Source organism: Durio zibethinus, chromosome 5, assembly GCF_047325235.1.
Source record: "Durio zibethinus cultivar Kanyao isolate XHJ-2024 chromosome 5, ASM4732523v1, whole genome shotgun sequence".
Classification (NCBI taxonomy): Eukaryota; Viridiplantae; Streptophyta; class Magnoliopsida; order Malvales; family Malvaceae; genus Durio; species Durio zibethinus.
The window spans coordinates 6570651-6642739 of NC_143166.1; the positions used below are offsets into that span (position 1 = coordinate 6570651).

General features: G+C 30.7%; 3 protein-coding genes and 2 pseudogenes across 5 annotated transcripts; 2 read left to right on the top strand and 3 right to left on the bottom strand.

The window, feature by feature from the left end:
• Positions 1-2112: 2112 nt before the first annotated feature.
• Positions 2113-11753, bottom strand: LOC111281961 (ubiquitin-like-specific protease 1D). 2 transcript variants are annotated; one of them, XM_022869812.2, is made up of 14 exons: positions 11280-11751; positions 10825-10876; positions 10017-10111; positions 9608-9846; positions 8693-8738; positions 7718-7797; positions 7582-7614; positions 7383-7478; positions 6498-6600; positions 5902-5996; positions 4626-4748; positions 3673-3787; positions 2823-2930; positions 2113-2741 (listed from the first exon to the last, which is right to left on the bottom strand). In XM_022869812.2, exons 1-14 carry the CDS (start codon positions 11628-11630, stop codon positions 2613-2615), a joined length of 1665 nt encoding a protein of 554 aa, XP_022725547.2. In that variant the 5' UTR covers positions 11631-11751; the 3' UTR covers positions 2113-2612. The 2 variants fall into 2 exon arrangements, with proteins under 2 accessions (XP_022725547.2, XP_022725548.2); XM_022869813.2 differs by lacking the exon at positions 3673-3787 and having other exon boundaries at positions 2603-2741; positions 11280-11753.
• A 5161-nt stretch (positions 11754-16914) lies between these two features.
• On the top strand, positions 16915-23241 carry LOC111281793 (RNA-binding motif protein 25-like). Its single transcript, XM_022869464.2, has 7 exons — positions 16915-17582; positions 18784-19043; positions 19168-19320; positions 20086-20503; positions 20684-21367; positions 21479-22062; positions 22679-23241. Exons 1-7 carry the CDS (start codon positions 17099-17101, stop codon positions 22928-22930), a joined length of 2835 nt encoding a protein of 944 aa, XP_022725199.2. The 5' UTR covers positions 16915-17098; the 3' UTR covers positions 22931-23241.
• A 1008-nt stretch (positions 23242-24249) lies between these two features.
• Positions 24250-34681, bottom strand: LOC111281535 (U-box domain-containing protein 19 pseudogene; annotated as a pseudogene).
• Positions 34682-37281: 2600 nt separating this feature from the next.
• Positions 37282-38609, top strand: LOC111281536 (putative xyloglucan endotransglucosylase/hydrolase protein 33; annotated as a pseudogene). Its single transcript, XR_016342463.1, has 4 exons — positions 37282-37626; positions 37724-37827; positions 37929-38123; positions 38222-38609. The product of XR_016342463.1 is annotated as a putative xyloglucan endotransglucosylase/hydrolase protein 33 (transcript).
• A 6863-nt stretch (positions 38610-45472) lies between these two features.
• LOC111283062 (benzaldehyde dehydrogenase, mitochondrial-like) lies at positions 45473-50356 on the bottom strand. The gene is made up of 11 exons (XM_022871451.2): positions 49967-50356; positions 49004-49144; positions 48720-48862; positions 48490-48643; positions 48145-48374; positions 47684-47773; positions 46838-47011; positions 46620-46757; positions 46181-46318; positions 46027-46088; positions 45473-45925 (listed from the first exon to the last, which is right to left on the bottom strand). The coding sequence occupies exons 1-11, from the start codon at positions 50043-50045 to the stop codon at positions 45652-45654; spliced, it is 1623 nt and encodes a 540-aa protein (XP_022727186.2). The 5' UTR covers positions 50046-50356; the 3' UTR covers positions 45473-45651.
• Positions 50357-72089: the final 21733 nt, after the last annotated feature.

Sequence of the window (72089 nt, forward strand, 5' to 3'; positions counted from 1 at the left end):
CTAGTCGTTTTTTGTTTCTTTTTTTCTTTTAGTTTTCAGGTAAAATTTTTAATTAATTAAAATTCAAACAAAATCAAACAATATGGGCTTTAATTAGACTTAGATCTTAGGCTTAAAAAAATTACAATTAAGCCCACAAGACCCAATCAAAATATTTAAATGGGCTTCAATTATGCAAGTTAAAATCCTGAATAAAATTAAAATTTACTTGAATAAAAATTGGTGTCTACAGTCATTGTTGTTACTATGCCAATCTCTTATTCCTTACTACTTATGGGCCTAATGGTTGTCATGAAACCATTGGCTTGGTGTGTCAGTCAACTTGTTCTTTCCCTATGAACATTCATGGCATTGCTCACACCACTCGACCTTGTCAATGGCTTTAATCTCCTCAACCTCAGTAAACTTTTAGGCTTTTTCATAAAATTAGTATAGCTGTTCTGATTTGTTTTTTGTCAAAAAATATCTCAAATGGTCATGCCTTACTCTAAAGATAAAGGCTTGGATAGCCCATTCAGTACTCAAATCCTTAATCTCAAAAGTGGCTGTATTAAACATTTTCAAGTACTATCATAAAATTTCTTTAGGCTTTTACTTTATAGCCAACAAACTTACAGATGAGCGTACAACAACTCTATTGCTCAGGAAATATGCTAAGAACTGTCCACTAAGGGTTTCAATACTATTTATGGTTGCAGGGACTATAGAATAAAATCATGTCCTGGCTTTTCCATGCATAGTGGTGAAAAAAGCCCTACACTTCACTGCATAAGAAGCATTATGCAAATTCATAAGGGTCTTGAATGGTCTAGGTGATCTTCTGGGTCAGTGGTCTTGATGTCTTTTTGGTAGTTTGAGAGAAAATGGAATATCAGCTTGTTTGATAGTCGAGGTGAAAGAATAATGGTCGTCCTTAAGCTACTAAGTTAGCTAGCTTCTTGCATAAAGTAGCAACTTGTACAACTAGTTTATTTTCTAGGTTGAGGTTTGCATGTGTTTGGTTTAATGTTGGGTATTGTATGGTATGATCATAATGATGGGTGTTGTCATGTATGGTTTGATGGTATGTTTCTTCAGGGTGAGTTATGTTTTGAAGTGGTGGTGGTTCTTTGAAGGAAAACATTGAACTTTCTCTAAAATGGGATTTTTCCTAAAGGGTTGTTGTGTAGCTTGTTGGTACTGTTGAAGTAACCTTTGCTGAGTGGCCACCTGGTCAATTAACAGTTGTATTTAAGCCATAAAGGCTTGAAAGAATTTTGGGGAAAGCTACACAGTAGGTTGATATGTTGGTAGTTATGGCACTAGGAGTTAGACATGTATAATGAAAGTTACAAGGGGAAAGTTTGGCCACAGACTGGCATTAATAAGGTTGTGAGGAAAAGATCTATGTTGTGAGTAGTTGACGAACAAGGTTCAAAGGTCTAGGTGCAACACTATGGACCAATGGTGGTGTCATTGTTACATTTAAGGATAAAACTCTCATTAAATTCTAATAAAAGCCTAGAGGTTGTGTTGCCTAGGCATTTAATAAAAATGGATTGTCGGGGAATGGAGAACTCCAAGTAAGTAAAAAAGATGTTACCCCGATAACAACCACAAAATGAGTAAGAGCATTAATGATAGAAGTTACACTTTATTATGACTTTCGTTTCCATTAAACGGTGCCAATTATTGATCGTACTTTTGGATGTTTTAACTTAAAAGAAAAAAATGAGGTGAAAAGGAAGACAATTGTAACCTACAACCAAAAACCACTACCGATGGATCCCAAAGTCGTTACTCCAAGACACGTTTCAACGCTCAAGTCAATATAATACTTAAGGTAAAATTAAGAAGTAAAGAAGATTAAAATAGTAAAATGTGTTAAAAAAGCTTAAATGGAAAGAGAGCTCAAAAAGTACCGAGTCTCCCCAATTTTGTTACCTTAAGTATATGATTTTTCACCTTTCACCTACCTTTTTGCTTGAGATCAAGGGTGACTAAAAATCAGCTCTTGAATAGTAATCTCTGTTTATAAAAAACAATCAAAAAAATAAAAAAAAAAAGGGGCTCAATTAGTTGGTTCAATATGAGCCATGGCAAACCGTTTCTCCTCGTAAACAAACATGCCTATAATCAAAATAAAATCATAAAATTACTTCCATTTAAGATTGGTCCATACATTCTTTTTCACTTGCTTACCGCTTTCATAACAGTATACTAAAATTCCTTGATATCAGAAACCTAGTTGCCTGCCAACTGCCCACAAAAGTGAGTTGGAAAAGAGCTCTATTACAAATGCTGATAGAAAGCCTTAAAACCACCACCAGCCTTGAGACTTTTTCCTCCTGTGTATTGAAAACTTGTCAGGTTGGATCCTAGCCTTCACTTTCACTCTTTTAATCTTTCATAATGACAATGGCATCATTGGGAGATTTCTTCCTTTTTTTTTTTTTTTAATTTTTCCTTCAAACTATACAAAAACAATTTCAAAATTTTTACAGTATCTGCTTTGCAATTGTTACATTTGAAGTGAGGACCATAACTATGCAAGCTATACACAGATGGCACTCAATCCACTGGTGTGTCATTTTTGGCACCAGATTCATGCTGGAGCACCACCTTTAACAGAGTCAAGATAAAGGAGAAGATTGTGGAGCACCAATATCCTCACTTGCACTTCGAAATTGTTCTATAAGTAAATTCCGTATTTTCACTCTCAAGCCAGAGGCTTCTTCAGGTCTGAACCACTGCTTGCCAAACTGAAAATGGAAACAGGTTAACCAAGAAAAGACCAGCCGAACGAGAAAACTTTTCTAGAGATCACAAAGGAACACAAGTACCATTGCTAAATCTTTCTTTTTCAGTCTTTCAGGGGCCTCTTCAATGAAGCGCTCCATGAAGAAAAGAACAAATAGACCACAATCATAATCATTCTTTTGCTGGGGAACCTGGCAAAAAAGCATCAACAGAAAACCTAAAGTTATGGTTTTAGAGAAAAATGAGAAAAAGATTGCTATATCTACGAAAATATTAAAAGAAACATATGTGATAATTTTAGTCCTCAAAGTTGACCATGCCACATATATACTCCCTGCAAGATTGTTTTAAACATAATTCTTCTAACAGTCATCAATTAAATTGCACCAAGCCACCAAATTTCTTAGCAACATGTTTTTAATTCAGCAAGATTGATCAATTAAAGTCAAAGCAATTTTAGAAATGAAAAAAGATGATTTTCTATTAAAAATAATCCGGTTTTCAATGAAACAGACTCCATGTAGAAAATTTTATGTTCAGAAAATCTAATCCTACAGTGGACGGTAGATCGAAGAGGAAGAAAGGTAAAACAGTACTAGGTTTTTGTTTGAGGTAGCAGACAAACTACGATTACCTGATATTCTTGTAGTATGTAAACTGAACTAGCTTGTTAAGATGTTTAATGGTTAGCAAGCATGCACCCACAAAAGTATCTTAAATTAACTTTTATCAGGCAGCTTTACACAAAAGAAAAGAAATCTTCTATCTATATGACCAAGGAAGTTAATTTTTTATGGTAATTGAAGATCAAACAGTAACTACTGTGAAATCACTATCCACCAGGCTATTCTTTACCAACTTGAGGTTTCTGTCCCATTACAAAATCCATAAACAAATGACACAATTAATAAGACACAGCAAATAAAAACTTACATCTATTGTTCTCTCATCAATCCTACGTGGGAGATTTTCCCATATTTTGTCTGCAATTGGAAGATCTGAAGGAGCAACCTGTTGATTCAAATAGTTCCGTTCTTCCCTCATGTAGCTAAAAACCAAGATTCAAATTGTCTATTAGATTTAAGAACCACACTAAGAAGGCAAACCAGTCCAGTATTGATTAGACGTGTATATTAGAAAATTACCATTAAAATAAACAATATTTTTTCAAGATTGTGAACAACTATGAAAAAGACAAGTCAGGATATGACTGAAAATCCACCCACAGGCTTCAAATCAAACGTTGTTATACTACCATACAACAATAATTAGGTAATACAACAGCTGAAAGATGTTGAAGATTCTCATATGACAGAATCTTTTTACTTGAATCACTTAAGAGCTCATTTAGCATTTCTGTTGTAGTTGAAAAAAGTGCTTTCAAAAAGTGAGGTAAAAAAAAATATGGTTAAAAATTTTTAAGTATTTAATATTGCTGTGAAAAAGTACCGTGAGTAATTGAAATGTCTAAAAAGATATGCATAAATAACAAAATATTAGAAAATATATGGTAATATACTGATTTTTATCCAAAAAACACTTTTTCACGTCAAAAGCACCTCTTATGTAGGTTTTTGGTTTGGGTTGCAAAACTAAACCTTTAAATTGAAAAGCCATTTTTTTTTGTTGTTTAGCATTGAGGTGGATCAAAAGCAGCTTTTGAAAGCAAAAGCTATTTTCAACAGCAATGCTAAACTAGGCCTAAGAAGATATGAATGAAGAGATGTGCAGGTTTCAAAAGCAAGCTATTGTAAACAGAAAAGGAATTGTCCTTACGAAATTTCCTTCACACAATCAAATGGCTTCTTATTTTTATGAATATAGAGACAAAGACAAACTACAGTAGTACCTAATCATTTATAATCCTTTGGTTTCTTTTGTCTCACCTTTTAATGTTCTTAAAAACTGATCTGCTAGAATGAAGTCCCAATGAATCCAAATGAAGGATAATCAGTCCTGATTCATCTTCTTTGTCAGGTATACAAATGATGATTAAACTCCAATGGTAACTGGATACCAGAAAAGCAATAACTGAGTCAAAATATCAGAATAAGTTCATTTAAATTAGGGAGAACTTAGTGAGAAAAAAGGGGGAAGGATGCAGAAAGCTATTAAATCAACTTATTCAAAAGAGATGACTAATAAATCCATTGGTCCATATCATTTCACCGTTTTGAAATGTCCCATCTAGTTTATTTCTTCAACTACTCTTCACTCTTAAGCATGCCAAAAAGAAGCATATTATTAACCTTCATCTCCTTGACAGAAAGCAGAATAGTCACTCAACACTAGTTAAGACTCACAAGATAACAGACTGTGAGTGAAGTAAAGCAATGATCATTCAACAGTATTCTGTTGATTACAGGCCCTAAATTGATCATTCCTTCATGAAGAAATAAAACAAGTTTTCTGTGCTATAGTTCTTTTTCAAAGTCAGAAACTAGGACATGAGTAGGAATAGAAAAATAAAAAATTTTGTTAGTGTAATAATACCACTATGGTAACAATGACAACTTCCAATTTCTAATCCAAGAAAAGTATGAAGGTGGGGCAATGGTAATTATGATTTTAAGAAATCAAAATGTTAGTCAATAATCATGAGAAAGATGCAAGAATTGTTGGAAGATACATATATAGTGTTTTCATTGTCCCTCATTTTGAGAAAACTGTGTTTCCATGTCTACATACCCTCTCTCTCTCCCCCCTCTGCTCCTCTTCCTCCCACTTCTTTCTTCCCTTCCTCTCGTGTTTATAATTGCAAGCAAGAAGACAAGCATTATTGAAAGAAGCATATAGCATGTTTCCAATGGTCCACCATATTGAAAGAAAGGGCCACACTCTCTCCCCCCACCCCTCTCTCCTGCTTTCAAAATTTTTCTTTCTTTTCCAAATTAAATTCCTTTTCCTTTTTCCCACTTTGTTTCTACTGCACCAATTCTTTCTCATAATTACATAATGCGTTTTCTAACTGTGAAAACCACCATTTTGGCATATCATGGCAGCATGCTTAGCCATTTCCAACCCATTTTCAAACCCATATCTGTGTCCTGTCATGCAAATGAAGTACTCTGGCAGTTCATATAACAGCAGGCATCAACAATAAATCTATAAATGCAACATTTTATGTGCTTGTATGTAAATATCTATAGCAGGAAAACTCACTCTTCATTAATTGGAATAAGTACATATGCTTTCTGGAAAATATTGACACCTTTCCACCACCTTCTGAACTTGATGAATAAATCTTTGTCACTTCCCTATATGGTATAAAGGACAAGAAGCACCCAGCAAGCATGAGTTGGAGAAGTTCCAATCATAATAGTCGAATAGTTTCAAAGTTCAGAAAATGATACACAGACCCGAAATTATAATCATTGATTTCGTGGAAGCACATGTTTGAAAAATGAATGCAGTTTCTAGCTCACCAGTGCAAAAAAAAAAAGTACGATAAAAATTTAAAATAGCACATACATCTCACATATACTGTTCTTTCTGAATTAAACATTGCCTTTGTTCTCAAGTTGCTCTATCCAGGAATAAAACTAAATGACTTAAAGAGTGAAGTAATGAATCATAACAACATTATCTTATTAAAAAATCATAACATTATAACAATACAACTCAAGCACCTAGTTCTACCAGTTCAGGTTCGATGAACCTGACTGAAAAATGATTCCAGAAATCCCAAATCAGTATGATGCATTCATCTTACACTGCATAAAAAGCAATCATTTATAAGAGAACAAGAAAGATAAAACCTTGTATGATACAGCATCTTTCAGCTTCTGGTAAAAATACGTGTTAAAAAAATGATAGTCACATATTGCCCTATTTGTTGGGGATGCCTGCTGCTGTAAATATCTGGCCAAAAGTACAAAAAAGTGATTAAACCCAAAAGCAGAATACTTCGTGTAGCATAATCTATTAAATAGCAGCTATTTAACAAAATTTTTCTAACTAAATCAAGCATTTAAACGCTTTTTAGAAAAAATGATATTTCAACAAAGTTGGGAATTCCATGCAATCATAAGAAAGAAATGTCAGACACGGTATATTGGAAATTTAAGTTCAAATTTTCCACAAATTTTAAAACTCAAGAAGTTAAGAGTCATACACTCATTTCACATAGCATTCAAAAGCACAATGTCAATAGTAGTGGAAACCATTAGTGTCATTGCACTATGATAGGGTAACAATCCTGTTCCAATAATCTACAAACTGGAGGTTCTCAGGAAAAGCAACTAAAAAGTTGTTTTGATATTTAATTTTTTTCACTTGATAGAAGTACCTGCTTAGCTACTTTAGTAACAGATTTATAGAAGTTCTCAACAGAGATGGGAAAAGTTAACTGGACCTAAACCAAGATCTAACCTAAATTTGAGTTTCTATCTGTCAGCCGGTTAAATTCCAACCCCACCCATCCCAAATAGATTCAAAAGTCAATTACTCAAATTGGATGTATTCAAATCCAGAACAACCTCAAAAATCAAAACCAAAGATGACTAGAATTCAAAATGACCCAACAGGAACCAAGCTGACACAACCAATTGGTCACTCCTTACAAGATCAGAAGCTTGTGATATGTGAAGAATTGATGCATTTGTAATCACTGAATCAGTTATAGAAGTATCTGAAACACTTACCGGATGTAAAAGTTCATAATTTGTGATGTCAAGAAGGTTTCAGGAGCAAGGCTGTCAATATCCCCAAAACAAATTTCAACAGATTCTGGATCATCCCTGTATCAATAGATAAGGCAAAAAAGTTATGACAGACAAATTACATCCAGCTAAAATTGTCTGCAGAAGTGATCCACATTACTCACACAAAAGCACCACGTACCTTGATGGGTAATAGATCCTAGCATCCTTTTTGCTGAAAAATTGTCAGATAAAGATAAGATATTGCTGGCAGCAACCAAATAATGGTAAGCTATAATATAGTGGGAAGAAAAACAAGTATTGGAAGTTCTACTAACAAATTTGGAAGTTTAACTTCAAGCTCTGTTGTCTTTACTAGCTGTGGTTCTTCCTCATCTACAAGAACAACGGTCTGGCCCTGTTTCAGTTATACATCATTGAACCAATCAATAAACAAAGACAAAAACCTAAATTATGGTGACAGCATGAAATTTCATCACCATACAGCCAAAAAAAATACACAGACTACTGATTACAAAACCTATATTTTCATGGCAAGACAAATTCTGCAATTCTATTGCTTTTCTCGTCAGCTTTTGAAATCACAACAACAGAGTCAAGAGGCCTACAATCATGCAAAGCTGTCTTGTCCCCAAAACCTCTAAAATAACCAACTTATGTGAGTTTCACAGCTAACGGTCAGTATGAAGAATTTTTTAGAATTTAAGTGTCCCAGTTAGAGCATATTAGGGTTCAATTTTAACTCTAAATAAAACAGATTGATCACAATTAGGATACACAATATCAATCTCCAAGCTCGTGCATAAAGAGACTTTTAGAATATTCAGATTTCCACCCAGAAGCCTTTTTATTCTTACAATACCCTTTAAATTGCATTCAGAATACAAACTAGTCAATAACATAGGAAGACGGAGACACATTCCTTTCTTCCATTAGTCAGTAGTACAAGACAAGACAATCATATAAAAGCCAGGCCTGTTGGATGCTAAATCAAGAGAAGACTGACTTTTCTCAGAAGAACTAAAACGATACAGGGACTTGAAAAATCACTACAATTAGATTCAAATTATATGGGATACGAACTCAAAACCAAACCAAGAATCTATTGTAGCCCTTAATGTAATTCTAATGACAAAGGACTCAAAAAATAAGCCAAATATCCTAAGCATACCCAAGCTACACTGATATTATCCGTACTTTACTCAAGCATCAATAGTGACATTCACAAATTGAGCAGGTGGTCAACATTAGATAATCATCATCATAATAGAAGTAAGAAAAAGAATGCATACCCTCCTAACCCTTGAATCATTTGATCGCACTTGAAAAGCATTCTTCCTACAGAAAAGGTACGGGGAAATTCAAAATACAAGCAAAATACAAGCAAGGAATTTATTGAAATACTCAAATTAGCTGAAAACAGTCAGATGAATTACGAAAAATATGTCAAACATCATACAGAATATCTTTAAATTGACAACAAACATTCAAAAATAAAATGCTGAATTGTAAAAGATCAGTAACATGACCCTAAATAAAACCTGCAACAAATCAGAAAAGTTGCACACCATATATTCTCTATTACATACAATTTGAGGGATGAAACACAAATAAAAGTCCACAGGCATGAAGGGTTCAAGGATAACCTACTTGTATTTTCAGCCTCAGAATATGAGAGTAATAAGCATCTGATGTTATTTAATCCAACAAAAGAACTTAAACTACGTACAGTCTTTAAAATTTTTGTTAATGGATTTGTCATGCAACAAACTTAAATTTTTTTCCTGAAAGCAATTTGATTTCCTTAAATTCTGTTATTTGTTCAAACTTCTATACTTTCAATCTTGACACAACTTCTTTTTCTGAATAATTTTTCCATGATTTCAAATTTAACAAACGTTCTAGTTTAAAACCCTGGCAATATTAAAGTTTAAATCAACTTAGAAAGCACTTAGTGCTGGCAGATACATGCCTTTGGGCCTTTTGGCCTTTGGCAAATAGGGCCTTTTGGCAGAGAAAGTATGCACCTATATGCCTTCCCTACCCCTAATTACCAAAAAGAAGCACAGTGAGTTTAGCATCAGATCAAGTTCATTTCAGCAGTAAAATATCAACCAATGCAGAAGAGGGCCAGCAACTGTATATTAGAGACAAAAAAGGGGAGGAGGAGAAGAAAAAAACCACTTAAAGAATGTAATCTTGTTTACTTTGCAATGCTTGGCAAGTCATCATCCGTGTCATGAAGAGAATGCACTGAAGCTGTCCTACCCTTTTGATCACCAAAAGAAGGCTTCCTATGGAGTTGTGAATTCATCCGTCTTGGTGATACCCGAACTTTCTGCCTTTCCCTCTGTGAAAACTCCCCATTGCATCTGGCGTTCCGGCGTTCACAACGATTCAAAATTTTTAAATCTTTGTCAGATATGTTGACTATCCTACAATCTGTCTGTAACATAAAATACAAAAGCAATCATGTTCCAAAATGAAGTTCATATTCAAGTACAAAATTTTATCCTATAATCTATCATTTAATTTAAAAGCATTTAGAAGAAACCACATTTTGTACTGAACAATGCTAATAAAAGAGTTATATATAAATAGATAGTAGCACTTTACATTTTCTTCCATCTTTTTGCAAAAGCTATCACTGAATGTAGACTGTGAGAAAGCTTGCTTTGATTTACTCTGTTGTCCAAAGACGTTAGTAGAATCTGTAGGAAACATTTAACTTCCTTAAATAGATGTCATAAAACTGGAATTCTAAAATTACAAAGAAACTGTCCTTATGCACATAAGTCATAACTAAACTAATCCTTCAAAGATCACATATCTTGAGCTCAAAACAGCCAGAGCTCAAAAGAGTCAAATTCTTGGTTCTAATAATGGATGGATCATTATCACCTTGATGGTAACCATACCCCAAAAAAGGGGGAAAATAACATAATATAACCAACCACACTTGTTAGATTTCACTCTGATTCAATCATCTGCAAAGGAAAATAAGCAGAAATTTCCATCTGTTACAGCCCAAATTCAATCTATTCTGATCTATATGATTTTTTATCAATCTATATTTTGCCCCACCAACTAGGGCAGGAAAGCTTTGAACATTATGCCACGTTATCTATGACTACACCCTTCTAAGTCATATGCCGTTAGCTATTTATCAATGCAGTGGAACACAAACGCGAGGGTTCATCCCAAGTAGATTAGGATAATCACTTATTTGCATTTAGTTAATTAACAAAAATTAACCATTTCAAGTTGAATACAATAACATATCATTAGGCCCATGTTAAGGAAAAACAACACCAAAACAGTAGAATCTCAGAATCAACATAATTTCCTGGCTATATGGAAACGAAAGTCCACTCAAGACTCCCGCAAGAGACTTCAAAAAATCTTAAATGATTCAGAACCTCACCAACAATATCTGAGCTTGGAGATTGTGCAGGGTTCTCACATCCATCAGCATCCTGTCCAACAAAAAATAATGCAAACAATCAATGTTCTACTGAGTAAAAGGGTCGATACATAGTTACCGTCATTCATTCTGAAATGTGAAACAACACCTAAATCTTGACTACCATCTAAAAAGGAATGCTTTTTTTTTCTTTTAATAATTGATAGTTGACAGAAAACAATGCAAGCAATTATGCAGTAAGTCGACAATTAAAACAAATATAGAAAAAAAAAAACAAAGGGAAAACTATTGTAAAACATAATCACTGTCTAAAAATCGAAACGTACTAGTTAGTTAAATTAAAACCAAAAAAAAAAAAAAAACACTAATTTATTTGCCAAATAATCTCTCATGTAACTTCTCAATTTCTTTCTTCTCTGGTTTTTCTCAGTAAACAAATTAGTCAAAGAACAAACCATTTTCGCTCGCGAAAGCGTTCTCCGTCTTCTCTCCTCCTCAAGGAGCTCAAGTTGATCCCTAATCTTCTTGCCTTTATCCGGCAATTTAGAGCCAAGGCGTTCCAGATTCCGCTGCTGCCGTTGAATCCTCTCTTCCAGCTTGTGATCAGACCAGTTTTCCCAAAATTCCTCTTTGCTTTGATCGTCGCCGCCGTGGCCCATTTCGTCGGATTTCATCGGCGGTGGTTGTGGCTCAGTATTGATAACCACTAAGTGCGGCGGTGGGCCTTCATCCCCTGCTTGGCTTGAGAGTAACTTGTTCCAATCAAGTTCTAGTTTCCTCTTCCTGTTTTTCTCTTCTGCTTCCATGCAAACCAACCTAACATGAACGCCAGATTTTTCTCTCACTTTTAAGCCTTTTCTATTTTTTTTTTTTTAATTTTCTTCTGATACTCACAAATACCACCCTATTCTGCTTGCAGCTTTTTTTTTTTTTATTTATTTCTTATTTATCTATTTATTTATTTATTTACTTTTCCTTTTTTCCAAGTTATTTGGCCCAAGAAATGAGCAAGGAGAAAACCAACTATTGATTACTTGGTGGGGCTGTGGAAATGAAGAAATCAGTCGTCGCAGTAGTGGGTATTGATTGGGCTGAGTTCAGTTTCGAGATTGGACTTTGGACCCAAGTTTGGCCTGTGATTACTGATTACCGACAATTTAAGTATAAACAATAAAAAAATTTTAAGATAATTTTTCAATTATTTTAATTAAAATTGAATTGAACATTCTATAAATCATAAGAGATTCAAATTGAATTTCATCAATTCTATTCTTTAATTTTTATATTTAATTTATTTAGTTAAATTTAAAAATAACATAAGATTATAAATTGTAAAAAAATAAAAATTAATAAAAATCATAATTCCGTTCCATTAGTATTATTTCAATTTACACAGAATAAATAAAAAATCAAGGTTAGGATTTTTTTTTTCTCAAAATCCTACAAAGAATTGTTTGCATTTCATTATAAGACGTGGAAACATGAATTAGTCATGGAGGTAGGTAAGTCATTAATTACTAATTTATTATAAGATTAGTAACTTTCTCTTCACTATGAAGAGATTAATTATTTTTTGTTGATATAAGTGTAAAATAGGCCGTAATTTGAGATTGTTTTTATTGGTAAAAAACAAGTTAAGTTGTAAATAGTAAGATTCAAATCTTAAATTTATTAAATATTATTTTTTAAAAAAATTATATTAATTAATTGAGTTAAACTTTAAATTAAAATAAAACTTTACTTAAGTGTCAATTATATATTGAATATAATTACTTTTTTTTTTATATGATATGATTGATTACTTTTAAAAATCAAACATTTGTAAACCAAAAATTTAAAAGAGAGAATAACAAAAAGGTCCGTTAAATCGTAAGGGAATATCATAAAGAAGATCATTAATATTTTTTTTAGTCTAAAATTTTTCAGTATCCGATAATTATTTTGGATCCGATTGTCAAGTCGAATTTCATAAAAAAAATAAACTCTCGCAAACATATATATTTTTTCATTTATAAAATTTGAAATTAAAATTTTATTTAAAAAAAGTTAAATTCTTTATTACTTGGATCAACAAATGTTAATAAAGATCATTAATATTTTTGCATATAAATAGAAGTTGAGATAAAAGCTCTTTGTATATTATGTTAAAAAAAAAAATCCATGGATTAAAATTGTCATTGGACGAACGTTCATTCCTATTGATATTAATTAGCAGCTTTAGGTAACAGTAAAGTACTTGATTAGAACTCTTAAAATATATATTTATTCAAATAAGAAAGCACTAGGTAAAAATTTAATATAAAGCTAGATTAGGGAAAAAAAAAAAAAAAAAAACCCTACATGGGTTTGACATTGATTCATCCCTAATGGAATAATTTTCTTTATAAGCGATGGCAAGGGGTTTATTTTATAAATTTACTAGAATTTTGACCTGACTTTACTTCGGTTCATTAAAGTTTGATAATATTAAATTTATTAACGAAGTTACAGTAGCATGAATAAAAGGAGTAAGTGTATAACAGAGAAAAATTAATGTGAAGAAATTTTTAATAAAAGCAAATATAAATTAATGATGTAAAAAGCATTTGATAATATACAATAGATAAATACAACAAAAATATTCATATACATATAACACGAATGATAATCAATCACAATAATATAATTTAATATATTAATATATATTTTTATTTAATTATCATGTAAAACCTTTTTTAATTATTTTCACACTTGAATTTTTTTCAAATTCCATTCTCCATTATTTGTCAATTAAGTTATCTACAAAACAAGTCATTTAAGTTATGTTTGGTTTGTATTTAAATAAGGGATGAAATTAAAAAATATATTAATTATTTTTTTGATATAAGATGATTCGATTTTTTTAAAATAAAGAGAATTATTTTTTATCCATTTGATTGAATTTACATATCATATTATAGTCTTAAAAATTATATTAATAATTTAAATTGTATAAATTTCAAAAAATAATAATTTTAATCAATAAATAAATTATCTTATCTTAATCATTACACACATCAAACATAAAATAGAATTATATTATTTAATTTAATCTTATTCATAATATCATCTTATTTTATCTTATTATAATTTTATATATCAAATACATCCTGATCTATTATTTAATAGATTAAAAAAAATTAAACTCATTATATCCAATAATCCAAATAATAAATTTTTTGTGTTGAAATTATTGGTACTTGGTTTCATACTCTTGATTGCACGGGCTAAAGAAGTTCATTTACCTCTTACACTCATGTAAGATTTTAAGGATACGTTTGGATAAAAAATTTAAACTTTTTGAAAAATTTTGAAATGCATTAACTCAAAATAATAAAATTTGTAATTGCATTTTTTGAATAATTATTTTTTAGAAATGGGTTTTAAATATTAGAATTTAATGAGATAAAAAAAATAATTATAATAGATAAATAATGATATTAGAGATAGAAAAAGTAAAACACTAAAACATATATGTAATATGGATATCATTGGATTTATAAAAATGTATAGGTATTATTAGTAATATGAAAAATTTTTAAAAATAAATTTTATAATAATTTTTTTAGTTAAATTGGAAAAAATTGCTTAAAAAAATAGATGTTAACTTTTTACCGTAAAAATAAAGAATTTCATAAATTTCACCTAAGAAAAGAGAATTTGAACCATCAAAATTTTTTTATTCAAATTCCAAAAATTTCGATAATTTTATTTTTTATTTTGTCAAACAAAATAATTTTATTTTAAAATTTTAAAAGTATTTTTACAATTGAAATCTTTCAGTAAAATCTCTTATCCAAACGCACTCTAAAACACTTCTTCCAAACCCAAATATTAACTCATGGATTTGACTAAAACCAATATATTTCTCCAAGATTTATGATATTATATGCCCAATTGAAGCAAATCAGCTTTGCACGAAAAGGTATTTAATAAAAATTTTGAACCAAACATAGCTCAAGTGACTAGCAAGGAGATCGATGCCTAGCCCATGTAATCCCATCTCGAGTGACTACAACCGGTTCAATCTTAGCGAAGATGATATGTGCCGATGAGAAAGCCAAATTAACATCTCTAGCCGTTATTTCTCTATTCTTTTCCTCCTTTCTTTGCCAACCACCGCCCTTCTCTCTTCTTTTCTTTCTTTTCAATAGTTATTGCCCCTAAACCCTTTCTTTCTTTTCCCTTTTTTTTTTTTTAAATTTCTTTTTGTTATACCTAAACGCCCAGTCAACATAGTAAATCTCCATACTTGCTAAGTTAGCACACACTCTATAATTACATCATCGTTAAAGAGGATCAACGCCCAAGCTCTCCGCTACAATATAGGCTTACCCCCAACTTATTCGCCTACAAATTATTTTTCACCTAACTATCCCCACTAACATTAGATTAGAAAGTCACCTCAGAATAGATCAATTTACCTCTAAATTGCTCATAACTTAGAATCATTAAATCAGTCTACGCTCACCTACGTGCACCGTTCTTAAGCCAGCCAACTCATCTTCACTTAAAAACACTATCCACTCTCTTTATCCTTAGCCTTTCTCCTGATTCTCCTTATTATTATTATTTTTTAATTATGCTTTTACTTTGTCAAAAGAAATCCAACGTTAATCCGGATATCAAACAGAGAAAGACAAAGTAGAAAAAGGGTGTGGATGGGAATAAAAAACAAAATTAACCTTTAAATAATTTTTAATATCAAAACTAATTTGGTTATAAATTGAAAGAATGGATAACTTTAATTGTATGTATAGATGTATAATATTTGATACATTATATATTATTAGTAAATCGTATAATAATAGCTCATAAAAATTAATTTTAAAAATTTTAAAAATAAATACATTTAATCATAAAAATAATATTTAAGAATAATTTTTTTTATAAATTTAATTATGAAATTTAAGCATTTATATAATGAAAGTAAATCAAATATAAATTCATAATAAAAATAAAATCACTAATAAATCAAATGAGGTCTTAAATTTACTTATGAAATTTAAAAAACTTCACTGAATTGAAAATTTTTCCTAATGAAAATTACTGAAAAAAAATAAGGGAGTGACTAAATGTACCATACCTTTTTTCTCTCTACATCTCATTTTTTTTTTTTAAATTTTTGTAAGTGAAATTATTTAAATATATTATTTACAAATTTTTCAGATATCCAACATTTCCAAAACCCAAGAAGTTATAACGCTTTTAAAAAATATATTAATGATAAGTCATAACACGACTTAGAAATGTATCTTCAAAAAGTCGTAACACCTCTTGAAAATTCTTTTTCAAGAGTAAAAAAATAAAATTTTATAAAAAATTACAAAAAAGAAAAATTTTTAAATATTATTAAATACTACATAATTTTGTTAAAATATAATATGTTAATTGAAAAAATTTATCATGATAAATAGATGGAGAGATTTTTTTTTTAAAAAAAAATTCAGTTTTCTAAAGCTATTACAAAATTTTACTAATCCATACAAAAAATGTTTATAAAAAAATGATAAATTCTAAATTTATAAAAAAATTATATTTATTATTTTATCTTTAATTTAATTAGAATCTCATAGAATATAATTTTTTCTCTAAAATAAAATAGTAAAAATAACTTTTTTTATTAAATTTATATTTTATAATTTTTTTAATAATAATTTTTTCAATACATTTATTTATAAATAATTTAAATAATTTTTTAATAATTTTTGATAAAATTTCACATTTCTCAAAAGTATTATGAATCATAAAACTTCTCAAAAATGAATTTGCAAAAATTATAAAACTTATGAAAACAAATATTTAAGTGATGTCATTTGTAAAAAATAAAAAAAAATAAAGTACATAAAAAAAGTATATTTAGATTTTCCAAAAAAAAAAAAAAAACCAAAATAGTGATATTAAGAATCGCATCCTCAATTTTAATTAAAAAACACGTGCACTAATTTTCCTCCAATTAAAAAGCGCCACGTTTAGTGTACTGAAACAAATGTAATAATCCGGCAAGCAGGGAATGTCACCCCTATTTATGTGCACGCGCTAAAGCTCAATTGCTTTCTCTGCTTCTTCTCTAGGTCACATAGATTACATAGCAGATTATTATTGGATTTCAAGGAAGTAACTGTAGACAACTTCGGAAATAACACAAAATCTAAATCAAACTCAAAAAGGGTAAAAATTTCCAAGAACAAATAAAATTAATCCAAATCTTTCAAAAAATTTAGTAACTTTAAACCTCCGATCTCTTTCTTCTTCAATGGCTGATGCTCCCTCCTCTTCCGCAACCCTAGAGACCAATTTCCAATCCAAACCCGATTCTGATAGCCCGAATCCGCAACCCACTCAACCCGATCCTCCTCCTTCATCTTCCATTACCACAACAACACCTCTGCAACCAAACCCTAACCCTAACGCGCTCCTCCTTTCTTCTCAACTTCCTCCCGCGATCCCCTCCTATTCGACTCCTCCACCACCGATCTCCGGAGCCGCCACCAACATGCCGCCGGCGCCTCCTTCGTTCCGTCCGGTTCCGCAGTTTTCACCGTTACCGAAATTTCAAGCTCCTGGCATGCAGCCGCCCGGCGTGAGTGCGACTCCTGGTTCTGTTCCGCCGCCGTTGATGCAGTACCAGGCGCCGGCGGGTCAGGTTCCAAATCCTGCTCTTAGACCGTTTGCCCCGATTCCAAATGGATATGCCGCCATGCCGGGAGCTGTTCCTCAGGTTACCATGCCTCCTCCGGGTGGGTTATTCCTTCCCTTTTTAAGTGCTTGCATCATTTTGTTGAATTTAGTTCATAGATTAATCTCTAATTTGATTATTGATTGTTCATGTGTATGTATTTGTTTTTATTTGCTATATTATTTTTATGATACAATTGTCATGAATGTGATGATAACATGCTTAGTTAATGTAAGAAAATGAGGAAAAAGTTTAGAGTTCAAAAAAGAGGAGTTTTGGGAGAGATATAGAAAAAAAAGGGCATCGATGACGGAATGTTTTCTCCTACAGTGTCTTGATTGAATACGGGTGAGATAAAGGTTGGAAGGGCTTCAATTCAATATTGCTTAGAGACACCCACTTCTACTACAACTGACTCCCTTTTTGGTATGCCCATGTTTGCTTGGTTTTCATTCATTGCATTCAGAGTAAAAAAAAAATGTAGATTTTAAATATTGTATTCAAGTTAAAGCCACCTACGAGTTTTAATAGAAATATGTGAAAAAATATACAGAATAATTCCATAACTTTATAACTGTTCCATTTTGTTCTAAATCATGTCTTGCATGTCTTGCTCATGTTCATATTTAGTAGTCTATATACTTTCTGGTAGTTATAAGGATAATTTCCCTTTCATGGGTTTATGAATTGCCAGCAGCAGACCATGTTAGCAACTGAATGCTCCTTGGCTTTGTATTCTAAGGTATTGCAATCCTCCTAGTTATATTTTTTTCTTTCTTGTTCTCTCCCTTTCCATTTCCCTTTTTTCTCTGTGTTTTTTGTTGTGGCACTTGGGCTCTAACAGTTGAGATAAATCAAAGTGGTGAAATATGAAAGTAGAATTTTGTGTTAAATAATTTATTTGCAAGCATGAGATGCTGGAATTCTTATGTTATTCAATCCTCAAAATTGTGCAATTGGTGCATGGGATGAGGCTATTAACAAGTGGATGTCTAAGGTAAGTGCACTTTGCATAGCCATGGTTATGAACTCCATGCTATTCTTTTGATGTTTCCTTCAGGTTTTCTGTTCAGCTGGTGATAGTTGCCATGCCTGTGGTGCCATCTCTTTATAGTTTTAATGTGTGGTAAAATAATTTATTCTTTTGGAATTTTTTTTTTCTTGTAAGAGTGCTTCGTGGCATCGAAAACATTTATCAATGTGTTTATTTTGTTAACTTGCTCTGATATGGTTGCATAGATATTTGTTTTCTGTTTATGCAGGACTTCTCCGCTATCCTTCTCCTTACCCAGCAATGATTCGGCCCACATTCCCTCCACGTCCTCCTGGAGCAATTGGTGTGATTTCAATAGTGTCACGTCCTCCTGTTCTGGGTGTTCCTGGCGTTCGCTCAATTATTCCTCCTGTCATTAGACCAGCTGCTGTTCCTAATGTTACACCAGCAGAGAAACCTCAAACTACAGTTTATGTTGGCAAGATAGCACCAACTGTGGACAATGACTTCATGCTCTCTCTTCTTCACGTGGGTATTATTATTTTTGTTTATTTTTTATATTCATGTATTTTTTTCATTTTTTAAATAGTTTTGTTTATCTTTATCTTGAACCTTTGGCTTTATCTAATCTTAGTTTTACACCTTTTTGAAGATATGCGGACCTGTCAAGAGTTGGAAGCGTGCTCAAGATCCCACTAATGGGACTCCTAAAGGTTTTGGGTTTTTTGAATTTGAGTCTGCTGAAGGGGTTCTTCGTGCATTACGCCTACTTAGCAAATTTAATATTGACGGGCAAGAATTAGTGGTATGTTTTTTTAATATATTCTATTCCATCCCCCAAGATCGTATTGGAAGTGTTTTTCCTATTGATGTGATAAGATTCGCTTCCAAATTCACTATGATTGAAAATCATGAAGTTAGACTTTGTTTTGTGAAATTGAAAATTTAGGATTGGAAATCATGACACAAAGTAATCGAAACTATTATAGCTCTTAATTTACATGATAAAGTGGTTCATTTTATTTCTGAAATTTAGAAATTGAATTTAATGAGATTACTATTTTGTTTCTAAACTTTAAAATAAATGCATCTTATAAACCTTATGCATAAAATATCAAATTGTGCAGTATGACGTATGATATGTAAACATGGTAGAAAACAATTGTGAATAAAATTAAGGTGTAAGACGGATTTGAATTGAAGTACTTATAATTTCTTTGGTTCCATGTAAATGGTTCAATGCTAAATGCTCCCAAACATTTTTCACTTTAAAATTGTTTGAAGTGGCCATCTTACAGATTTGGAGAAGATACGAATGAGATAGGCATTTTTTAAGTTAATAATTGAAAGTAAGGGAAGTTTTATGCTTTTTTTTTTTTTGTGAAGTAGTTGTTTTAGGGTTGGTTAAATGTTCTATGGGGTCAAGGCAAGATATTGTTCTGTCTGTGAGCAATGCTTCTATTTGAGTTTTTTTTTTTAAATGATTTGAATTAGTTACTTCTGTCTGGTTTTTTCGTCTTTCCAATCTTGTTTCATGGAGTTGATTTTGCATTTATTCCATGGTTAATAGTTAAATGTTAATCAAGCAACAAGAGATTATCTGGAGCAGTATGTCAAAAAGAAAAGTGAAAATGCAAAGAAACTCAATGAAGCTCAAGCTGCAGGGGCTGAGAAAGAAGGCGAGAATGCAATAGGTGATGAGAAGAATGAATCATCAACGCCTTCTGTTAAGGATTCTGAGAAGGACAGCGATACTGGCAACAAAGAAAATATTGACATTGCCAACTTTGGCATCGTGACGGATGAAGATCGTGAGGCCGATCGAGATGCTTCAGAGAAGCTTGCCAGCATGATTGAAGAGAGGTTAAAGACCAATCCTTTCCCTCCACTACCACCACAAAATGCTCCTAATGGTTCTGGCAAATCAAATTCAGATCTGCCTGCTAAATCAAGGGATGGGGACTCTGATGTTGATGTAATAAGAAATGGTGAGTTTTTGCTGCTGTGTCTATGTGGTTTTATTGCATTCTTTATTATCTTTATCATGTCATATCATCAAAATCTACATAAAAGTCCTTGAGTTTCAAGGAGAATCACACTGGAGGAAGTAGTGATATTTATTATTTTTGAAGAAAGGGGATTTTGATATCGCGTTGATAATTTTGCAGATGGAGCTGAAGGTAAAAATGATGATGAGACAACCAGTGAGAGCAAAGCAACTACTGAGAATGATCGGCCTGAGACAAGCTCACCTGATCGTAGGTATGATAGAAGAAGTAGAGACAGAGAGCAGGATCTTAAGAGGGAAAAGGAGCGTGAAATTGAAAGATTAGAAAGAGAAACAGAACGAGAAAGGATAAGAAAAGAGAGGGAGCAACGAAGGAAGATTGAGGAGGCTGAGCGCGAGTATGAAAAGTTTCTTAGAGATTGGGAGCAAAGAGAAAAGGATAAGGAGAAGCAGAGACAGTATGAGAAGGAGAGGGAGAAAGAGAGGGAGCGCAAACGGAAGAAGGAGATTCGCTATGATGAAGATGATGATGATGATGATGATTCGAGAAAAAGGTGGCGTAGGAGTGCTTTGGAGGAAAAGAGGAGGAAGAGGTTGCGGGAGAAAGAGGATGATTTGGCTGATAGACTCAAAGAAGAGAAAGAAATTGCTGAGGCCAAGAAAAGAGAGGAGGAGGAGCAGCTGCAGCTGCAGCAGCAGCGCGATGCATTAAGGCTTTTGTCTGATCGCATTGCAAATGGAGGTGAAAAGACTGTGTTGGCTGAAGAAGCTAGCACTGAAAACAAGGATAAGGCAGTTGAACAGCATTACGAGCATGAATCAAGTCATGAAAACCAGATATTCAGTAATCGTTCATCTCTCTATTTTACTTTACTGTAATTAAATTTTTGTGTCCCCATCTCTCATTTTATTTATTTATTTATGTTTTGAAATGGACTATGTTTGTATATGACAGGCGAAGGGAATATGCAAAATGGTTCTGTTGATGAATCAAACATGGCCTTTGTTGCTGCATCAGATACACGGCAGAGTGGGAATGCCCCAGCAAGAAAGTTGGGTTTTGGTCTTGTTGGATCTGGTAAGCGGACTACTGTCCCATCTGTTTTCCACGAGGAAGATGATGATGCTCAGAAGGAGAAGAAAATGAGGCCCCTGGTTCCCATTGATTACTCTACTGAGGAACTGCAGGCTGTCCAACCTGGTGCCCCACCACCAAATTTGGTTGCAGCTGCTGAATTTGCAAAGCGAATATCAAACATTAATCCTAAAGAGGAAAAACCTGATGCAGAAAGAGAACGAAGCAGACGTTCTTATGATAAATCTGGCAGGGATAAAGATGGTTATGATGAGGATAACCGCACCAGAGATGAGAGCAAAGAGAGGATGCCTGTTCGGGATAGGGACAGGGAACATGGACAAGGTAAGGTGAAAACAACAGATAACCAGAAACTTTTGGATGCCAAACAATTAATTGATATGATTCCAAAGACCAAGGAGGAACTATTTTCATATGAGATAAACTGGGATGTGTATGACCAGGTAATCATCCTTTCTCAGGTCCTTAATTCAAACTGTTAATTTTGAGAAGCATGTGTTTTCTGGTCATGAATATCTGGTTAACAAATTGCATAATGCTAATGTGATTATAGCTGTATAATCAATTGCACATCAAATGCATTAGGCTTATTAGTAGTCCTTGGCATATGTGGAACTAACATGAATATTGCCATATCTATATTTCTCTCTTACATTTGTTGGCAATGATCATCTTTTGGCAGCTCTCTTCACCTTATAAGTTGGGGTTAAGTCAGTTCATTGTACATAGAACTTTAAAGGTGTTCCAAAACTATATTAGTCATCATGCTACCAAAAAATGTGCATTAAATGATATCTTAAAAATAATGAGAAATAAGAAATTATGTTATTTATGTTTTAAGAATTTTTTGGAATTCCATGATGCAGAATTGTTGTCTTTTCATTGTAGAAAATAGGGTTGGGGTAGGTGGGCCCCCATATCTATATTTCTACTATACAATTGCATGCTCGAATGATTTTCTAATATCTCTGGTGGTGGTGAAACTCAATTCACTTCTTGGTTTTATTCTTGCTTGCTAATTCTAAGATGTTACCCTTTTGTTGTGATGCACTTCTTTAGCATGCATTGCATGAGAGAATGAGACCCTGGATTTCAAAGAAAATTACGGAGTTTTTGGGAGAGGAAGAGAAAACATTGGTAGATTACGTTGTATCCAGTACTCAGGAACATGTTAAGGCCTCCCAAATGCTGGAGCTGCTGCAGTCTATATTAGATGAAGAAGCGGAGATGTTTGTGCTTAAGATGTGGAGGATGCTCATATTTGAAATTAAAAAAGTAGAGACTGGTCTGGCTTTGAGGTCAAGAGCCTGATTGAACATTGTTGCGCAGTGGTGGTTCCTATGTTGCCGTGGGACTGAGATTTTTATTACATGGTTGTTATCCCCATTGGGGTGAATCATGTGTCTCTTCTGCCTGTTACTGTAAGACCAAAATGTAGATTGCACTAGGGAATAGCTTTGTTGAGTTTGTATTACTACTAAGTACAATTTGTTACATCAACCATTTTTTTTTTCGCTGATTTCACCATTTTTCTCCCGCTCTCTATGGAAGAGCAACATTTTGACATCCTTGTTCATTTTGATTTTGTCTGCCATGTGGAATGGACTAATGATTCATGTTCAGTACTTGAGGTAGTATATTCTTTTAACGATTATTACCTGATACATTATCAGACTCCTATGAAAAGTAATTTCTGAATGTAACTGTGGATTTTGTACTTCCAAGTGCTGAGAAGTATTAACTCCAGCGCCTCCCTGAACATTCTCTTTGACGGGTCTAAAACAGCTTGACCATTAACTTAATGGGGAATATTCATTAGAAGCTTTTGACCCTGTATTCAAGCTAGCTTTATCTTGCACAGGGCTAAAGCAGGAAAGGCCATCCATGGAGCAAGTGGTATTAAGATTACAAAAAGCACAAGCTAAGTGTGACAGGAGCCATGAATCCCTGTTCAGCAGTATGATGGAGTTAATATTGGGATATAAGTGTTTATCACTTTCAACTTTTGTGATGTCTTTTGTTAGGTAAAATCATAAGGTTCAATAGGCTGAAGCAAAGAATACCTCACAGAAAATATCACTCGTTGAAATTGAAGAGACTGTCATGGTTCTAGAGAGCTATGAATCTTAAATCAGTTAAATATTAGTGTTGGTTTTGAGATACAAATGTATCACATCATTTTTTAACTTGAGATCTTTTCTGTGTGAAAATCTTGAGTTCAATAATTTCGAGCAGATAATATCTCACGAGTGGATGTACATCACCACAAAGCCAGCTGCATCCGTGGAACAATTATATACTAAAGTTGTAAAGTGGATAGATTTAGTATTAGATAAACTATAGCACAATCCTAGAACGAGCGTACAACACAGATGAAGCTGTTTATACATTATACTACCACTTATGAGGAATGAATTTTACACCATTGTATTATAGTCTTACGACCATATATATTATCAACATTCCGTAAATAAAATTATAATGCCACAATACCTTTTTTCACGCAGCTTCATAGAAAAATGCAGAAGCTGAGCAATATAGACACTTGCGTGTATTTACATGGAAAGATTGCAGGAATGAACAAGCAAAAAAACAATAAATGGGTACCCGGAAAATAATTGGGTTACCAATTACCATGCGTGAACGAATCGTTCTCGTGGAACAACTGGAGTCGCTGAAGCTGAGGATCTCTTTTCATAAAACTCATGCAGAATCCTGATGATTGCACTGGCCTTTTTGCTAGCTCGAGTGGTACCTTCACTAAGCTGGGAATACAAGGATCCCATAAGACAAGGATTCTTCACCAAACGAACAACCACATCTAGACCGCCATTTACACAGAGAGCCAACAACAAGGAAACGCAATACTCCTTCGCTGTCCTTGAAGTGAAGGTATTCAAATTCCGCACTAACAATTGCAAGGCTCCGCGGCGTAAAATTGCAACCGTCCCATTAACTTTCTCTGCTAAAGTAGCTAAAACTGCAAGAGAATCCGTTACAATTGTTGGGGTGATAAACAACACATTGAAGCTCTAAAGAGTACACTAGAGAGTCCATATATACATATTGAATACCATTTGAATCCCAAAATTTAAACTATTAAGTTTTTGGGTCCTTCATGTGTTGGGAATATTGACTCAAATCCCATAAGAGATTTGTTTGAGATTTATTAGATATTACTTGATGGACAAGAAGACTTGCAAAAGAAGAATTCCAAGAGAAAGAGGATTCTTAATAGGTAAGTTTGACTTGTAAGAGAAGAATTCTAAAAGGGAAGGGATTCTTAATAGGCAAGTTTGACTTACAAGAGAAGAATTCTAAGAGGAGAGGGATTCTTAATGGGCAAGTTTGTATGATTATAAATAGGTGAAGTCTCTACAGGGTTAGGTATGAGAAAAAGATGTAAGAGAGTTGTAGAGTTTTGTGGGATAGACACCTCATAAGAGTATTGGGGCTCTACGTCTTATGGGTGTGTATGTTTGTTTGTGAGTGGACTAGAGGAGATTGAGAGGGCCCACATAGGTATAGTGTATGAGAGCATATGAGTATGTGTTTGGTTGTGTTGAAAGGGTGCACAAGAGTTTGGGTTTATGTTTGTTTGGGTAGAGAATACTTCATAGGACTAGAGGAGATTGAGAGTGTCTTATGAGTATTGATTGTTGAGTGAGGTTGATGATATGATGTATGTTTGTAATTCTCTACAACTAGTGGATCTTGTTTCTCATCCGTGGATGTAGGTCAGTTGAACCGAACCATGTTAAATTGTTGTCTCTTATGTGTGTTTGATTTATTGTTTGATTTCGCTTCCATTGGTGTGATTGGATTGGAGGCGTTTAGCCTAACAAATGGTATCAGAGCTGTGGTGTTCCCCAACAAATGGTATCAGAACTGTGGTGTTTCCTAACAAGTGGTATCGGAGCTGAAGGTTCGAAACGTGAGAAGAGTTGAAGATTCAAGATGTGGAAAGAGCCGATGGTTCGAGACATGGGAAAAGTTGATAGTTCGAGATATGGGAAGAGCTTGGTTTGAGACATGGGAAGAAGTAAGCTTAGAGGAGCTCGATTCAAGAAAAGAGTTCGAGTTCGAGTTTTGAAGATTGATGATTGGTTTGTATGAAGTGTGAAGACACAAGAGAAGAGAAGATGATTGTAAGACTTCTATTGCAGGTGGAGCCAAGCATGTCTAGCATGAAGACAGATGATTGATGGAATTTAAGTCAAGGTAGAGATTATTGGGAATATTGACTCAAATCCCATAAGAGATTTGTTTAAGATTTGTTAGAGATTTGTTTGAGATTTGTCAGATATTGCTTGATGGACAAGAAGACTTACAAAAGAAGAATTCCAAGAGAAAGAAGATTCTTAATAGGTAAGTTTGACTTGTAAGAGAAGAATTCTAAAAGGGAAGGGGTTCTTAATAGGCAAGTTTGACTTACAAGAGAAGAATTTTAAGAGGAGAGGGATTCTTAATGGGCAAGTTTGTATAATTATAAATAGGTGAAGTCTCTACAGGGTTAGGTATGAAAAAAAGATGTAAGAGAGTTGTAGGGTTTTATGGGATAGACACCCCATAAGAGTATTGAGGCTCTACGTCTTATGGGTGTGTATGTTTGTTTGTGAGTGGACTAGAGGAGATTGAGAGGGCCCACATAGGTATGGTGTATGAGAGCATATGAGTATGTGTTTGGTTGTGTTGAAAGGGTGCACAAGAGTTTGAGTTTATGTTTGTTTGGGTAGAGAATACTTCATAGGACTAGAGGAGATTGAGAGTGTCTTATGAGTATTGATTGTTGAGTGAGGTTGATGATATGATGTATGTTTGTAATTTTCTACAACTAGTGGATCTTGTTTCTCATCCGTGGATGTAGGTCAGTTGAACCGAACCACGTTAAATTGTTGTCTCTTATGTGTGTTTGATTTATTGTTTGATTTCGCTTCCGTTGGTGTGATTGGATTGGAGGCTTTTAGCCCAACATCATGTATATATAGGATATCTCATTCAGATTTTTTACTTATGTGAGATTTTTTACTCACATGTGAATCATATCCTAACAATCTCTCACGTTCACTTGTGAGTTCTGATCAAGTTACATCTCAGCTCTCCGTGCGAGTAAATCCTATCAACATCTCATTTGGGCTAGACAATATGTCATCTTTAATACGTTTTTGAGACAGGTCACAACACTCAATCTTGTCACGTAGGTTGTTTCAATGCTCCCTTAAGCCTACACTCCAGGTTGACTCAACACATCGCTCACTTGGGTGTGCTGCTTTTTTACATATTATCATATACTCACTACATCCAAGTCAAACCTTCTTCAAGCTTACACTCGAAGTTGACTCAACACATTGTCTACTTGGATGTGTTGTTTTTTTGCATATTATCATATACTCGCTACATCTAAATCGAAACTTTTAATATCAGTATTCGAGTACATGAAGTTTATGGATGCAGCTAACCTTCGATCTGTCAACAATCTCCTTTAATACTGGTGTTCAAGTACATGAAATTTATGGATGCGACCAACCTCCGATCTGCTAATAATTTCTCCCCCCAGTAACGCTACTGGGACTTGAATCCATGAATTTTCGAACCCGTTGTAACTTTAGGTCTAATACCACTTGTTGGAAAGATAAATACCACTTGAAGCCCATAGGAGCACATTAAAAAATTCATACATATATGTTGGATATCACTTGAGCCCAAAATCTTAAGTTATTAGGTTCTTGGATCATTCATACATATATAAAATATCTCATTCAAATTTTTATTTAGCTTTTATTGATGACCATAGAAATTGGAAAGATTTTTACTGACGTCGATCTAATGATTTCATTAAGGGGAAAATGGAGACCCATGCATGTTGTTAAAGTTCGGATCCAATGCTGCCTAATATATATTGGTTATGGTGGGTGAGGGTGGGACTGCAAACCTCTCATTATAAAACTTTGATATACCTTCAAAGGCGTGCATGAAAAATTTTTATTTTTTGGATAAGTAGGGATTTTATTTATAGAAATTATCATATTTATTGTTATTGTCATGTTTAATAGAGTGGGTGATATATTCTTAGTATATAGTAAAAATTTATAAAAAATAATTAAAAAATAAAATATATGACAATATTTTAATCTTGTTATTACATTAAAAATTTTACTAAAAAAAAGAACTCTTTTATTTATCTAAAGAAGCAAATAAAGTGCTACAATTACAACTGTCTTCCCATCAAACATACAAGCCTAATAATCAGAAAAGATGTCAACTCCTTAAGCAAAATGACAATCTTCAGCCAGTAATAGTCAATCAAATCAATAAAATCAATAACATAATATAATTTTTATCCCAATTTAAGGAGGGTGAAGAATTTGAATATGTTAAGCTTTATCTTTTAAGCAAATAAAACTAGACATTGAGGTTAATTTGATGAGTAATTATTATGGTAATAATATATTCTCTCACTTACTTTTCTCAAAATGCAAAGCAAAAACCACTCAAAGCCAGTAAAAAAAAATTGATATGTGTAGTACTAATTTACTACTGCACTAGCCAATATATATAAATATATATATATATATATATATTATAAAATACGTAAATACCTTATAAAAAATATCACCTAAACATTTATATAGATAATTTTTTGAAATGATATGTAAGATAATTTTTTAAAAAAGTAAAATAATTTTTTTTAATTACAAATTAGTTAATATTAAATTTATTCAAATATTAAAATTATTCAAATTATAATTGAAAATCAAGTCAATATAAAAATATAGTTTTTAAAATTAAAAATTTAAACTATAGATTTTATCTTCATTATAAATAATTTTAATTGTTTACCAAATAATCTTATTGAAAAAATTATTTAATTATTAAAATCTTTTAATATGTTTAGAAAATTACAAAAATTAAGTTAAAATTATATATTTTGCAGTTAGCTTTACACTACTTATTAACAATAATTTAAATTTTATTATTGGTGAATTTATATTTTTATGTAATCCATAAATATATAAACTTTGCCAAACAATAATCTCGATTCAAAGTGAGTCAATTATTTTAATAACTTTAATTAATTTATTGAAGCTTATGTGTTAATGTCTGCATTTTTTTTATATTTATTATACTCATTTTATTTTTTGTTTATGCAGATATGCATATATATTGTAATTTATATAGTTATATTTTACTTATCTATATTTTATTTATATATTATTTATATTTATTGATATAATTTTTTGAAATAAAAAATGTAAAACCTTTGCTTCTCGCAACAAAATGCGGGCATTTCTCCGGTATGTATGATTTCAAACCCCAAGCATCATGAAGATCTTAAGATTAAAAAAATTTGTAGCCAAGTTCCTTAATCCTGCTATGTGCATGCCTACAGCCTCCTTGTAATTCAATAGCCTCCATCTGTTTGAACAGCCTCAGATTATATTTTTTGCTCCAAAGGTGATAAATGAAGGCATCCAGGCTATGCGTAGTATGGTTGAGAGTAGTGGCTTCTTGTTCAGCTTTCTTGCTAGAATTAAAATTAAAGAACGAAACAAGACAAAGAAAATAAGGTTAAGAAAATAAATTTGCGTTTTGAAGCTAGACCACTTTCATTAAGATTTAATATGCTTCCAAGCTCCATGATACAATAAAGCTCTCAACACTCCAATCACAATAGTGAAAATCAAGCTCTAGTCACGGAGAACAGAGGTAGAAATATCGACGGAGGTTAGAACTCAAAATGTCATAGTAATTCTAAACATAGATTCAAGTCTAGAGATAAAGTGAAGTGTTTTCATTGTGATAAGATAAATCATATAAAATGACACTGTAAAATCTTGAAGCAAGAGTGAAAAGATGAGAAAGGTAAGAGTTCAAATGATGACAATGTTACGTAGTGAATTTAGATAGTGATTCAGTTACTTTTATTTATCCACATAGTGATTGTAATCATATTAGTGATCTCGGCATTGAGTGGATAGTTGATACAGGAGCGACATATCATTGTATTCTTAAAAGAGAGTTGTTTACAACTTATAAAGTAGAAGACTTTGATTGTACCAAGATGAAAAATAATAGTGTGTTGTAGATTATTGAGATTAATAATATTGTTATACAAATTAGTACAGGCTACATGTTAACTTTGAGGGATGTCAGACACATTTCAGATATGAAAATAAACTGGCTTGCTATTAATGTTTTTGATAAGGAAGGATATGAAAGTCGACAAAAAATGGGCAATGAAAGCTTCTAAAAGGATCTATGATAGTTACAAGAAAAAAATTTCTGCATAATATATAAAACATGGTTGCAATTGAATGGTAATCAGGTAAATACCGTTGCAGATGATGCTTCAGCAAACTTGTGGTACATGAGACTAGCACACATGAGTGAAAAATGGTTATAAGTTTTGATAAGACAGTCTCTCATTCTCTTAACCAATGGTATGTATCTCGATTTATGTGATTATTGTTTGTTTGGTAAGCATCATATGGTTTCTTTTTATAAGAGTTCTCAAAGAAAAGAAAATAGATTAGAATTAATTTATTCTAACGTATATAGTCCCATTGAGGTTGAGTCATTAGGTGGTAGCAAATATTTTGTTACTTTTATTGATGATGTTTCATGTAAGATTTGGGTGTATATGTTAAAAAATAAAAGCCAAGTATTGTAATATTTTTAAAAATTTCATGCCATGGTTGAAAAGATGACAAGGTTACCCTTGAAGTATATTCGGATTGATAATGGTGGGAATACACATCCAAATACTTTGAAGAGTATTGTTCAAAGCATAGGATCAGGCATGAGATGACAGAACCTGAAATATCGCAGCATAATGGTGTAGTTAAAGAATGAATCGCACTATTGTGGAAAAAGTTAAATGTATGTTGAGAATGGTAAAATTATTAAAGCCATTATGAGGTGAAGCAGTCAACATAGCTTGTTATTTGCTTAACAGGTCACCATCAATTTCTTTGGGCTTTAACATTTCAAAAAGAGTGTGGACAGAAAAAGATACTTCATACTCTCACTTGAAAGTTTTTGGGTGTAAAGCATTATGCATGTACCAAAAAAACAGAGGTTAAAGCTTAACAGTAAAGCCACACAGTGTGTGTTTGTAGGATATGATGATGAAAAATTTGGCTACAGGGTATGGGATCCAGTGAAGAGAAAGACAGTCAGAAACAGAGATGTGATCTTTCATGAAAAAAAAATTATAGCAGACTTTGAGAAAAATAAGAAGACTACACGAGTTATTGTTGAGTGTGATGTTTCAATACCGATAGGGGTTCCACAAGAAAGAGCCACAGATAGTGAAAATGAGCAAGAAACAAAACTTGGGGATATGAATGAGCCAGCCATAATTAGTGATGAGCCAGATGCAATTAGTTTTGAGTAGAGGGAGCAATCCTCTCTATCTAAGAGTATTGAGCAAGATGAGCTACCTTCGGCATTAGATGATATAGAGTCTTAGCTTAGGAGATCTATTAGAGAGCACAAGCCATCTACCAGGTATGCAAGTTTAAATTTTATTTTAGTTACCAATGAGGGAGAGCCAGAAAGCTTTCAAGATGTATAAGCTACTCTAGATATAGATCACTGGATAAAAGTAATGAAAGAAGAGATAGAGTCATTACGAAAAAAATGATACTTATGATCTTGTTAAACTTTTAAAAGAGAAGAGATCGTTATAAAATAAATGGGTGTTCAAGTTGAAAAAGGATGACGACAAACTAGTGAGGTACAAAGCTCTAGTGGTAGTAAAAAGTTTTTCTCAGAAATCAAGCATCGATTTTGATGAGATCTTTGCTCCAGTTGTAAAGATGAGTTTCATTCGAGTGGTACTAGGATTAGTAGCTAGTTTGAATCTTAAGCTTGAGCAACTTGATGTTAAAACTATATTCTTGCATGGTGACTTGCAGGAGGACATTTACATGAATCAGCCTAAGGGTTTTGAAGTGAAAGGGAAAGAGCACTTAGCTTGCAAATTGAAAAAAAGCTTGTATGGCTTGAAACAAGCTTCACGATAGTGGTACAAAAAGTTTGATTCTTTTATGGTGAGTCATGGCTATAAAAAAACGACAGTAAATTTTTGTATGTATGTTAAAAAATTTCTTAATGGTAACTTTATTATTCTCTTATTATATGTTGATAATATGTTGATTGTGGGACAAGATACTAGTATGATTTACAGATTGAAAGAACAATTGTCTAAATCTTTTCATATGAATGATTTAGGTCTAACAAAGCAGTTTCTCGGTATAAACATTATCCGAGATAAGAGAGTTGGAAAGCTATAATTGTCACAAGAAAAATATGTTAAACGAGTGCTTAGTAGATCAACATGTAACATGCTAAATCAGTTAGCAGTCCATTTACCAACCATTTTTATCTAAGTAAGAAATTTTATCCAGTGTCTAAAAAAAAGTAACTAGCTATGTTTAGTATTCTTTATTCTTCTACAGTCAATTTTGTAATATATCTTATGGTTTGTACATAGTCTAACATTACTCATGCAGTTGATGTAGTGAGCAAATTTCTTTCTAATCCAGGAAAGGTTCACTGAGAAGCAGTGAAATAGATTTTTAGATATTTGAGGGCACCTCAAAAATGTGCTTGACTTATGAAGTTTCACAACTAGTTCTAGAAAGGTTTACTAATCTGACATGGTAGACGATTTTGATGGTAGAATATCTATTTTAGGGTATTTGTTCACTTTTACAAGAGGAGCTGTGTCTTGACAATCTAAGTTACAGAAGTGTGTTGTTTTGTCAATTACAGAGACTGAGTATATTATAGTAATCGAAGTAGGTAAAAAAATGCTTTGGATGAAATATTTTTTTCTTGAATTGGGGTTGAATCAGAAAGAGTATATGATGTTTTGTAATAGTCAGAGTACTTTAGATTTGAGTAAGAATGTCATATACCATGCTAGAACAAAGCACATTGATGTTATATATCATTGGTTACGTTTAATGATTAAAGAATAACAGATACTGTTGAAAGAAGTCCATACTGATGAGAATGTAGTAGATATATTGACTAAAACATTTCTTAGGGAAAAGCTTGAGCTTTGCAATAACTTGATCGAAAATGAGTTCCTTAATCAAGGTAAGTTTCAAATGAAACTGCTATGGTGATGAATCTCCTTCTAATGAGGCTAGAGGAGGATATTGTTAGAAAACTGGGGTCTAGCCCCATGTAATTGGTTTTAGACCAAGTAAAGGCCATGGGCCTTGGTTTTTTTTTTTACACAGAACCCTAGCTGCTTAATAAAAAAAAAAAAGGTGGGTTGTTTTAAAATGGTGTCGCAAACCAAGAAGAAAAGCCAGAAAAAGTAGAAAGAAAAAAGAGAAATGAAAGTTGGTTGAACAGAAGTCGATCAGTGATTCGATTGAGCCAAAACTTTGTCAGCAGATTTATGATTTGGAGTTCTACATGCTGAACGGTAAAGATCAAGTTTGAAGCTCTCTAGGAACAAATCCAAGATATATTTGTTGAGTCACCTATTTGGTAAGATTTCTTCAATTGTCTCTCTAGTTGTTGATTAGCTCTAGTTTTAGCTAAAAAAGAACTTTCCATATATATTATTTGATAGTAAAAATTTTTTTAGTGATCTGTGAGTTTTTTCCTCTATACTAGAGGGTTTTCATGTAAATTTTGGTGTGCGTTATTTTTCTTATGCTTTTTATTATTGATTATTGTCTATTGTTGTGGTTTTATTGTGACATATTGCTTCTGTATTGTTGTGATTATTACTTTAGGTGTAACATATTAAAAGTTTCTATTATCGGATTTAAACAACCCATACTTCTAAAAAATCATTATAAACCTGTTTGGAGATCATAATAAGGGACATCCGATATTTTTATGCCAGACATTGATCAAGATATTGAAATATACTATTTCATATCTACTGCAACAAAAAAATCGAAATAAAAAATTACTTCAAGAAATGCATTTTCGAATAATTGGAATGCTTTTTGGAAATACATTTTCTCATACAATGAAGAAGTTTTCAAAAATGAATTTTGGTACGTTAAAGAAGTTTTTCGAAATAAATTTCCTATACATTGTAGAAGTTTTCGAAAATAAATTTCTAATAACTTATTAAGAAGAAAAGGGTGTGGAGGATAAAAAGATAATTAACTAATAGATATTTAAGTAATTTCATTAATAATAATTTTTTGGGATATATTAAGATTTTTTTTTTGGTGCAAATAGCATTAATTATTAAAAATAATGCTCTTCACTAGAGATTTAAATTATGATCGCAGTCACGTTTTCTGTCGTTTCTCGTTTATTACATTTATGAATATAAAAAAAATTGTCGCAGTCATTATAATTATCGTGATGATAATTTTTTTTTTTAATTTTGCTACAACTTACATTAAAATATAATAATTATAATCATAAACTTTTTATTTTAAGATTTTAAAAATAATTTATCACTCTTTTATTTATTAAAAAATTTATTTACATATTTACGAGATTAAAATAAATGTTAATTGATTTCATATTTTTATTACAAAATAATTTTAATTTATTATATAATAAATTACATTTTCATTTGTTATTTAATTACATAAAAAAGTGCTACTCTAATACTAAAAAAATTTAATAATAATACAAATCTCAAAATAAAAAATATTACTAAAATTTAAATATAAAATCATAAATTAATAAATAATATAATCAATATATATTTATTTAACTAATTATTTTTCATCCAATTTATACAAAAATTTTACCCTTTAAAATTTCAAAAAATCTTTCCCTCCAAAGTCTCATTATGGATAGCATATCATATTAATTACTTTTTTTCTGTCAATTTTATACTCTCCTAGTCGGTTTTATCCTAAAAAAAGGTTTATATTGTTAAAATTTCCCCTAAATTAAAAAAACCTAACTAAATTTCTGACCCCCCGCGTATCAGTCTTCGCACTAAGTTTCCCCATTCCCAATACATTTTTGATTCTCTTCTCCCCACCAAACAACAGCCTCTGCCCTGTTCCTCCCATCCAACAACCAACCTAAAATTGCATTTTCACTCTTCTCATCCATCTAAAAATTCCCAAAATTTTCTCTATTCACCATTTTTCATCCCCTGCTTCTAATCCCACCCAAAGTCCCACATCGTCTCATAGTTCTCTTCTTCTTTGCAGTGCGCTCTTCTCTGTCTCGCGCAGTCTCCTCTGTTATCTCACAAGTTACACCCATTCAACAGAAAATCACAGCAAATTTGAGTGCTGAATTAATTGCTTACTTTCAATTATTTGTGCTTGACCTTGATTGAGGCTGAATTTGTGTGAATTTATGTTTGGCAGTCTAGGTTGCTAAATTGGATTTTATTTTCTAATTTTAACCCAATGATTTTTTTTTTGGTGCTTTTATATCTTTGGCAGTCTGTTATCGCCGTTATTCACCATTTTTCGTGGCTGTGATGTGCTGCTACAGTGATGATTCAAATTCTTCTCCCTTTTTTTTTTTGATAGCAGTGAGGGACGGTGGCATTATCGTAAAATAGTGACCGTTATACCTTTATTTAAAGTCCCACTTTAAGAGATTGAATCATTCTCTAACCCTCTTTGCAATATTATTCTTTTTAGATATAAATAAAAAATATATAAAATAATCCCCTTTGTATAAATAAAAAAGATATAAAATAATTATTATTTTATTTTATTTATTAATTTATACACTAAATGTAACCTAACATCAAATATGATCTAATTGTATAATAATAGATCTATTTAATCAACCTACATGCATCAATGCTATTATGCATTCATCAACGGAGTAAAAAGCATAAAAACAAAAATACCCAAAGATTAATAGAGTCCTTTTAAAGAAGAAAATATCAACCAACAATCTAATTTTTTTAGATTTTGATTTGTTTTTAGTTGGTAATATATTCATCATAATGAAGTTCTAGAGAGTAGAGACTAAGCCTTTCCAGAATTACAATGATATCAAACATTCTTTAATCTTAAATTTTAAATCAATTAATTAATATAATTATTATTAAAAAATAATATTTAAATTTAAAATTGAATATTAGTACATGTAATACTTTATCTTATCCACATATTACAATCTTTTTTTTTTTTTTTTCATTTTATTCACAAACTACAGTATCTGTTTTTCCGTTATAACTCGTACGATATTTGAACGGACTCTTCACATGAGTCGAACAAGGAGATTGGCTGTGTCTTTAGTATTTAACAGTTATTAGTATCATTCTTCTAAAGATTCTTTAGCTCTTTAGATGGCTAGTGTAGCTATCTCATTGGCCAACAACTTGATTATCAAACCTGCAGGGTTAAATGGGTTGTTGCAAAATTTGAGAAGCACGACGTCAAACATAATCCAAGTAAATTAACAAGCCAGTTCAAAATTAAGAAGAAGAAGAAGAAGAAGAAAATCCTCTCCAGCCTTTTCAAATGGTTGTATATTTCCAGGCAACTTCCGTCGGAAGTCAATGCAGTTTATGTGCGTTTGTGTAACTAAGAACTGTCAGATCATGCATCTCTCAAAGCCAGCTAAAAACTTCTGGCCAATTTGTTCAACGTCAATTCACACTAAAAATGAGAAAATAAACATGTCTAATCACGACCAAACTTTCTTAATTATCCATGTTTAAAGATAATCCTAAAAAAATCTCCATATAAATCCTAAATAAGATGTTGACAAAAATAATAACAAAGCCCTTTAATTTTAATAATACTTAACTGAATTATTAATTTAATAATTTTCTTTATTTATAATCATTAATATGTTGAGATCAATTATCTAAAACTCCCTTCTCCAAGTTCTAAATTGTTTTTGTGTAGGATCACTTTTCTTACTCTCTCAAACTGAAAATTCTGATTTCGTCTTTGAGTATTAGTCTTCCATCTCTCAAGGTACCAATATGGCAACATTGCATGAGCATAAGACAATTTTACATAAGCAATCTAAATAAGGAGTAAGGACCAGCCTGATCGGTAACAAAGAACAACCGAATGGCCAAGTGGGCAAATTGATTAAGGGAACTGCATACTGCTATAACCAACACAAAAGCATTATCAAAGATTGCTTCTGCAATGCTTATTTGCCTGCTTGGCCAATAACATTATTCTTTTGTCTGCTTCATTCAGGCTAGAAATTTTAGTAATATGCTACAGCCGCCTAGATTGAATTTAATGACTGTGCCAAATCAAACAATGGTCCCAAAATCCCAGTCGGAATGGGGAAAAAAAAAGAAACTGAAAATACGAAAAGTAAAGTGAAAACTCAAAGACGCGTACTTACAGTAATAACCAGGAAATAAACCCAACCCATTATAGACAAACAAGTTGTTCGTCATCTAGGCCCGTGAGAATCTTTGGACCACGCCCAGATGTACTGAATTTGTTACCCCCCAAAGAACTGTTTAGTGTAGTTTTTTACTTTTCTTTTTCTTTCTTTGTAAAAAGCCGAACGAATCTAGAGAAATTGTAAAAAAATATTAGTTTTAGAGCTTCAGATTGGGTCCATCGACTTTGGTAACGTCGAAATCAAGTGATCCAAACTTTGCAGCAGTCCCACGAGCTGTGCCATGCATCTCAAAATCAACCCACATGAATACATGGAATATCTGTCAGATATCCAATATACACGGAAAGATACCCAGAAAAGGGTCGCCAGCTAGAAACAACTAAGCTTAGAGTTTAGGTTACGCTTCTTCCTTTCCATATATTAACCAAATCTGCATCTCCTTTCCTTCATCATCAATTTAGTTAGAACCATGATTACATTGCAGTATACTTTATTTCTGTGTCTCTCATTGCTTTGCATGACAAGTGTGGTTTCTTCCCACAGCAGGCATTACACCACTCCTAGCGTTCCACGTTTAACGGACTTGTTTAGCCATGTCTCAGTTGATAAAGGTCTTTCTAACTTTTTCGGTGGACCAAATATCAAGCTGATCAACAATGGGTCCATGGCAACTCTTGCTCTGGAAAAAACTCAGGTGAATTAATCAAGTTGTCCTTTTTGGGTTCTTACAGAAAATGGCTTCCCTTTCCAGAATCCGAGTTGGCTAGTGGGTTTATACTCAAGTACTCTTTCAATGATCTTTTTAAGGGTCAGGATTGGCTTCTAGGAACCAACATTACTATGGATTTTTCAGGGTAGCAATAAAGTCGCCTGGAGGACGTCTTACATCTGGAGTTGTGCTAGCTTTCTATGTAAGCTCCTTTTTCATGGTCAATTTAACTTTATATAAATCGATTTGTACTTGGTTATATGCATTGACTGACTATGATGAAAGTGGAATATATATGTGCAGTTGTCTAATGCAGATACGTTATGATGAGATTGATATTGAACTGCTTGGCCATGATAAGAGAATTGACTGGATCCTCAAAACAAATGTCTATGCAAAAGGTGTCAGCACTGGAGGAGAAGAGAAATTTTATTTCTGGTTTGATCCAACACAGGAGCACCATTACTACAGTATTCTTTGGGACAGCCACCATATATTGTAAGCCAATTGGAACCCATATTCCAACCAAAAAAAACTTATTAATTTATTGGATAATGAACAGCTAGCCTTTGAACAAAAAAATAAAAAAAATGCAGGTTCGTTGTGGATAATATACCAGTGAGAGAGTTCCCAATAACGGCAAATTCTCTACCGCACGTCCATCAAAGCCAATGTTGCATTACGTTACCATATGGGATGGGTCGCAATGGGCAACTCATGGGGGAAAATACAATGTCAATTACAAGTATGCACCATTTGTAGTTTCATTTACGGACATATTGTTCCAACGCCAGCCTTCAAGACCCTATCGAAGAACCTGACTTCGGTAAGCTGCAAATCAACAGATAACCGCCATGGATTGGGCAAGAAGGAAGGTCATGTTTTACTCATACTGTAAAGATACATCTAGACTCAAAGCCTTACCTCCAGAATGCAAGTAAATTATGTGATTATAATTATATAAATATATAAATTTTTTCTTCAGATTATTTTCCCATTAAGGAACAAATGACTAATGCTTAGCACATGATCACATTTGTTGTTTGAAATATATCAAACAATGATTATAATTTACACTCTCCCGTATACGACAGATGTTAAAATTAACAAATTATTAGTCTGGATTAGTCCAATAATGGAGTGAGAGACATCTAAGACTGGATGTGAGTGTCAAACAGCTGTGATTTGTGGAGGCAGTGAAAGGCGATCCACCGAGCATTCCTCTGGACGAGTATGAGGTTGAGTTTAATGAGATTGAAGATGATAATGTTGGTGAAATTAATTATTATAATAATAAAATTGAGTACCATAAATGATGAAATTAAAATCAATTGGTGATAGGCTTTTTTAGTAAACAACGATATGATTTGAGCTCATTAATAAGGTGGTTAAGAATCAGAAGAGTTTCTGTAGCTTAGCTTAAAATAGCAATGGAACTACCCTTGACTTGAGAGCTGTCTCAGTCTTAAATCATATGCTATACTAGTACAACTCAGCAAAGTTAACTATGTTGGCTAAATGACATTTTTTACCATTATGTTTCTTACACATAAAGACTTAGTATTATCCTATGAATTTTATTTTATTTTAGAGTAGGAATTTATTTATATTCGTGTAAATGTTACATTTTTGTAAATCAAAATGATTAAATTAAAAATATTATTTTAACTCAAATTAGTTATGAATTTAATTTTGATCCAAATATAAAAAAATACAAAATTTACATTGATGTTTCTCCTTTTATTTTAAATATACTTTATCACTTTTTTGAGAAAGAGAGAAGAGAGTAGTCAAATCCCGAATTTAAAAAACGTGTATCATCATTAGAGTTACTGATGACAATGGGTTAAGATGAGTTTTTGTTTATTCTGAATCTAACTTGATTTTATAAAATAAATATATGAACCCGATTTGACCTAACATGATATTAAAATATATTTTTTTCATACATAAACGAATCCAACTCGACCCATATATTTATAAAATCATAATCAATCCAATCTAATTCAAAATTAATTTAATAATTTTAATTTAATATAATATTTATAAAATAGTTTTTTAATATAAATTATATCTTAATTATACATAAATATGATATTTTTATTAGGTTAATATATTTAATTAAAGTATTGTGAAATATTCCCTCTATCCTATTTTCTTTGTCCATTTTTTCTTTTTAGAAAGTCCCAATTTGATTGTCTTTTACCCAAAATAAATAATAAATATATTTAAATTCTCAAATTTATCCTCACTTTTAATATCATTACACAAATTCCAGTAAAATGAAACATTTTTCATCACCTTTTTACCTTGTTTCATCTTATTTTCAAGCTTTCTTCTTTGTTTCCCGAAACTTAAGCATGCAGATGGCAATGAATTCAAGACTAATACTATGAGGCTTGGCGCAAATGTTATTGTGTTTTCTTGATGTTGTGGAAAAAATGAAAAACTATTACTTTTTCTTAATTTTTTTGGGTTAATCTTTATTCACTTGTTTATGATGGGTGTCTTATAGTGCCAAATAAATATTTATTGTTATTGGATTGTTTGATAAAAAAGGTCATTTTTGCAGTCTGTATGTTGCTTAAGTAAATGTGTATTGTGTTCACTTGAGAATGTTATATGTTAGATCAAACAAAGTGTTTGGACTTTTGGTTTATCAACATGTCTTAGTCCAAAGTGCTAGTGGTTAATGTTCTATGGATTGGGTGTGTTTAGTGGGCAAATAGGTATTGCTTTATAGATATTTTGATATTTTAGAAGGAAATATGTAATGGCTAAAGTTGAATACACATTGAAATTGTATTTCATCCTTGTTATATATACACATAGGAGTTAGCTTCAATTGTTGTAAAGTCTTGCCATTTATGTTTTCCCAAATGTAAAAATTATGGCTATGTAATGTTTGTTGAAATACTTCAATGAAATTTAAACACATTATTCTCATGAACTTTTCTTTGTTTTTAGTTTTTTTTATAGATAAATGTATATCACCTTATAATAATATTTAAAAAAGAGTTTATTTCAAATCATGCTTAAGTGCCTAAAAGCTTAAAAGAATAAGAAAACCACAATCATATTCATGATCCTCATTATTAAGAGAAACCTAGCATAAAAAATAAGACACAACTTGCAATTTCACCATATTTTCATGCAACATTAGGCTTATAAGTGAACCTTAAAATAGAAGATAATGACCATGATTGCCACACTATTAGGATAATAGCAAGCTCAGTAGTCTTAAGCTACAAGTAAATGTTAAGAACCATTAAGGTGATTTCTCAACTATAAGCTCTATCAAACTATCCTTATCTTGAATACCCTTCATAAGACATATTTCATAAGCTAAAAAAAAAAACCTCAAATGATCAACAATTTAATAACAAACAGCTACTAAACCAAACCTGGCAGCATGTAAAATCAAATCTGAACATATTTCTAAACTCTACCTAAAACCAAAATTTGATGAAAAATTTAAAGGAAGATCGAAGCTAGACATTTAAAGGACTTAAAGATCAATTGGCAACAAGTTTTAAAGTTCAAAAATCATGAAAATTAGGTTGCAACAGAACTAAAATCTGAAAATTCTAAAAATGTAAAATAGAAACTGACTAATGCTTTATTCCATAAATTAAAACCAAAAAATAAAAATGCATATTAAGGAGAACAAAGCTGGAAATTAAAAATAATCAATCCTTAAAAACATATGAAATTCAGTTTTCAAAACAACCAAGGAATGAAGAAGAAATTAAACAAGAACTAAGAGAATTGAAAGTAGTTTGTTGCTTCTCCTAGAACTGTTCTGGTTTCTCCCTTTTAAAGTATCTCAAACACCAAATTTTTTTCTAGGATCCATCCTTTCCGACCCTTTTCAGTATCTTCCTTTTAATACAAATCTTTAAATTGAAAATTATCACACTAAATTAGTCAAAAACAGCCAACAATCTATTTTAGAAAATGGAGATAACATTTTTGAATTTAATGCACAACCAGTTCACAAATATTTGATATTTATTCATGCTAGCTTAGAGTCATGGAGAGCATGTGTTTAAGTGTGTAAAGTGGACAATATTGGCTATTGTAAATGGTTGTTGGCATGGTTTTAAATGAAGTAGCAACTAGTTTTCTCTTTTGGCAATTAAGGTGGCAGCATGCAATGTGACAACATGCTTCTGCATGTTCTAAAAAAAATTCTTCAGTTTTTTCTTAACTCCAGCTATGATTTTGGGGCAGAGACTTATTCACATTTGGGCTATTTTGAAGTATTAAAATTGCATGAAACATGCAAGGCATGGGTTAGTTAAATTCTTTCTTCATGCAACCCATGTTTGCAAGTGTACAAGTAGGTTGGTAGCTTTATATGTGGGAAGAATTTGTCCAACTTCCATCTTTGGAGCAACCCACATGACCTTTATTTGCAGCCATTTTTCAGCCATGAAAAGAACTTTATATCCTTTCTTCTTGAGTTTCTCCAAGAATGGGGAGTTCTCTACTACCTTTTTGCTTTCACCAGTAACGTAATAAATGTCTTTCTGGCCTTCCTTCATTCTAATGATATAATCTTTCAAGCTTGTCAACTCATCACCACTCTTGAAATCTCTTTAATGCATCGGGTAGTAATATAAAGAAAATTAGAAATGTTAAAGCAATATAAATTAAATTCATTCACAATTATTAATTAGAAAAACAAACAACCAATAATAGAGCAGTACACAAAAATACATTAAAATCCATAAAAGGCTTTAAAGATGAATTATAACCATGTGATCTTTCTTTAATCTTGATAAAATAAAAAAACCCTTTAAACTATGGATAACAAAAGTTTACAAATGCCAAGGTCTTTAAGTTATAAAGAATAAAAGTTTATAGGTGGCTAAGTCTTCTAAACTTTGATGGCAGTTCCAATACAAACATTATGGCCAATTACAAAAGAAAAACAAAATGTTTGTGGTCTTTTATGCATAACCCAAAAAACAAAGATTGAAATAACATTCAAGATAGCTTCCACAAGTTTTCCATTCATTCTTGCTATTGATTCAATACTTCTTTTACAATTTCATGATTACATTGAAGAATCAAAGGCAAATTATTGTATTTTTGCAACCTATCTTTCCCCATATGTGGCAACTTGTTGTTGTTTCCTCCACCAACTTTCATAAGTTCCACCATACAATTTTGTAAAATAAAAAAGACATTGTTGAGACTATTTTTTGAAAATTCATCGAAAGATTTTTCAATAGCATTGATTACCTCATCTATTGTGTTGGGAGCTTCTTGGTGTTGAAGAGTTTAAATAACTCCAAAAAATTCCAAGATTTAAAACACTTAAATTTGGACTATTTGGTGGTTGGCATAACAGTCGAATATCAAAACCTTTTTAGTAACAAATTCCAAAAATTCAACATCATTAAGATCGATATGTGATTTTGCATTGTCTTATTGAATATAGATAGTCTCCATTGCATCACATTGAGGCAATTTAGATTGAATTGCTGGTAGAAGTTTTTCAATCAAATAAGCTCACGTGACATCTTTTGTCACTGATAAAATTGGTTTCATTTCCAATGTTCCTATAATTCAATGCTTATTAATTCTCTTAGTAGGCTCTTTATATACAAAAGGAAAAATAACAATTTTTCCTGAGAATTCTACATTATCTATTGTATCAAATCTTGATTGATCACAACTAGAAACATAATTTTTGTGATGAATTGCTTGCTTTTACAAGTACGTAGAGACTCGTTTTCTTCTGGGGGTAGATAATTGTTTTTTGATTCTTGAGACATATAAAGCCACTTCTCATCAATATGCACAATATTAAACATATCATTAAAGGGTATATTATTTCCATTGCTGGTAAGATTGAGCGTTGATAAGCAAAATAGTAGCCTTGTCTTCTTATTTTCATTAGATAAGAATGGCTTCAATGCATTTGAATATGATATGATAAATCTTTCTTTAACACCCTTATGAAGTGTTAATTTTGGCACATTCAACGTCTTTGCCAATGATCAAATGTTGGTACGATGATGTAAAGGAATTTTAGGTACTTTAATTAGATTAATTTGAATTCTTTTACGTCCAACATTTCCTAAATGCTTGGAAGATACATCAACTACCAATCCATTATCCAAAAAGCATTTTGCTTGTTTCTAAATTCTACCAATTGTCTTTGAAGATATAGAAAACACGGAAGCAAGATGGTTAAAGAGCCTTTTGGTAGCATTCCATTATTGCTTTTCTTTAACAACATCTCATAAATGGTTTGGCGTTGTTGGTTGGTTAAATTTCTTTTAAATTTAGATAGAACAGAATATATTGGTATCAAAGAATCCATGTCATTTGAGATAAAGATAATGATTAAAATAAAAAAATGATGCTTTTGATACTTGGAGATGAAGTGTAAACAAAAAGGCTATTACATATTTGAACAAGATAGCTATTATAGATTGTTTTGTTTTTTTGTTCTAAAATAAAGATTTTTGGTTACCATGAAAAATGATGATGCGTCGAAAGCTTTGTGAATGATGATTTTTATTAGTTTAGTGATGTGCCCAAAGCTTTGCAAAAAAGTTTTATCTGAAAGTAATTGGCGCCAAATGCCAAATATTTTAAGTGTGCTTAAAATAAGTAAAAATGATAAAAATAAACTTAAGTTTTTTTAAAAAAATTGTGCAAAATTTTAATAAACAAACAATAATGGACAAAGGGAGTAATTTTATTAATATAATATATATAAATATAAAATTAAATAAATAATAAATTTTTTTTATATATATTCCAAATTGAATCGGAGCAAATTTATCTAAAATTCATCCCAACTTTGTTTCCAAAAAAAATCCAACTTAATGGAAACCCAACTTTTAAAATAAAAATGAAAAACTTATAAAATTAGGTTGGGCCCAAACCCAATAGATTTGGATATTATTGCGAACCTAATGCAAACGTGTCGATTAATGCTACTTCGGTTTTAGCTTAGCATGTGATTAGTAGTTAATTCTTCATGGAATTGCTATGTTTTGCTTTTGAAGAATATCACCTTTTCATCCTACTCTGTAATTAGCAGTAGCACAACTGCACAAGTGGATATTAGCATAGTTATTAAACCCAAAGCGGCCCGGCTGTCGGTTGGTCGACCTATGATTTGAATCAGATTGGTTTTATGTTTGGATCATTTATGCAAATGACTCAAAAAATTTTGAATTTATCCGTTAAGTTTATGAAAGTTTTTATGATCCATCAGAATTTTTATTGATCCGGATCAATTAAATATAGTTCTTTAAAATGATTTTAAAATCACACTAAATTTAATTGTTACATTGTAATTATTGATTATTTCATCATTTTTATTAAAAATATTTTAATTATAAATAAAAAATAAAATACATTTTTAAAAACTAAAAATTAAAAAAAAAAATCATTGTAAGCTGAGCTTTCTTTGTAATTTTTTAAGTGATAATGAATATTTTTAATTCTTATGTCATAATTTTTAATTTATACGTTAAGAAAATTATTTATATAACCTATATTTTATTTATAAAAATATATCTGTTATTTCAATATTGATCCGATGATTGAACCATTTGACCCACTATCCCAAACGTTGAACAAATCAATGTCCAATCTGGCTCTAATGACTGCAGATATTAGTATTATTACTCACCAGGTAGCTTAATCAAACATAATATTATTGGGACAAAAACAAGAAATTAAATAAGAAAAATAAGTTTTGAGACATCTTATGAAAATTACAGACAGGTTATTGAAAAATAACAAGAAAAGATATTTGTATCTAAATATAGCGTCAAATGATTATTTTTATTTAAAATTAAAAATATGGTAGTCAATTTATTCCAAAATATTTTACTTTTTCATCATCATAAAAAATTCACCAAATTCTCTACAGCCACCATAAATTATCATGATAAAATCAGTTACTGCCTCAATTATTCATGCAAGCTTCTCTTTCAGTAAAGAAAAACAGAGGTAGTAAAGAAAGACAAAAGTAGAGTTGGCAGAAGGGATTTTATATCCACGCTGGATTCTTCAAGGGAGTGACAATGGCCTTCACTTGCAAGTAATTGCTCAGACAGTGAATACCCTTTTCTCTTCCCTGTCCACTCATCTTGTACCCACCAAATGGAATAGCTGCATCAAACACATCATAGCAGTTGACCCACACTGTTCCAACTTTCAATGCCCGAGTCAAGGTGTTAGCAGTGTCTATGTCTTGTGTAAACACACCAGCAGCCAATCCATAAGTGCTAGTATTTGCCCTCCGAATAACCTCATCGATGTCCCTGCAAATTATGGAAACATTATTATTGGATCAGTTGACCCAAAATTCTCATATAGTTAATACCATAACATGCATGACATAAAGGCAAGGTTGATTGCTTACTTGAATTTCAGGATAGCCTGAACTGGACCAAATATCTCATCCTTTGCAATCAACATGTCTTCCTGGTAAAAGCCAAAGTTTTATCTCCATTATCATGCTTCAATAACATTCTTGGTAATCTGCAGGTTACAGTTGAAGTTGTAAATGAAAATACCTTTACGTTGGAGAAGACAGTGGGCTGAATATAGTAGCCCCTGCTCCCAATCCTCTCCCCTCCGGTTTCAAGAGTTGCTCCACTATCAACACCAGATCTTATGTACCTCAGGATCTTTTCAAATTGTTCTGAATCAATCTGATTTGAGTATATGCATTGGTATCAGTATAACTAGCTAATATGGAAGCATATAGGAGAGAAACCCAAAATATAACATTGCATTTTGATTGATTCTCCTTTCGGATATTGAAGATTGGGGTGCTTTGAAATTGGCTCAGTTTTGTTCTAAATAATCTAGAATGGTAATTATCATTCACAGACAACATGTAGAAATAAAAATACGGAGAGTGTTTCTTTACAAATTGAAGGCTATATAGGTGTTCGTAATAAAAGTCACTTCAAATAAGAACTGATACATTAAGAATGATTGTCGATTTACCTGAGGACCTTGTTCAATTCCTGCCATGAATGGATCACCAACACTACGTTTCAATGCACGTGCCTTTGCCTTCTCTAAAAACTCATCATACACATTCTCGTGTACATATGTACGAGATCCAGCACAGCAACATTGTCCCTGTAAATGGTTTATAACTACAGTCAATAAAAAAGAATCCCAATATGGAAACTGACTTCGGTGCATTTTCTCAGACATACCTGATTAAAAAACAAAGCAAAGTGGGCCAGCTCAACTGCCTTGTCCACATCAGCATCCTTGCATACAATAAAAGGTGATTTTCCTCCAAGCTCCAATGTTACAGGCTTAAGATTGCTTTTTGCAGCCAACTCGAGGACAACTTTTCCAGTTTGAGTTGATCCAGTGAAAGCAAGCTGTAAATGGTTACCACTGATCTCAGAGGTACACTAAAAGAGTCATGTAAATGAAATATGTATCTCTTGGATTACTTATCTTGCCATTCTATCTGACAGAATATATAGAAATTTTAGTGCAGGGTTGAAAGTTTTATTTCTACAAGTGTAGAAATCTTTTGCGGAGATCAACTTGTCTTATGGTAGTGGGAGGCAAATCAACTCTTAAGAAAGAGGCAGTCGAGAATTAGAATACTCGTAGCTATGTCTCTTCAACCACTAAACTTATTATTTTCAAGAAATATTAATATATACTAACTGCTGGAAAACTGATAATTGATATCTAACGCTAAAGTTGCCAGATTAAAAGAGAGTTGATCATAACAGCTTACTTACAAAACTAAAGGTCTTTGTCCAACTTTATAGATATTTGTAATGCATATTTTTGCTCTTTACCAACTAAAACATGGGAATATATGGTACCATATAAATACAACACCAGTCTATGAATTTTAGATTGACTTAGCTATGACTGCCAAGATAGAAAAAAAAAATTACATGCAAAGACGGAAATCAGAACCATCAAACCAGACATTAGTATATAAACCTAAAACAGATAAAGTTGATAATTGTTTGAGATTAAATGACCAAAAAGACAAATTAAAGGGGGACTAACTTAAGGATGTAAAGTACCTTATCCACCTCCATATGACTAGCAAGAGCAGCACCAGCAGTTGGACCGAAACCTGAAACCACATTTAGAACACCTGGAGGAAGTCCAGCCTGTGAAAATGATTCCCAGTGAGAATGACTGAATGAAAATCAAGAATAAATGTATGAACAGTTGTTCAAGCATAACTTTGGGAATTCAATAATCAAGACATTCAACCACGTCCATAACCAAAACGAAAATGTGTTTACATTCTTAATTATATAATAACAAAATTTGCCCATTTACCACCAATAAACACTGAAGTTTTAAGAATTGTTTATCTGAATTCAATGTATTTAAATTAAGATATAAATTTAAGAAAAGAAAAAATTAGAAGCAGGGCCTAATATTGTGCTGTTGGTGAAGTCTAAAAGAAATTGTGAGGTACTAAACCTAGGGGTGAGAAGTAAATAAAGTTTATGTACTCAAGACAAGAAACTACCTCATGAAGTAGCTTGGCTACATAAAGAGCAGACAATGGTGTCTGCTCTGCTGTCTTAAGAACGATAGTATTGCCACATGCTAAGGCAGGTCCAACCTTCCAAGCAAACATGAGAAGAGGAAAATTCCATGGAATAATTTGACCAGCAACCCCAATTGGTTCATGTATGGTTTGCACAAGGTGTGGACTATCAGCTGGAACTGTAAGACCATGAATCTTGTCTGCCCAACCTGAAAACCCAAAGAATACAGCGTGTCAAATATTGCATAAAAGCAAACAAAATTCAAGAAAATGAGATTTAAGATTGCAAAAATGTTGAGTGTGATTTTCAGTCACTTTACTGACCAGCATAGTACCGAATAAGACGTGAGATCATTGGTAGTTCGATCTTAGCAGCCTGTTCATATGTCTTTCCATTATCCCAAGTCTCTAGTGTTGCAAGTTCCTCAGTATGCTTGTCAATAAGATCAGCAAATCGGAACAATACCATTGATCTTTCCTGAAAGACAATAGACAAAGTTTAACAGCATTGAAGATTATTTAATATGATAGAAGAAGTAAAACCATGAAGTTACATAAGCAGTCATCTTTGGCCATGGTCCTTCGTCAAATGCCTTGCGGGCAGCAGAAACTGCTCGATTTATATCTTCAGCATCACCTTCAGCAACATGAGCAATAACATCCCCTGTCCTGGGGTCTAATGTTGGAAAAGTTTTACCTGTTGGATTGTAAGATTTGGTAAACAATTATCTGAAGAATAACTATCATAACTTGCTTTCATGACACATTTACAGGTAGATCGACAACAATGTACAACTATTACATGCACATAAGAAACAAAAAAAAAAAAAAAACTCACCTGATGCGGAATCAACAAAGTTCCCATTAATTAAAAGCTGAGTGTAGTTCACTTTGACCGAAGGAATACTTGGGTTATCAACAGCAGCAGCAGCAGTAGTGCTGTAACAAGAAACCACTCTGCCCACTCCAGAGATCCTCCCTGAAAACAAAAATTAATTTCAACAATTAAGACTAAGAATAAATACTAGTAATAAAGTTGGAAGAACTAAAACTAACAACCCAACGCCAACAAAAAATTTCGGCTCACAACATTTATACCTTTCGATAGAAAGAACTACCCAATAAATTTATTGCAAAATCATGCAAGACCGGGATAGTAATAAATGCACTTGTGTTCCAAACTCCTACATCAAATTCTTTCGTTCTTTGTTTCTGGGCTCCACTCTTGAGTTGCCATAAATGCACTAATTTCGGTTACCCAAAAAAAAAAAAAAGAACTCATTTGGAATCCTGACAATATTCAACACACATATTCACAGTGGTTTCAGAACTTTTTTTTTTTTTTTGGTTTTTATACAGATTCAAAAAATGCAACCTGGTTGCTAATTACTATATCAAATTCTTTTTTGACATGTCAGGTGTTAAAATTTGTTGTTCAGATCTGCATCTTCTTATTATAGTTTAACCAAAAGGGAATGAAAATTTGGAAACTTTCTATCAAAGCTGTTTTTTTTTTCTTTTACGCTTACGGTTACGGAGAAACTTTCCATATAAAATGTTCAGTTTGACGTTGTTTTTCTTACTAGAGACATATAAAATGCGTTATGAAACTTAAATTTTTTAAAAGTTCCTTTCTTTTTTCTCATTACATTTTCTGAACAACCAAACAAACAATACTGCGAAAAAAATTCCACCAAACCCCAAAAGTCAAAAAAAAAAAAAAAGATCAGATCAGTTGTAGCTAACATTCATATTTGGCAAGTTCAGTTTCCATTTTAAGTAACCAACTCAAAGAAAATACCTTTAGAAAGTAGAGCAGAAAAAGAAGAAGAAGCCAATGAACGAGAAAGCAAACGTGAAATCCTGCTAGCCGCCGCCATGCTCGATTAACAAACAATCAAGATATTAGAAACAAAACTAAAGGTAATTCAATGTTTTCCTTTTACTAAAAAAAAACAAAAGGAGGAAGGTTGTGGCGCATGGAATGATCAATCTGCAATGCCAGAAAGAGGTTTAAGTAGGAGCAGACGGAGGAAGAACAGAGGAGTGGGGACATTAAAGCGACAGTCAGGCGACATTTCTAAGTTTTTTTTTTACAGGAATTTGGTGCCACGTGGGGTCAAGGGTGGAGATGCTTTTTTAGCATTAGCTAAATCCAAAAAGAAAAGGGCGTACAACTTTCCACAAAAGTGGCGCTTTCAGGACGATTCAAATGAGTTAGGTTGGCGGTGCGGTGCGTGCGTGGAAGTAAAAATGTAAAACTAATGCCATTGGATAAGTTCACAATAAACGTGGACTGGACTTTGATCGATGAATCATAGGCACCAATGGGAAAGCCAATCTTAATATTGAATTTTCATTTCCTTTTCTTTTCTGACGTTGAAATGTCTGAACTTTCCAATTCTAGAAGGTCAACTGAATGTCACTGTAAAATCTATATTTACCGTTTTACCTTATAACATTTTGGTTTTACAATAAATGTTCAATAATTAATTCAAATGGTTCAGTTTAAAAAATTTAAAAAGTGAAATATTGATTCTTCTTAAAAAAAATAAAATTGATAGAAATTATTTTTAATAAAAAAATCAAACAAAATTTAAATTGATAAGCTCAATTAAAAATTTTAGTTTTTTTCATTTTTTTATTATTAATTTTGAAAAATATTGTAATAATTTTCATCAAATAGGACTTATTTTATAATTTTGTAATCGATATCATATTTGTTATTTTTTAAAATATTAATAAAAAGGTTAATTATATATATTTATATTATATAATATATTTAAAATTTTGTTAAAAATTAATTAATTAATTTAAAAATAAAAAATTAATCAAATTTATTTATTAAATCAATTTATTTAATCAAATAAATCGAATTACATTTACTAAATTCAATTAATTTTGATCTTCGATCAATTAAACTGATAGAACTGCTAACCCGTATTTTAAATTTTGATCTGTCAGGAGCCCACTTAAAAAGCCGAGCAAAAGTAAAAGGCTCTGACTGATCACAGCTGTAGAGCAGTGGGTAGCAGCAAAAAGTTTGGTTAGCTTTTATTTTTTATAATTTGATGGGACATTAGTTCAAAAATTGGATAAAAAAAGAGGAACGTAATCCCGAAAATCTTGAAAAACAATGGAAGGTAATATTCAGTATTAGAAAAGCATCTTAAGCCAGGTGGAGCACATGGAACTAGCAATTAAATATTTTTTGACAAAACAATATAAAACGCGAGGAATTTTTAAAATGATTTGTTTATTTGAAACATCCTGTTGAATTGACCACGTCGTGCAAAGAAACAATAATCCTATACTTTCAGAGCCTATAATAAACAATCTTCCATTTGGACCAGAGGAATATATAATGTCTAACGCTAAATTGATGATCGACGGGGTGATTAAATTAGTAAAGATTGAATATTTTATTTAAGTTGATTCCTATCATTAATAAATTCTTTATAAATAATTTGTTAACTCAAGATATGTTTTAATTTTGAAATGAAATAACATCTTTCCACTCAATTTTATAAACAAAGTTAAGAGATCTTTTAGTATTATTGTATGTTTTATGTTTTTAAAATTTTTATTTTGTTTTATTTTTAATTTATTAAATTTGATAAAATATTTTTGTTTTAAAAATGTGAAAACAAAAACATGTAAAAGAAAATGGTTAAAATTTTTAGATTCCATTTATCAATAATAATATAATATTATTAATATATAATATTTAAAATATATTATTTATTAATATAATATAATATAATATAATATTATTTATTTATTAATATATTATTAATATAATATATTAATAGATTTTTTTATTAACAATTTATTATTAATATATAATATATTTATATTAATAAATAAATAATATTGTATTATTAATATAATATATTATTTATTAATATAATATTTAGATAATAAAATATTTTTCTTTAATATATTATTTGTAACATTACTATGGCAATTTAATTATAATTTCTATGAATAATGCCCGTGTGAAAATAGTGCCAAATTGTTTCCAAAAATTGAAAACATTATTTTTTTATTTTCAACAATTTTCAAAATTTTTTAAAATTTTGTTTTCAGTTTTTAAAAACATAAAACAAAAATAATCTACCAAACATATTTTTGTTTTCAATTTTTAAAAAAACAAAAAATGAAAACATAAAACAAAAAACAAAAAACGGAAACAAAAACAAACAACCCCTAAATTGGTGTAACCCATTAAAGGTGACATTTGACAAGAAACAAATGAAACCAAGAAATGCATCCATGACTGCAACGTTCTTAAGGTCACTCGCATATCTTGATTACAGCTTTGTTTATGACAATTCGCAACAATTTTAAGAGGTCTTGAATTTAGGTTGCAAGGATTCTCATCTTTATAAAGTGGCATAATAAAAGCTTAAAAAAAAAAAAAGGACAACAGCGAATTAGCGATGGTATCTCTCTCATTGCCCTAAGCTGCAATATGTGTCTCAGATGGCAACTTGAGTAATATTAGCAGCAAAACAAAAGCATGCAATTTCAACAGGCTACATTGTAAAAATTTAAAACCAACTAACCACTTCAAACCATAAAAAAATAGCAGAAGATGATTGAGAATTGAGACTCTCTTAACTCCCATGGCCACAACATGTGTTCTCGAAGATAACTCAGAAAGAATGACAGGGCTTTCATAAAGGCCAAACATTCCATATCAATGAAGCAGCTAATCAAAACTTAAGCTAAAGAGTCTTTATAGGAGTCTATTAGAAAAATATCAAACTGGTACTTGAGCATAACAAAATAATGAGTGTCGTAACGATTTTGAGGATCGCTAAATGAATTTGAAAAACAAAAAATGAAATCGCCATTAATATTTTTTGGCTAAGTATGATTGGCTATTTATTAAAATTTATTTTCTTAATAAAATTTTAAAATTAATTAAAATTTATTAAAAAAATAATTTTTGAGTCTGTAAAAATAGTTTGGATTTAGAAGTTGATAACGCGTAAGAAAAAATTAGTACCCCTATAATGTCCATTTAAAAATGGTACCAATTAATTATATATTATCTTTTAATATTGACAAAAATGATCTTAATTTTTAGTATTTAAAATTTAATTTTCTTAACTTTCTTTAAAGACATTTTTATTTTTTAGTAAACTTGAAAAAAAGAACCTTATATTGAAAATTTTCTAAAAATATTTTAATACTCTGCAATATTAAAAAGAACCATTTCACATAAGGAATCTTTAAGAATCGCTACTCAGAATTCTCAAAAATCTCATTATTAGTGGTTCATATTAATTTTCAGTATTTATATAAAAAAATATGATATCTATAATTTTTTTTAAAATAAATAGTATTTCCTAAAACTCATTTCTATGCCATTTAAAAATAAAAGAGAAATTTTTATAAAAAAATAATCTAAATACTCCAGTACATTGACGGCATTTTAAATAAATTTTCTTACTTAAAGATTCTTAAAGAATCATTACAAAGATTTTTTTAGGATCTTATCCTCGAAGTTTTTTCTTCTAATTTTAAAAATTATTAAAAGTTATATAATAATATAATTATCTACAAATATATATATTTCCAAAAAACACACTTTTATTTATTAAGACAAATTGTTCAAATTAAGAAAAATAATTAAGAAATAAAAATTTTTCGTATTGAAAAGAAACTTCTAAAAATTTCAATACTTTGATAATTTTTAGAAAACTTTTCTCACCTAAAAAATTTTCGGGAATCATTACTCAGATTTCTTAGAGTCCCATCATCGAAAATTTTATTACTTATTAAAAAATGCATGCTTTTATAAATATATATATATATATATATATACTTTTATATCTCTTTATGAGAATTGTTCAAATTAATTAAAAATTTTATATTGAAAAGAGTTTCTAAATATTCTAATACTTTAGTAATTTTTGAAAATATTTTCTCATCTAGAAATTCTTAGGATTCACTATTCGGACTTCTTGAGGTCCCATCATTGAAAATTTTGTTTGTATTTAAAACTATGTAATACAAATAATAAAGTATAATATGCATACGAAAAATATATGTACATTATTATGTTACTCGTTTTAATTTTAATTTATTTAATTAATTCACAATTATCAATAAAACCTTAGAAAGGAACAAAGTAAATAAAATATTTTATTGAAAATTTTTTAAAAATACCCTGATACTTTGATGGTATAAAAAAAATTTCTCACCTAAGGATCTTTTAGGAATCACTTCTAAAATTTCCTTAGAATCTCATCCTCGAAAATTATCATTTACTTTTTCCTTTCTTGTTTATTTTATTCTAATTTTTAATCCTTTTAATTATTATTATTATTATTATTACTAGATATAGATATATATATATTTATATATACATACATATATAAGAGTATAGCACTCAACTAATAGATAGACAAGCATGGAATTTAAATTGCAAATAAATAAAGTCTAATGGATATAGATGGTATGCAACATGTGTTAAAAATAGATAAATGTATGACCTATAGTTTTAAGATGTTAATTTTTGGTTAAAGGAAGAAATATCCTAATTAACAATGAAACAAACGTCCCATCTATCTTTTATGCCAGAACCATTGCTTTTTTTTTTCTACTAACATTGTCTTTATTATTTATTTAATGGTTAGATCAATGAGAATAAGAACAAGGTCTAGGGACCACCGATTATAGTCTTGGCCTCTCAAGCTATGAAGTCTCCAGGACATATTTTTTCTTTCAAGTTGTAAAACTTTCGGTTTCCAAAAGAAAACCTCATAGTTAGCAATCCACTTTCCTTTTATTTTATAAATCAATTTCTTCAAATAGACTAGGGGGAAAGCTTTAAACCTTCATAACATATTGCATATTGAAATAAATGAGTAGCAAACTTAAAAGACATGAAGCTTTAAATTCCCCTACACAGATCATGTGCAAAAAACATAAACCCAGCATGAAGAGGTGAACCTCTAAATATTTGCTCCCATACTACATATCCAAAGGAGTTAACAAACATGTAAACGGAAACTTCGAGATCTTGTCTACATATTATGTAGAAAAAAATGACAAATTTGGGAATAATAGAGCTAAAAACTTCCTTAAACAAGTATGAAAGCTAGTACGAATGGGTTTTATTTCTTTCAAAATTGCAACATCAAGGTCTAACCTAGATAAAAAATACATCAAATCAGGTTTTGATGCTTTAAACCTTTTAAACCTCTGAAACTTTCTTATGTCTAGTTTCTTTGAAAACTTTCTTCCCCTTTTTCAGTGTACACTACAAGGGTTTAGGTCTTTAGTGGCATTTATAAATGCCACTAAAAGATTTGCAGTGTTTGTAAAAACGCCATTAAGAGTGTCAGCTATACATGTGTCGGAGAAAATAGTGACATTTTTTTTATAAAATGTAGCTATTTTAGTAATGTTTGTATCTAAAAAATGCCACTAATTTAGCTACGTTTGTATAAAAAAAAGCCACTAATATGGTAGCATTTTTATGATACAAATGCCGTAAAATTAACAACGTTTGTATTATAAAAATGTCGCTAATTAAGCGGCATTTTTATGATAGGAACACCATTAATTTAAAAGCATTTTTGTGATAATAATGCCACTACTTTTAGTGGCATTTTATGGTACAAACGTCACTAAATTTAGAATTTAACGATATTTTTGAATACGAACAATATGAAATTAAGAAATTTACTTTTTGTTTAAAAAAATTTATTTTAATATTTATTATTTTCATTAACAAAAAATGTTAAAAGAAATAAAAATAAACTTAAATTAATAAATACTTAATTCACGTTTAAATATGCATATAATTAACACAAAGTTTAATAATTAGTATAATAACATTCAAATTATTTTAGTACATTAACCAAAAAATTTAAAATGCATGAAATTGATGACTATGTAGATTTGGAAAACTGCTATTTGATGAAGGAATTTTTTTACCTTGGTCATTAACATGCTTAAAAACCTATTGAATAATATAATATAAGTTTTAACACTTAATAATAAGCTATTTTTTATATTAAAAAATATGAATATTTACTAGATATAATACCTGAGTTGGTGGACTACCGAGATTAGTTCCTAAAAATTATTGTTGCATAAAATTCATAAGATGATCGAATCGATCATGCAACTACTAAAATTTTGCATGCTCTTGGTCCATTCTAGCATGTTTTTCTTCAATTTTGGCAAGCTTTTGTTATCTTTCTGCTTTCATTACTAGAAACGTTGTTGTATAGTTTACAACTCCTCTCTCAATATAGAAATGTTTTACGAAGATTGATTTGCTGAAAATGTAAATTGCTAAGAGCTACGTCCATGATAGGTAGATGGTGTTGGATCCAATCCAAGGCCTCGGACCTGTCCATGCCTTTCTTTTCCAATAACTTCTGTGAAAATCTAATTTTTCAATTTTTGCATGTTGACAAATCCATCAGATGCTATTTCAATCTCAACAGTTATTTTCTCTTTCCCTTTGTCCTATAAAATAATTAGATAAAACTATCAAGTTTAATTATTAATTCATAATATGTTAAAAAGAGTAAATATTTACTTTATGTTAAAATAGATGTTACAAATTACCACAATTTTTTATGTTTCGACATTAAAGTAAGATCCTTCTTTTTTGTGTGTGTTAAGTGAAAAAATTCTACATATTCAATTTTATCACCTATCTCAATCTCCTATATAAAAATATATGTTATTGTTAAATACATATCAACCGTAACTTATTCATGTATATCAAGCTTGTCAATTAAATTCAAAATTTTGAATAAGTTTAATATAATGTATTTAATCTATCTAAATTGTTAAAATGGAAATATAACCGTAAAATTATATTTTGGTCTTTTAACAACACAAAAGTCTTAAACAAATGTAAATAATAAAAGCATTTTGGCCTTTCATACATATCAATTATGGAAACCAAATTCAATTATTTGGACAAATTTAATATCATGGATTGAAGCCATCCAAATTGTTAAAAGCCATCTAAAAGTTTAATTTGTATTTTTGCCTTTAAAAGGCAAAAATAGTCCTAAATAGACGTAAACGATAACTTTTTCACACATATCAACCGTAGAAACTAAGTTCAATTATTCAAACAAGTTTAATATTATGTATTGAAGCTATCAAAATAGTTAAAATAGAATAATAACAACAATTTTGTACTTTTACCTATTAACGGCACAAAAAATCCTAAATAGATGTAAACAATAACTTTTTCATATATATCAATCGTGGAAACTAAGTTCAATACTTTGTATAAGTTTAATATCATGTATTGAAACTATCAAAACTATTAAAACAAAACAATAACTGTTAATTTGTATTTTTACCTTTTAACGGGACAAAAAGTTCATTCATTTGAATAAGTTTAAAGTCATAAACTTACTATTTCTTTTTGCTTTCTTGCAAAACTTTTTGATCCACTTGTGTGGCTATATTTTTGTTACTTTCTACTACTAATCCCAATCTATTTTTTTTTGTCATAAAAAATACTTACGTATATGATAAAAATACAAATATTACCAACTTAAAGCATAAAAACTTTTATTATTTAAAACTAATATTAAAAGTTATAAATTAGTACCTATCCTTTTCTTGAGAATCAAAATCTAACTAATTGTTCATATTATCACCTAATCACATTACCGGGTAGATTTTCCTTTGTGGCCTCTATAATAGTATTTCAATTGAAATACTTACTTTTCAAATTATGCTTATAGTCTTTCCATTTATTTTCCAATGACTTAAGCACAAATGAAGTTGATATTGCAAGTATAAATCTTGACTGTAATAATACAATAAAAAAGTTTGAATTAATAAACCAAATGTAAAATAATTAATTTTTATATGTAATTAGTTATATTAATGCTCAATAAAGTTTAAAGCATTGGCCTTAACTTCTGCTAGAACTTTATGCCATGTTTCATAATGAATAGGCAATTTCATTCCATTACAGGCAATCATGCCTAGAAATCCAACCAACAGTTGAACCTTTTTACCAATTGGTTGTCTATTAAAGTTTACAGACACTACAATACACTCATTCAGAGGTAGTGCAAATAATTCTTTCAAAGTTATCCAGCCTCTGATCCTCCATTGACCATTGTTATCAACTGCAAAAAATAAAAAATCAATTTGTAAAATGCCAATACTTTAATAATTATAATCAAATTCTAAATATGGAGTATATGATACTTGTATTCAAATTTAAAGTAGAATCAATTGACAGGATATTATCTAAACTTAAACCTCCTGTATTGCCAGATCTAATAGCAACTGAAGGTTTAAAAGTGACTGAGTTAGAACTGACAGTACGTTCATTCTTCTCCAAATGATTCAGTCTATAGCCAATATTAATAGGTGCCACAGACGGTTCTGAACTAATATCTCTTACATGTTTTTCTTTTAATCTACTTCTATGCATTATAGCTTACCTGCATCATAAAAGCAAATATATAAAATATATTAGTTTAAAACATTTATAAAAACATTGAGAAGTTAAGAAATCATAACCAACGATATATAAATGATATATCCATTTAATTGAATTAAAAGATAATGTATGATTTACAATACAATAAATATATAATAGCAAATGCGACATTAATTATATATAAGCATTTATTACATTATGTCTTAAACACTTAAATTACAAAATATAGATGATCCATCATGGTTCATAAATATCTTCATTAACATATTCGCAGACCTACTGAGTAGAGGTACTGGAGATATTTTCATCCAAGTTTTGTTCAACAAAAGGATAACATTTAGATCTATGTTCAACATTATTTATGGTATCTAACCCCATATCAAATAAGTCCCTAGGTGTGTTTTGAATAATAACAAACCAACCTAATTCTTTGGGTTCTTCAGAATAAAAAACTTGTTTGACTTGAGATAAAAAAATATAATGTTCATCAATAAGCTGTTGTCTAGTGTGAATTAATAAAAAAAAATTCACAAGTGTAAATCTAAACTGATCTTTCTTAATATCTCTCACGCTATTCACATCAACCTAATCACACCGAAATAAGATAACTTTCTACTTGTCATAATAATCCAACTTAATGATGTCATTAATCATGCCATAATAGTTAACATTTTCTTTTAAAGGGTTTGTGTCCCTAGCACTATCATAGCTAGTAGTTGATGAAGTAATAATAACTCCTAATTTTATGTACTTCTAAATCTCTTACGGGATTTAGTGTGAAATCTAAATACATTGATGATAAAACTTTTGTATCATTTCATAATCCTATTCGAATCTTGTGAGAGACACTTCACCTCTTCATTAACAAGCCTTTCACTCCAAACTTATAAATGTGGAATAAATATATATATGTTATTAATGTTAGTTATATAGTAAGCATTTTATGTAGATTTCTCATAATAAAAAGTATGGCATTACTTATAGTTGCTCCTAACCAATCATGAAAGTTTTTGGTGACCAACTTATCAAGCTCTTGAGAGTTTATCATTGATAATGTGCATGAGTTCTCAAATTATTTCTATACTCACTACAAAGCATGATGATAAAGTATTAACAATAACAAAAAATACAATAAATTATGCTTAATGGAATGAATTATTTTCTCATAAAAAAACTTACATGGGAAATGATTTAATTGAGTCATGATGAAAAATAACATATCAATGTACTTGAGCCTAAGATTTATCATTTAACTCCATCATTTCAACTTTGCCTATTGGTTGTCTAAAACTTTCAAAAAAATAACTGTAGGCAAAGTCAATATACTGCATACCAACATTTCTCGATAGTTTATTAAATCTCATTTCAACATCTTTCAAATAACGAGAACAAATGTCATACACTCTTCTGCTAAATATCCTTTAGTAATAGAACTTTTCAAATAGTGTTTGTTGCGACAATAAGACTTTAACCTCTCCAAAAACCTATGGCATAAAATATTTGTCATATATCTTTTTAACTAGAGTGATATGATCAACACTAACAACTTAATCAAGCTATTAACAAATAATACCTTTTGATAGGATACATCCATCGATAATAAATTGATCCATCGACTTTTGCTTGATATGAAAGGTAGATAACCAAATACATCATAATAGTGAATAAGTTTAGAATAAAAATCTTCTCTAAATGACATAAAATAATTATGGCTCTATCTTCAAGTTTGTCAAGCTCTTCCAAATTCAGACATTTACCACATAGAGTTTTAAATATGTTACTCAATTCAATTACCATAGAAGTGACTTGCTTTGACATTAATGAATGTAAAGCAATGGAAAGAAAGTCTTGCATCAAAATGTGATAATCATGTGACTTCAATGAAGAAAGTTTTCACTCTTTTAGCTTCACACATCTCGATATATTTGATGCATAGCCATCCAAAACTTTCACATTTTTCAAAACCTTGCAAAACACATCTTTTTCAACTTTAGAAATCCTAAGATAGGTGAGAGGCAATCAATATTTACCATTAGGAAGCAACTTCGGATAAAAGTCAGAGTGAATCCCCTTATCAACTAGGTCAAGTTGACTCTTTAAGTCATCATTTGATCTTTTATTTACATTAAGAATTATCTGATAAAATTTTCGTAAACATTCTTTTCTATGTGTATTAAATCAAGGTAATAACGTAATAAATTATATTCCTAATAAAGTAACTAAAAAAAGATACTTTTTTTTTCACAACTCAGACTCATGGGGTCATCTTTTTCATCGTCCTCGTCATCGCTTTGAACATCAAGATTACCAACTTAAGTATCAATATCACCAACTTGCGTAATAGAGGCTAGACACCTTCAAAGATGTCCTTCACTATTTTTCTTGATAGAATCATTTTTTCATAAATAAAATTGATATATTTTAGATTTGATAAGATATTAGACCCACTAATTGGTAAAGGCAATTGTCATAACATATAGATTTGTGGACCTATCGATAGACATGATTAGAGGAGTCACCATTAATCTTTTTTATCTTGGTGTGATTAACCACATAAAACATATTCTGATATGCAAAAACAGATGTTAGGTTCAAGAGTCGATTACACATGGGAAATATTATAACACCTCTATAACGCCCATCTAAAAGATGGTACCAATTTGATTTCAAATTATTCAAGCTTTGATCATTTTATGGTTTACCAAATAATTTAATATTGAAAATGTATCTTAAAATTGTCTTAATAGTTTGGTAACAATTTAAGATAATTTTTTCACCTCAAAAGTATTCATAGAAACTAGTGTCTCATTTTGAAGAAGCTCCGTTGTCAGATTTATTAAAGGATTTTATTCAAGAAAAATTAGTAAGTCTCCTAATAGTTTGGTAGGACTTACTTTGAAATAATGATAAAATTATCTTTTATTCTTCATTATTTTTTTTTGAAAACTAATCTATGAAATTTTTCAATAGTTTGGTGGATTCCATTTAAAAATTAAATCCAGGAAAATTCTCCAATAGTTTGGTAGAATTTATGAATTTATTTTGCAAAGATTTTTATTTGAAAAAGATTTTTTTTATTGAAAGGATTTTTTTTTGTTTTTATAAATATTTTTTTGAAAACTTAAAAAGATTTTTTTATAAATACTTATTTGAAAAAGGTTTTTTAATAATTATTTTTTTAATAGAAATAGTTTTTACAAAATAATAAATTTCTCAAAAATAAAACCAAAAAACTAAAAAATAAAATGAATTAAAGATAAAATAAAATCAAAAAAGAAAAATAAATGAAAAAAGAAAACCTTGCGATCAAGTCAAGTTAATGTGTGGGTCGACATGTAGGTCACAGGTAAAAGCGTAGATCCTAGGCTACCAAAACGCAGTTGTTTTGCAGTAGCATAAAAGCAAGCTTTTAGCGTTTTTATCCTAGATGTCTCTGTTCTCTCTCTTTCTAAAACCCCAAACACTCTCATTTCCCTCTAAAACTTAGCCGAGCTCTCATCGAAAACTAGAAATCTTTGTCAATTTTTGAAAAATCCCACCAAAAAATTCATATTCCACTAGAAAATTCATCAAAAAATTCAAACATTCAAACTTCAAACCTAGTTTTCTAGAAAAAAAAAAAAACCCAAAAATTTCTCATTTTTTTAGATCCTCTCTAAAATCTTCTAGAACCTAATCTCACACTTTAACAACCTAAAATTAAATGCAGAATCTTTAAATCACACCCAGAAACCTCAAATCAATTTTAGAATCCCAGAAATCTAGTACTGCCCAAAACACCAGTTCATCCAAATTAACCATGTGCTCTCTAAAATCCACTCTTCTTATGTGTTGTTCTGTGATGTTAGTGTAATTTATAGGCAACCTTAGAGCAAATTTAGGAAATGGTCAGAATCAATCCCGGGCTTGAATCTTGGGATTAAGTTTTGCTCAAACCCTAAATTAGGTCTAGGTTCTTTGCTAATTTCTTAGAAAATTCCTTGATTTGAGCTTTGATTGACCCTTTGACCTAATTCAATTCTCAATTTTAGTTATTCAATCAGTAGTTAGAAAGAAAGGAAAGAAAAATAAAAAAAGATAATAATAATAATAATAATAAAAATAACTCTATTAATCTCAGACACATATGGATGTCTATAGTAGCCCCTCTTTGTACATCTCTATTGGACAAAGATGATGCAAAGACCTAGATACCCATTTTATTTGAGTAAAATCAGTGAACAAAAACGATTGAGACGAAACCATTAGTTAAGAAATAAAGCAATCAGGATTGAGTTGAGATCGAAAATAAATGATCGAGATGAAATTACAAGTTATAAGAAATGATCTGGATTGAGCCAAGATCATATGACTATGGCAAAACCACGAGTCTAGAAGATAAATCAACCAAGATCGATCAAGGTAGAAAATAATGATTAGAATGAAACCACGAGTCTGAAAGTGACTAAGACTAAGTCAAAGTAAAAAATGAATGAGTGGGATGATGCCACGGGTTAGAAAATGAAGTTTAAGATTTTCATTCTAAATTCAAAGATTTATAATTTGGGTAGAAGTTGAAAGATCCCAAAATGGCAAGAATCTGAAATTTGTAAAAGTTTTCAAATTCACAAGAATGAAAGATTTGCAAGATGCAAAATTTGTAAGGATTTTCATGTTCGTAAGAAAGAAAGATTCGCATGATGCAAGATTTATAAGGATTTTCAAATTCGTAAGACTCCAAGTTTCATAAAGGTTCTAGATTTGCAAAGATCAAGATTCACAAAGATTTTCAAGTTCGCAAAAAAGAAATATTCGTAAGATGCAAGATTCGTAAGAATTTTTAAATTCACAAGACTCCAAGTTTCATAAAGGTTCTAGATTCACAAAGATGCAAGATTCACAAAGATTTTTAGTTTGTAAGAAAGAAAGATTTGTAAGACTCCAAGTTTCATAAAGGTTCTAGATTTGTAAAGATGCATAACAAAATTGAAAGAGTCAAAAAGATAAAATGACCAAAATCGAGTCAAAGTCGAAGATAAATGGCGAGGATGATGTCGAAGGTTAAAAATGATCTAACCTAAGTTAAGATCAAATAACTAGAATGAAACCACGAGTCATGAAAGATGACTTAGATTAAGCCAAGATCAGATAACTAGGATGAAATCACGAGTCAAAAAAATGAAGTGGCCAGGATCGAGTCGAGGTAAAAAATAAATAATCAAGATGAAATCACAAGTCATAAGAAATGATCTGGACTAAGCCAAGTCGAGTAAATGATAATAGAGTAATGTAGGTGCATGCCCTATCTAAAATGCCAATGTAATGTATATAGTATTGATGTCATGAAATTTCAATTATGGTGACAGAGTTCTCAAGACTTCATCGATTTTTTTTAACTTCTCAGTATTAATAATCTCAAAGTAAATTTTGTCAACTGATCCTTGTTGTTTTTCTTATCTGGTCACAATTCACGGGTCATGTTAACCAATTTGTCATTGAATTCATCATTAGGTCACCTTGTTTGCCCCTTGTAAATCATTTTCTCATATTTCTTTCATTTATCTCATCTCATGTTTCTTTCAAAAATGAAAAACTCTTTATGAAAAATGTCATCATTTACTTGCCATCATTCAAATCAGTGACAGACATGATACATTTCTTTGATTCATTCAATGAATGTTCATTTAGTGAAGGATAAAAGGAATAGGTTTTTATTGTTGAAAGCTCAAGAACGGCTCAAAGGTGAACAAAGGTAAAATACCGAGAAAAATCCAAAATAATGATTGCCCAGACAATTTTAAACTCCAACTCAGGATCATCCTTAAAAAACATCTTCCATTAATATCTTTAATTTTTAAACTAATCATCATCCTCTTTTCAGGGACCTTCACATGAAATTATTTTTACAAGTTTTCATTTTCACTTAAATCATCATTTCAGGTTTTCAGTTTAAGTCTTCTTTTTTTCTCATTTGTCTCTTTTTTTTGTTCGTTATTTTTTTTTTTTTACTTTTTTTGTACACCTTTTTCTTTTTTTTATTTCTCTTTTGTTGATACTTTGATCAAAGCTTCACATAATTTAGTGACAAATCTGCCTCAATTCAATTTATGATTCTCTAAATCAAGTATTCATATTTGATCAAAATAAACTTTTAAGGGACGTAATGTAGGCTAAAATAACTGGGTGCCAAAGAAAGGGATAAAATAAGCCCAAATTGTATTTAAAGGGTAATCAAACCAATGATCATTTATTCATGTGGAGCACTTTGATATTTTACCCCATCAATTTTTTTTTTGGAGCACATTAGCATTTTACCCCATCAATTTTTTTTTTTCATTTTTTTCATTTGTCAAGAAAACTTATCACAAAAGGGTTTGCCTCTAAGGATGAACAAATTTTTCAAACTTTGCCCTCAGTGTGAGAGTGATTCTTGGTTAGAGTTCCTCAAAAAAAAAATTTCAAAAGGCTCAAATGAGGTAGCAAGGGATGATTTTTTTTTTTAAAGGATAAAAGAAAGATGACCATTTCTTATTTCAAAGATGAATACTCTCAACGAAGAACATTCATTGACTAAAAGCTTATGAACAATTGCAAGGATCATGTATTGTATCACTTTTAAAATTTTTCTCTAGATTTATCTTTTTATTCAGTAGTCCCAATGAATCAATAATCTTCATCTATCAATCTAATCATCATGAATGATGTTTTCAAAATCAAATCTTGAATTATCGTCATGACTATCTGAACATTCATTATTCAGAGTAAAAAAAATGGGTAGAGAATAAAGGTATGAGATGGTAAAAGTAAATGATGGGTATTCACACAACAAAGAGAAAATGTCATGAAAATGCTTCAAATCTGTCACTTTTATTAAAATGATGAAAAATAAAATGAAATCCAAACACATAAAAGAGATCCATATTTTCAAAAAATCTTAAAAGGATAATCAGTTTCAATCAACCTTTCTAAAATTATGCCCCTAGATGATTGGGTAAAGGGTCTTTATGGATATTCAGCTTCTCTAATTTATTGAAGGGTATCGAGCTTGCTCTAGTCAAACTTTATATCTTATGCTTCAAAGTAAGGCATGTTTCTATAGAGTGACCCACATTCTTATTATGGTAGTCACATTTAGCATTAACATTGTACCATTTAGGATAGGGTGGCTTCAATGATTCCAAAAAAATTAGGGATACCAGGTTATTCTTGATCAATTTAAAAATAGCTTAGTATAGGTTATGGGAATAAGATCAATGCGAGCCTTCTATTGATTACCCCTGGATCTTTCCAAATTACTCGCTTGATTGTTAGGATTTAAAAATGGTATAGTAATAAGATCAGGCCCATATGTAGGTGCTTAAAGAGCTGATTGAGGAGGACTTGGAACAATATTGTTCACGGTTGAAAGATAAGGTTGGTAAAAAACTTGTGCAACACTATTAACTATTGGATAATAAGCAAGATGAACATATGATGGATATTGAGCATAACTTCTAGATTGTTGTCCTTCAAAACTCACTGATTTGGCTTCATCCTCTTCTCTTTTAGGCATCCCACCTTCTTTGGCACTATTGGTCTATCTTTCCTTAAATTTGTCACTCTTTATGGCATTTTTAATAATCTTCTCTGAGATCATCTTATCAGTAAAGTTCTTTATTACATTCCATATCCTTTTTTCATAATAGGGCAACTTCAAAGTACTTACAAATAAAATCATTATTTCTTTTTTAGTTAAGGGTAGCTGCAGTTGAACAATAACATCCCACCACTTTTGGGCATACTTCTTGAAAGACTCATATGCTTTTTTTCTCCATACCTTATAATGAAAGGCAATCAACAGCCATATCTATAATGTGACAGTATTGGTTGATAAAGGACTGAGTCAAATCTTTCTATAACTTAATGCAGGATCTATCCATCTAAATCTACTACCTTGCAGTAAACCCGATTAAGCTATCCTAGAACACATGCATAAGTAACTTCTCATTACTGACATGTGCTACTATCTTATGAAAATATATTATGATATGCATAATAGGGCACTTGGTACCATCATACTTTTTAAATTCTAATACTTTGAATTTTAAAAGATTCACAACATCTGAAACTAGATAAATGTTGGTAGCATCCATGGATCCATAGAAATCAATGCCTTTTACAACCTACAGTCTTTTCTCAATTATGCTCATGCTTGATCAGTCTTAAAATCTTTTGAAGATACAGTTATCTGTAGTTTTTCTTTTTCTTTTATCTCATCCAGAGTAGGTGGTTGAATGAGCTCGACTGTATTTTCAGTAAAAATGAGATTATTATAATTCTAGACATTTCCATGACCGAGTTCATAAGTCATTCCTGGGTAGTTGTAATTCAAAAACATAGTCGATTATGGTTGAAAGCTTGAGGTGGTCTGAGTCTGATGTGGGCTAAAACTTTGAGGATATGCTAATTCAGTAGCTTCTTGTGAAATATCTTCTTCTATTGCCATTTTCTAGAGCTTTTAAGTTTTGCTTAATTTTTCTTCAAGTATCTCCGAGTCTTTTCTATTCTTTCAAGTCGGTCTACATTATCTTGTTCCATTTTTCTAGCTCTAGCTTGAGTGTAATACTAGTGTTGATTTATCTTTGAACCTTGATTTCTCATAATTATAGTGCAAATTTAGAATGATGTTTATGGACCTTTCAAATTCTACATGAGAATGAATGCAGTAATTACATGAATGAATGCATATACAATAAAGAAGTTAGTATGTAATCTACAGGTATGTTTATGAATATGCATAAAAAGAAAATAAAAAAGACAAGAAAATCAGTTAGTCATTTCAATAAAAGAATAAACACCATAAAGTAAGTAAAATAATAACATGACCCTAGATTTAGGTTAACTATAAAGGGTGAAAGGACATGGCTCTACTATGGTTAGGCTCTTAAAGTTAGCTATATGTAGTTTGGATTATCTCTAAAAGGTTTCTAAATTGTTCCTTACATCATAGTCTATCATAGACTAATAAGGTACCCCAATCCTCATCCATCATAGGTTATAAGCAAAAAAGGTTTAATTTGAGTGGGAGTATTTCGTAGGCCCATGCAAATATATGAAATCTCACGAGGGCATAGGTACTTCACTCCCTCATAAGGGTAGAGCTTAAGTGGAGAGCTTATGTTATACATGTGCAAGTGAATGACAGATATATATATGTGAGTAACTAACAGAATATAAACAATGAAAAGAAAGAAATAAGAAAGAAAAAAAATCTTAAATTCATTAAACAACGCTTGGATAATAAGAAATCATTTACTAGCTTGACTCTCGATATCTCCAATGAGTCACCAAACTATCATAACATATAGATCCGTAAACCTACCGATAGATATGGATTAGAGAAGTCGCCATCAATCTTTTTTGTCTAGGTGTGATTGACCACTTGAAACATATTCTAACTTGTAAAAATAGATGTTAGGTTCAGGAGTCAATTATGCATGGGAAAGGTTGTAGCATCCTCACAATGCCCATCCAGAGGAGGTACCAGTTTGATTTCAAACTATCCAAGCCTTTATCATTTTATGATTTACCAAATAATTTAATATTGAATATGTATCTTAAAATTGTCCTAATAGTTTGGTAGTAATTTAAGATAAATTTCTCATATTAGGAATATTCATAGAGACTAGTGTCTCATTCTGAAGAGGCTCCATCATTGGTTATTAAAAGATTTTATTCAAGAAAAATCAGTAAGTCTCCCAATAGTTTGATAGGACTTACTTTGAAATAATCCTCCAATAGTTTGGAGAATAAAATTATATTTTATTTTTCATTACTATTATTTTTTTGAAAACTGATCTATAGAATTTTTCTAATGGTTTGGTGGATTCCATTTAAAAATTAAATCCATGAAAATTCTCCAATAGTTTGGTAGAATTTATGAATTTATTTTGTAGAGATTTATATTTGAAAAAGATTTTTTTTACTGAAAGGATTTTTTTGTTTTTATAAATATTTTTTTGAAAACTTAAAAAAATTTTTTATTATTATTTTGAAAACTTATTTGAAAAGATTTTTTTTTGTTTTTTTTACTTATTTGGAAAAGGTTTTTTTCTATAATTGTTATTTTAACAAAAATAGTTTTTACAAAATAATAAATTTCTAAAAAATAAAAGCAAAAAACTAAAAATAAAATGAATTAAAAATAAAATTAAAATTAAAAAATAAAAATAAATGAAAAAAGGAAACCTTAAGATCGGGTCAGGTTAATACGCGGATCAACGAGTTAGAGTGCAGATTTTGGGGTACCAAAACGTGGTCATTTTGGAGTAGTATAAAAACAAGCTTTCAACATTTTTATCCGAGATACCTCTGCTTTCTCTCTCTTTTAAACCCTAAGCGTTTTTCTTTCTCTTTAAAACCTAGCCGAGATCCCACCAAAAACTAGAAATCCCTATCGATTTTTGGAAAATCCCATCGAAAAATTCATATTTCGTCAGAAAACTCATCGAAAAATTCATATCTCACCAGAAAATTTATCAAAAAATTCAAACATTCAAACTTCAAACCCAGTTTTCTAGAAAAAAAAAAACCCAAAAATTTCCTATTTTTTCGAGATCCTCTCCAAAATCTTTCAGGACCTAATCTCATTCCCTAACAACCTAAAATTAAACCTAGAATCTTTAAATCACACCCAAAAACCTGAAATCGATTTTAGAATCCCAAACCCAAAATTCGAAAAACCTAGTACTTCCCAAAACACCCAGCTTGTCCAAATTAACTGTGCCCTCTAAAATCCACTCCTCTAGTGTGTTGTTCTGTGCTGTTAGTGCAATTTATAGACAACCTTAGAACAAATTTAGGCAATAGATAAAATCAATCCCAGGCTTGAATCTTGAAATTAGGTTATGCCCAAACCCTAAATTAGGTCTAAGTTCCTTATTGATTTCTTAGAAAGTTCCTTGATTTGAGCTTTGATTGACCTTTTGACCAAATTCAATTCTTGATTTCAGTTATTCAATCAATAGTTAGGAAGAAAGAAAAGAAAACTAAAATAAGATTACAATAATAATAATAATAATAATAATAATAATAATAATAATAATAATAATAATAATAATATATAATATAATAAAATAACCTTATTGACCTCGGTCACATATGGGTTTACAATGATCTTTTCAACTCTTCAGTTCCATCAAAGAGATTTTTTTAAAATCTAAATCGATGATTATCATCTAACCATCGATGATGTGCTATATAATAGAACTTCCTACCATTAGGTAATCACTTCGAACATGTTTGCGTAACACAACATGGACAAGCGTAACGGCCTTTTGTGCTTCAACTAAATAAATTTGAATAAGCAAAAAAATTATTGATAGTCCATAATAATGCAACACGCATATTGAAGTTTTTTTTTATGCATCATAGGTCTTAACTCCTACTCATAATTGCTTTCACTCTTTAATAAGAGGTTGTATGTAGATGTCTATATCATTACCTGAATTTTTTTTCTCAAAAATTATCATAGACAAGATAAATGACTATTGCTTCATGGTAATCCATGATGACAAATTGTATATAATCAATACAATTGGTCAAGTACTATAAGAAGTACTTATCATTTTGAACAGGTTGAATCCATCAGATACTAGTCCAAGCATAACATTTCGAGGATAAGATGCAAAATCTAGAAACCTAGAATAAAATGATTTTCATACTAAAAAATCTGTAGGATGCCTCAATGATCCATCATCCATTCCCTTCTCATGATGCCACCTCATTGAATTTACAGTTTTGAAAGGCATGAAGAGTCGTTGAAATCTTGGTATTAATGAAAAATAGCACAAAACCTTTACAAGCTTCTTTTTTACATATACCTCATCACCATCCTCATTTAACCTTTCATCAGGATTTTTGTCCACCCAATGAAAAATACCACACAAATGATAAGATTTTTAATTTTTTCTATCACCTCAATACAATATGCAGTCATTAGGACAATTATGAATTTTCTCATATTCGAAACCCAAATCTTTGATCATCTTTTTTGATTCCTTACAAGATTCAATGATTTTACAAAAAGAAACATTTTTTTTCATAAACTCTAATAATAAAATCAAAAAATTTCTCGTCCATTCACATAAGCACTTCAAGTGAAAAAGACGAACATAAAAAGATAACCTTGAATGCTTCGATCCCTTATAAAGTTCTTCATTCATATCCTCAAGCAACCTATAAAACTTTGATGCTTCTCATCTAGGTTGTTGGTCACCTACACATATCCCATGTTCACCAAATTCATTCATTTCAATATTAGACTGATTAAATCCATTATTTTAGGGAGACAGATTATGAAAATGTTAGTTATGAAAGTTAAAAGCATCTCGCTACATGCCTTTAATGTCATCTGCTATAAAAAGATCATGTTAGTGTTGGGAGCCCTTGAAGTTGAAAAAACTTTAATGAAAGACCTTAACAGTACAAACTCTCATTGAAAATACCAATTAACATATCCCGAGATAAATTCAATACAAATTAAATATTCAAAAATAACTTCACTCATTTGCAAATCGTTATTAGCACACTTCACACATGTGCATAATATCATATTATCTTTACTTATATTTTTAAATGCAAAATTAAGAAAAATTTTCACTCTATCTAGGTACTCTTAAATTAATTTTGACTTTTGTATCTAACTCTTATCCATTTAGTACTTGCTACATTATCAAATCAAATTGATATAAATAATTTATATGAAAACAAACATGTAAAATACTTAAGTTTACAATGTTTTAAACAAAAAATAATAACAAGACCAGTTCTTACAAAAGACTAGAACTCTTTATTATAAAGTATTTTCTTAGCTACCAGATATAAAGCATTTAAAACTCTGCTACTAATACAGACATTACCCTAAAGTATTTGTAGTTTGGGTTAAAATAAGGTAAAACTGGTTCAGAGGAAACCTAGAAAAAGAAAAAAATAAAAGGGAAATGGAAATGGATGATAGGTTCCAAATTGGTATTTGAGGAAGGTGGGTTTTGAAGAAAAATTTTAAACCAAAAAGAATATTGCAAATTGCAAAAGCTGAAAGAATAATAGAATGAAGTAAAAGCTAAAGTAAATAATTAAGGAATAGTCAAAATAGGGTTCTAAAAGACAAAGCTCGAATACTAAAAGTTGAAGAAAAGGGAAAGTAAATTGTAGTTGGTTAAAAAAAAATAGTAGATTAATGAAGATGAAACTTGAAACTAGGGATTGGATGTGATAAGTTTGGAGGTAATTTTATTGGAGTTTGTAAGATACACGCGCATATATATGATAAATAGAGGCATTTTCAACAAATAAATGCCCATAATAATCATCGTAATATTTTTAGACAGGATTATTAAAAGTGTTTTTGGCATAAAATGCCTTCAATAAATAATCTATTGAAAAAACGAACCTTATTATTGAAGGCATTTTCTATGAAAAATGCCTTCAATAATTTCTTCTTAAATTT

Bases quoted from the DNA above. Each gene is read 5' to 3' on its own strand.
- LOC111283062 (XM_022871451.2), bottom strand. From the start codon at position 50,045: ATGGCGGCGGCTAGCAGGATTTCACGTTTGCTTTCTCGTTCATTGGCT. The intron at 48,644-48,719 runs GTAACTTCATGG...ATTGTCTTTCAG, and splicing joins GGCCAAAGATGACTGCTTAT to GAAAGATCAATGGTATTGTT. The intron at 46,758-46,837 runs GTATGTCTGAGA...AACCATTTACAG, and splicing joins TTGCTTTGTTTTTTAATCAG to GGACAATGTTGCTGTGCTGG.
- LOC111281793 (XM_022869464.2), top strand. From the start codon at position 17,099: ATGGCTGATGCTCCCTCCTCTTCCGCAACCCTAGAGACCAATTTCCAA. The intron at 19,044-19,167 runs GTGGGTATTATT...ACCTTTTTGAAG, and splicing joins TCATGCTCTCTCTTCTTCAC to ATATGCGGACCTGTCAAGAG. The intron at 22,063-22,678 runs GTAATCATCCTT...GCACTTCTTTAG, and splicing joins ACTGGGATGTGTATGACCAG to CATGCATTGCATGAGAGAAT.
- LOC111281961 (XM_022869812.2), bottom strand. From the start codon at position 11,630: ATGGAAGCAGAAGAGAAAAACAGGAAGAGGAAACTAGAACTTGATTGG. The intron at 2,931-3,672 runs GTAAGTTTTTAT...CTTTTTTGCCAG, and splicing joins TTGATGAGAGAACAATAGAT to GTTCCCCAGCAAAAGAATGA. The intron at 2,742-2,822 runs GTACTTGTGTTC...TTCCATTTTCAG, and splicing joins AAAAGAAAGATTTAGCAATG to TTTGGCAAGCAGTGGTTCAG.